Below are 69,304 nucleotides of genomic sequence, written 5' to 3'. Positions count from 1 at the left end.
GCGGGAGGGGAAGGGCAGGAGGGGAAGGGCAGGAGGGGAAGGGGATCTTTGCTGGACAAAGGGCAGGGCTCAGGATGCCAGGGCAGCCCACTGCAGCCCCTCTGAACGCTGATGATTTATTAATTACAGATCCTCATTAGCCAGAGCAGCCCCCACGAGCCTGGAACATTGCAGACCCCAGAGCTCGAGCAGCCCCCGCTGCTCCTGGCTGTGAGCACGGCCAGAGCCCCAGTGCTGCCCACAGAGCTTGTCCTCCTGTGAACACAGAGCCAGGGCTTCCACCAGAGCCTGGAGGAGAACTGCACTGAGCACTCCATCAGCTCTGCGTGTTCAGAGAGCCACGGACACCCTGGAACTCTGTTCTCGTGTTTTCCTTGGCAGGTGAGCTCAACAAAATGCCAGAGATGAGAAATAACAAACCTAAGCTTCCCTTTGCTGGAGATAATCAGCTTCAGTCTCACTGCACCGTGTTCCAAAAGCAAGCAGCTCCAGAAAGGGACTCCTCACACGCTGCTTGCCTTGCCAGGACTGTGTTAGCCCACGGAATTCTGACAGAAATGCCAGTGCAGCCTGAGCTGATCTGTTCCATTTCCTCTTGGTTCTGTCTGCAGTGGTGTAGAGAGAGGCTGGACAATGCTAATGTGGCTGCTCCAATTTTCTGAGGTACCAGGGGCTGTAAAAGCACAAACCAGGAGGAACGAGTCTGAAAAACAAACACAGAATTCAGTACAAAACACCCCAAAGCATATCCATAAAAACAACTGCCTGAATTAATTATTCAAGTAATTTTATACACTCCACACTACCAATTGCAAAACCACCTAAGTGACTCCCAAACACCCCCGGTGAAGCACTCCTGAAAATCCCACACTGCAGTTATGTTCTGTTCTGCATCCCCTGGACATGAAACCCTCTCCAGTTAAGTCACTCACTGAAAGACAGGAGATGGGATCTCTCCCCCACACACTGTGCTGCTGCTCCAGTGCCCATTTTCCAATTAAACTGGTCCAGTTTATCTTCCTGTCTGACAGAAAAAGAGTAGCAGCCAAGAACTCATTAATATCTTTTTATCAGAGCACTGCTAAGCTAAGATTTGATCAGCAAAGCAATCAGACCTTGTTATAGCTATGACATGGCATTGCAGAGAATATTTAAAAACTGAAAATACAGAGATTTTTCTTATGTTTTCATAAAATAAAATAAATCTTTAACTTTTGTTGTCATAAAATGCCTGCAGATGCAGGGGAGCAGAGGAACCTGAGAGTGTATTTGTTCCTGCAAAGGAACCATCCATTTGTGAGTTATTTCAACAGATTTGTCAAGACAGGGATGGTTTCTGTGTTTATGAGAGAAACAACAAATGGTGACATTGTTCTTCAATTCCCAACAGCCCTGAGACCCGACAGAGAGCTCAGTTGTTCTGTGCACACCTCCAGCTCCTCTCCTTGGCCACATTAAACACAGAAGTGGCAAAAAGCACAGATTTATTGGGGTCATGCTGGAAAATTGATCTTTATTTGTTTTGTGGCAGCTTCAGGAGCCACAGCGGCAGAGCCCATCCCTGCTGCACGAGGACAATCAGAATGCACAGAGCTAATTAAACCTCAATTTGCTCTTCCCTTCTGTCCAACAGGGCAGTGAAAGCTCTGGATGCCACAAGGCCACAGAGCAAGAGGGCCAGAAGAGCCCCAGACGTGTGTGAGCTCTGCCCAGGACGGAGCTGGGAGCCCACACCAGCTCTCGCTGATCCAAGGCACTTCTGGCAGCAATTCCAATGGATAAACAAGCAAAAAGTTGCCATGCCCGAGTTCCAAAGGTTTGCAGCTGCAGCCTGCTGCCAGGGGGGCTCAATCAAACAGGAAATGCCAAAAAATACTGATTATTGTTAGACTAATCCATCAGCTTCAAAAGTTCAGGAAATGTGAATGGCTAACCCCCAGTAAACTGCCAGTGAAGAGCCTGATCTTATTCTTATGAATTCCACAGGAATTCTTCTCAGAGCAATATTTCACAAACTTAATAAGAAGGAAAAGAATCTTATTAAGCAGAAAGCTGGTCTACATTTTGTGGTAATTCTGCTGTAAGCAAGTCATACAGCTGAGCAGTAATTAGGGATAATAACTGCATTATGCAAGTCCTGCTTCTGGTATGTGTGGTTCCATTTCTGGATTGTGAGAATCACACATAGGTTCAACTTTGAATTTGTTGATATTGATTTTATCACATACTAGGAAAGATGAACTCTCCATGAGATATCTTACCTGGCCTCTACTGCATTTTCTTTTATCAATTGTTAATAGTTTCAGCAGTTATCGAATTATAATGAGATGAAATTAACAGTCTGGGTTTAGCAATGGAGATGTTCAGGTACACCATACAGCCATATGGAAGATTTATTTACTATTTTAGATAGAAAACAGTATTTTGGAGCTATGTACTTTCCAAAAAAAAAAAAAAATAGTAACCCACTGGGAAGTTTTAGAAGCAGGATCCAAAGCATTTCTTTCAGAGCTACATACAGCTAAAAATTAATGAGTTCCTTTATTATTTGCACTCCCAGGTTTATCTGAGATAAAGACATTACAAGTTCATGTATGTGGGAGTTCCACAGAGCTGCAGCTCTTTCACAAAGAAAGAATTGAAGAGGTCAGAAGGAAACTCCACCCAAGTCCACTCAGCAAGGCCAAGGGGCACTGGCACCTGGGGGCACCTGGGGGCACCTGGGGGCACCTGGGGGCACCTGGGGGCACCTGGGAGCCCCTGGGAACCCCTGGGAGCACCTGAGAACACCTGGAAACTCCTGGGAGCCCCTGGGAGCACCTGGGAACCCCTTGGAGCACCTGGGAACACCTGGGAGCACCTGGGAACCCCTTGGAGCACCTGGGAACACCTGGGAGCACCTGGGAACACCTGGGAGCACCTGGGAACCCCTGGGAGCACCTGGGAGCCCCTGGGAGCACCTGGGAGCACCTGGGAGCCCCTGGGAACACCTGGAAACTCCTGGAAACCCCTGGGAGCCCCTGGGAGCACCTGGGAGCACCTGGAAACCCCTGGGAGCCCCTGGGAACACCTGGGAACCTCTGGGAGCACCTGGGAGCACCTGGGAGCCCCTGGGAGCCTCTGGGAGCAGCTCAGGCACAGAGCTGGGAAATTCCTCTGTTTGCTGTGCCCAGCCACAGCTCGGGCACAGAAATGGAAATTCCTGTGCCAAGGCCCCCAGAGAGGTTCCCTGGGATTTGGGGCTGTAATTCCAGCAGGGACTCTGCTCCACACTGAATTACCCACACCTCCCACCCAGCCGAGAGCTCTCCCAGGGCCCATTCCAGCAGTCACTCTGCAGATGATTCCCTTTCCAGGGAAGCTCTCCAGCACTGAACATGTGCAATTCTTGCTGTTGAAAATGTTCAGCTTTGCAGACACAACAAACAACAGAGGGAAATTCAGCCCAGGCTGAGCAGGAATTTCCCTGGTGCCCAGAGGAACTCAGATCTCTCTGTCCCATCCACTGCCTTATTCACAGAAATACTGAGATATAAATCGTTTCAATTCTCCTGCATCCCCCCAGCTTTTAGTAACAGCAATTACAGGAGTCATGCATGATGGCTTTTGCCTAATAATTTTTTTCCTTTATACTGTCAAAATCATTTTAAAAGGTGCAATGCAAAATATAGTTTCATATGAATCAAAAGTATTATGACTAGGATAATTATTTCCCATCCACTGAATGCATCACCAGTATTAAAAATTGACTGAGCCAGAGAAAGAGATGTAATGGAAGTTGATCTCCTCTTAGCTATATTTGTGAACAGAAATAAATGACTGAAAATTGCGTGCCAGGTGACATTTGACAGTTGGAGTGACCTATCACCAGGGCAGCAGTAGATTTAGTTTGGAATTAAGGACCCTCTTGCCCCTGGAGTATTTCAGAGCACAGGTTCTGTTCAGGTTCTAACCTGAGGCAGATGCAGAAATGAACAATTTAGGGGCATTATCCATTCTCACTCATAAAGCTGAACAATGCTGCTGCTGAAGCACATGCTTGGAAAGGCATTTCTCAGATCCCTGCACGGCTCTTTCAGTTCAGTAATCTGAAAAAAAAGGTGATGTGTTTTTGGAAGGCTGCCAGAGCCATGATAAATAATCCAGTGGTCCTGATAGTTTCAATACAGCACTTCCCTGAAACTCATTTCAGCCCAAGAACCTCCCTCTCCTGTAAACACTTTCCACTGCTCTTGCTGATACACAATATAAATTAGTTATTTAAACACACTTGAAGTTCTGCATTTTACCAAACATTCTGGAATATAAATGCTTTTAAAGCTGGTTCCTGGTTATGTGGCACAGCTACAGTCACATTCCTCGGCTGCAAAGGAACCCAAAGGGACAAGAACCAGCTGAGGACAGAAATTCTGCTGTTCATCCTTTGCTAGGGAGTCAATCACATGTTCAGACTGGGCAGGAGCTCTGCTAGGCACACAGATATCTGCATGCAGAGGTTCTCTCCTCACTCAGCCCCAGGATTTTCCAGGGCTGGATGAAGTCTGGATTGGAGCAGAGGCTGCACAGCCAACACTTGAGATATCCCTGAGGAGGAAAAGCTGAAACCAAACCCCGGAGAGGCTGTGTGAGCACACCCACACCTCTCTACCTCTTCAAATTAAAGAGTTTTCTGCCCAATTGTTCACTTGACTTCTTTGTGTTTTCCAGTTCATTTCCTGCTCGTTTCCCAGTTCCTTTGCAGAGTGAGGTTTGTGTTGATCCTGGAGCTGCTCGCAGCCTCTCCTGCTCCTGTTGCAGCAGCCGCAGGTGCCAGCACACAGCAGCCAGGGAGGATCAGAACGCTTCCCCTGGATCTGCAGAGGGAGTATGGGGGAGGCTGGCAGCACGAGGCACTGGAGTAAAATCTCCAGGGTTTGTAAATTAATTTTAGTCGCATCGGGCACCTTGCAAACACAGCCACAACATCCCCGGAGCGGACGGAGGAGGGATGTGTTACTCCTCGCTCCTCCGGTGCCACTAGCACGACACAGACGTGCAGGAGCTCCTCAGGAGCTCTCCTGGGTGATTTGCAGCAAGGACAAACAGAAGCAGAATGGGAGAAGAGCCTGGTGCTGCCCATGCACAAACACAAAACTCCCAGAGATCTGTACAAGGAATGGGCTAAAGGAAATATTTTCTGCAAGTACAAACACCCGAGGAGAGGTTTAATGATTAAAGGTGAGAGTAAAACACCTAAATGTAATCCCCTCTCTGCTGCAGACCTTCCTGACCCAGTGCAGGTGATTGCAGGTGGGATCCTGCTGGCCAGAAGTGAACACAAGAATTCTCTAAAATGCCCCTACAGTGACTGGAGCCCCGAGTGACCCACTGAGACACAGTCCATGCATGGTGGGCAACCACATCTGCTCCAAAGCACCTCAGCTGGCAACAAGGGGCCCATAAGGGGATTAAATTCATATTTACCTCATGCAAGACAGGTGAGGAAAGCATTAGCATTCCATGGCAAAAGGCATCAAACCCAAATACACCAGTAACTGCTCATTGTGCTCGAGGGCAGCTGCACTGAGAGCTTTGGGACCACTTGGAACAGCAGCTCTGAGGCTTTTGGGCAATCCCTTGTGGCTGGCACAGCCCCCAGGAGGGCTCCAGTCCAGCCTCCTGCCCAGGGCAGGGTTGGCTGGGAGAGCAGACTTGGGTGCTCAGAGCCCAATCCAATGGGCTTTTGAAGGCCTTCAAAAGCTTTTTTTGACTCTGGAACCCACCAGGAGCCCCCCAAGCCATCTCTTTTCCATCTCTTTTCAAGTCCAATCCCCAGTGTCCCAGCAGAGCAGGTACTCCATGCACGGACCCTCCTGGTGGCCCTCGTTGAACACACTCCAGCCTGGGGACGTTTTCCTGTCCTGAGTGCACAAAATGAATACAGTTCTTCAGAAGAAAGGAAGTTATTCTCCTGATTTGTTTGGGAGGTGGAAGGTGCTGTCAAGTTGAAATTCCTTGTTTTGCTGGCAGCACTGCTCCTGGGTGCAGAATGATGCTGGAATTATCTTACAGAGCCAGGGAAACTGATAGAACAGGATTTCAATGTCAGCAATCAAAGGAACAGAAGGAAAAGCAGCCACAGGCTATAAAAGCAATGAAAGTGGGATTAAAATTTTTCTCTGCAGCACTGCCAGTTCCTCAAGGAGCACAAAGCAGTTGATTGACTCTGGGAATCCTTGGCCAGTCCTCCATGCACAGCTGATCCCTGCAGAAAAACTGCTGGGGCACTCCTGGTCACCCTCAGGGGCAGGGACCACCTCTGGTCCCCCAGGAATTCTGTGCTCATGAGGGATGTGGGTGAGACAGGCCTGAAGAGGGAAGAGCAGATCTAACACTGGCCCCAGTCAGTGATCTCACAGCCACTCCTCACACTGATGTCCACAAAGTCCTTGACCCCAGCTGGACCTGCCCAGCCAGAGTCCAAAGGAAGGGGGAGTCCTACAGAGTGCACCCAGCAAGTGGCAGGACATTCATATTAACACTGACCACGATGATAATAACCATTTTCACCCATTATTGCTCAAAACTGGGCTTGAAAACTCCAGACAAGAGACGGGAATGGGATCCTGATCCAAACAGCACAGTCAGGGATGATTTATTAAATAGTGAAAAACTCTGCATTAATCATATGGGGTGGCAGTGAGTTGCCCTTTTGTGCCTCGTCCTTTAGGATGGCTGTAACTCGATGGGCAGCCAGAACTCACAGAAATAGGGGCTGGCAGGTGAAGGTTGCTGGAAATGTCCCCTGCCCCAGGCACGGTCACAGCCAGTCCTGAGAGCTCTTTATCCAATCTTCTCTTTACATCTCCACTGAACAGATTTACAACCTCCTGAGACACCAGCTACTCTCCAGCTACTCGCAGGATAATAGTTTTGTCTGGTTTGATTGGTTTCTTCCCTGATATCTAAAGTAATCTCCCTAATTGCACTTCAGCAAATTGCTTTTTGTCCCAACATTTGTGGTCACAGGACAAGTGTTTACTGTCATCTTTGCAAATGTGTTTATACATTTGAAGACAGCTGCTGAGTCCTTACATTGTGTTTTCTTTTCCAGCCCAAATAATGAATTCCAGCCTTCCACACAGCTTACATTTCCAAGCCTCTTTTGCAGTTGTGGTTGCTGTTCTGCTCCCTGCTTTGCCTACATCTCTGTGTAGGGGTGAGTGCAGCGCCTGAGCCTGGGCAGAGCGCTCCAGCCGAGCCCGGCAGCGCGGAATGGAACAGAAATGCCGCCCTCTGATGTCTCGCAGCTGATCCTCCTGCTCGGAGCGCTGGGAGCAGCACGGCTGCTCTGCACCACTGCCCGGGCTGCGAGCACCACAGCCCCGTCTCCTCTGCAGCGTTTGTGCCTCACAGCGCTCACTGGACGTGTGATGTTCCCCCTTGGTGGCACACCACATCATTTCTTCTCCTACAGGTTCAATGTGTTGAGTTCAGACTCTGCAGTACCTCAGGGTCATTTGAAATCTCAGCCTTGCACTCTGTGCTGGAATCACTGCCCGTGTTAGAAAAATGCCCTCCGTTCTGTCACCCAAGGTATCACAGCAAACACCAACCAAAACTGTTCCCAGATTGCTCCCTGGGAGACCCTGCTTCAAATGTCCTTCCTCTTCGACAGCACAAACTTTCAAAATACAGGTTTTAGTTAGCAAGATTATTACAGACTATTGTACAAAAGTCAAAACTCTCATACCTGTCACTGTGGCCAGTAAAACCAATCACATCCCTGCTACTGACACAGGCTGAGAGCCTGCTCAGAAACCTTTCCAAAGTCAAACAAAAATCCTGGGCAATATCAGGGAAAAGCAGCCCGAGCTGACAGCCCCAGCCCTCTACACAACTGCTGTTCAACAGCTCCGGCTGAGGAATATCAGCACGACTATTTCTGTGTGCCCACACAATCCTCAGCCACAGTCCGATTTAGTTTAGGGGGGAAAAGAGGTGTTCTGCTAAAATTACCATAGTATAGATTTTTCATTTGTATTGCCATAGCAACAAAGGACTTGGCTTGAAGTGAGAGCCCGCAGTGCTCGGGGTGAAGGGCACAATGCCCACGGGAACAGACAGCCCTTGTCCCTGGGGGTGACTGTCCGCACCCCGCAGAAATCCCCTGCAAGAGCAGTGCCTCGGCAGGGAAGGGAAATCAGAGCGGAGGTGATCTCTGCACGCAGGGGGACAGCACACGGGATGGGAGCGTTCACCCGAGACTCTGGGACAGAGCCTGAGCTGCGGGTGACTCCTTAACCCCGGCACCGAGATCCAGCTCGCTGCTTCCAAACGGAGCTTACATCCACACAGAGCAACTTCCACCCAGATGTCAAACAAATGTCATTCACAAGCAGAGCCAGGCAATATTCTCCGAGTCTGTGGCAATAACCCAGCGTGCTGATTGCTGCCGTGCGCTGCAAGGGCGCCGCGGGAACAAGGCACGGGCTGGGCTCTCCCGGAGCCTCTGTACGGACCGGGGAGAGAGCTGGGATGGGATTTGTGCTTTCACGGGCCCTTGTAATCCCACTGCTCCATCCAAAGAGCCCCGGTGCCATCAGGGGCGCAGCAGCGGCCAGGGCAGCCCGGGATGCCACCTGTGCGCTGCGGGCAGGGCTGCGGGCGGCCCCCGGCCCGGCTCCGCTCCTCCTCGGCTCCGGGAGCTCCTCCTCCTCCTCCTGCTCCTGCTGCTCCTGCTGCTGCTCCTGCTGCCGCCGCTGCTGCTCCTCGGCCCGGCGCGGCCGGTGCGGGGAGCGCGGCCCGGGGGCTGTTCCCGGTGCCGGTGCCGGTGCCGCACCATGCGCGGGCCCGGGGCTCCTCCGGAGCGCTCCGGTGCCGCCCCCGCCCGCGGCCCCGGCGCTGGGCGCGGCGGAGGCGCAGCGCGGTAGCGCCCGGTGCCCACCCCGCCGCGGGGCTCGGCGCTCGCTGCCCGCTGCCGGCGCCGCGGGCAACTCGCAGGCAAGTTCGGGCAACTTTCCCGGCCCCGGGGCGGCCGCGGGGGCAGCGCCCGGCCGGGGGTGGCCGGAGCCGCCGAGCCCCCGGAGCGGGCGGGGCCCCCGCGGCTGCAGCAACAGGTTCTGTCCCTCGGCAGGGATGGAAGAGAGGGAGCGGCCGCCACTCCGTGCCGGAGCCGGGCTGGCCGCGCCGCCAGCAGCGGGAGGGGCTCGGCCGCTCCCCGGGACCGCTCGGCTCGCTCCTGCCCTGGCCCGGCCCCGCCGCCGAGGAGGCTGACGGCGCTCCGGGCTCCCCCGGCGGGCTCGCTCCGCGCTGCCCGGGCTGCCCCGGCCGGCTCCGCCGCTCCGCGCGTCCTGCGGCCGCACAGCGCGGGATGGAGGCTCGTGGTGCCAATTTCTTCCGCCTTGCCTAATCTGAAGGTCCTTTATAGCTTTCATTTTTAAATGATTAAGGGATGTCTTTTATGTTGGATGTCTTTTATATTTTCTGACTTCTGCTCGTTGGTGACTGACAGACACATCAAGGGAACTGTTCTGGATAGGCAATGTCTTTCCGGTAGATTTTTTTTTTTTCATTGGAAAAGATTTGGGGAGGGGTGGAGGACAGGACAAGCATGAAAGAACTCTTTATGACTATATAGCTTCATTTTGGTAGCAAAATATTTATCAATACAAGTAAATGTCAAATCCTTTACTTTTTAAAACTGTGTTTAAGAGATTGCTATAAATGTGACTTGCTAAAATTTGTTGACATAAATATGTTTCACAGCAGGAGAGTAACTGCAGTTATTAATCCTAATGTATTTCAGAACATTCTCCTGGGGATGTAAGTTATCTGCAAAGTTATTTCACTTCTGATTGTTATCAGTAGAATAAGGCTCAGCTCTATAAAACCAAACAGTGAATAACATATTTGACATAATTCTGTTTGTAGGTTGTCATAAGATGCCACAACTGTCCAGCTCAGGGAGAGCTACATAAAGATAGAGCTTTTTTTTTTTTTTTTGGTTTATCTGGTTTTCAGGAGAGTTTTATTTCATGTTCTACATTGACCTAAGTTTTACTTTGATTTGGCTGGAAGTGCACTTTTGCTAGCAGAGCTGAAGTTTGAGATCTGTTCTTAGGCTGTAAAGAGCTGCAGGAGCAGGGCTTGAAGTGTGGCAGGAGGCACCTGGCAGTGAGGTACAGCACGGAAATCCTGTGCCAGGAGAGCTGAGAGCGGCACTGCCTGGAGATGCTGCCTGCTTAACTGAGGAAAGGCTAAAGGAGGAGGGATCATTCGATTGTTCTTTATGAAATTCTCTCAAAAAAAATCACTATATTCTTAATCAACATGCACTGAAATCTGAAACTTTTAAAATGGTTTTTAAAGGCTTAATTTACAAATGGCAAAAAGCAACAGAGATGAGATGCAGGCACTGGAATTGGCAGAAGAGACTAGGAGGGAGTTCTGCATCTTCTTTGCAGGCTTGTTATCATCCAGGCACAACTTTGAATTGTCTGCACCACGGAGCAGGAGCAGGACTCCTTGCAGGAGCTCTGATTACATCAGAGATGCACTGCAGAATTCAAAATACTGCAGAGGACACTGGGGAGGGAACAACACTAGCAGTGGAATTTTATCGTGTTTCTCATGAGTTCTATTTCCTTCCCTCAGAAGGGCATCTTTAATAATTCTTTTCCCATTGCCGTGGAGTCTGGCATCCTTCCTGAATTTTGGCTGCAAGTAAGGGCAGTACAGATTCCTAATTTGATTTCTCCACCAGACATAATGGATATCATCTTGTGCAGGACAGATTTTTGAAAATACGTCCTCTCTTCCTTCCTGTGCACAATCCACCCCTTGGAGTCACCCAGAGCCCTTGCCCCAGGCCAGTTACTCCGTGTTACTGCAGGTTCTAAAAGCAGAGCAATCCCCAGGGTGGATAATGTAGGAAGAGACCACTCTTGCCCCAGTAAGTTTACAAAACATGAGAGCAACGATGCTCAGAGGGAAGGGATTTGCCCAGGAGGAGAGCACTCTGTCAGCAGGGGAGCCAGGAAGCTGAACTGGGCTTCAGTGAGTGCCAGGACAGGATTCCAAGGGCAGAATGCTGCTCACACCTCAGGCCAGGAGGGCTTTTACCACTGGGCCTGATGTAGCCAGAGCAGAGCAGAGGCTTTTACTGCTACAACAGATCTTTAAGGTTCATCTTGTTGAATTGCTGGGAGGGCTGGGGCTCTGGGCTAATGAGTTTGTGTGACCTTACATTGCAGTGTGCTGCCTTTACTCCTGAAGGCATTCCTTATCAGCTGTCCCCAGCGTCATCGGGCTGCAATGGAGGAATAAAGCAAGCTTGGGCTTTAAGCTCAACAGCAAGGAGTCCTTCCATTAATGAGACCTCTCTCCCCTAAAGCCACACTGACCATCAGTCTGTCGAGGCACCCTCAGAAGGAAAACAAGAAACACACAGAGAAATGCACAGAGAAATGCACAGGATTATTTTTCTCCTTTCTCCCTTCCTCCAAGTCAGGCCACGTTTATTATTGTCCTTTATCTCCTCCTACTCTTCCTCTGTAGATATGATGCTGCGTGTATCTGAGGCAAAGAACATGAAAATAGCCCATGTGGAGCATCAGATCCTACGTGGGATTTGTAGGCTTGCCAGCTCTGGTGATGGCAAAGCAAGGAGCAACCTTTTCTGAGAGCAGCCACTCAGCGTGGCACACAGGGGATCCATTTGTCCAATTCATTGCCTCGCACAGGTCGAGGAGCTGGCGGCGAGGAAAGAAATCCCTTTCTCTTTGCTCTGCTCTTTCACAGTTGCTGCCTCAGGGTTACAGCGTGTGTCTGACACACGCAGAACATTTACATTTCCCTCTCTCCATTGCTTCCCATTGTGTCAACAGTGGATGTGCTGGGAGATCAAACCAGTGACAGAGATGAGCTGCCTCCTCATTTTTCCTGGCTGAGATTCAGAGGATAAGTTGTTGCTAACCAACATCATCTGGTATTACAGAAGGGAAAATGGTTAACAGCTCCCACTTATCCATATCTTGTATCAGTCATAATCTTCATTCTGTTTGGATCAGCCCTGCCTTAGACATGGCTGAGGCAGAAGGGAAAAGGCGTTTTTAAATAAAACAGCAGTTGGTCTGAGAGATGAAGCCCTACATAAACATCCATCAGGCAGCCCTGATTTCCAAACCAAACCTATAGCTTGCACTCCGGTGGCATTTCTTCTGCTGATCCACGGCAGGGGGTGGGACAAGATGAGCTTTCCAACCCAAACCATTCTGGGATTCTGTATGAGTGAGGAGTCAGGAAATAACCCTCCATCCAAAGCTGACCTGGGGCCACCAGTTTGAGAGTGTGCACAGAGCTGCTCTGTTCAGCCCAAACCCTCCAGGAAGTTTAGGAGCAGGACTGAGGGAGATTTTAATTGAGGCATTGTCAGTGCCCTTGCAGCAAGAACTCCTAAACTGATGTGCAGCTGTGTCCTTCAGTCCTTTGCTGTTGTAACCACGGGGTTTTCTTCTCTAATAGGTATGTACCACTCCTGGTGTGGTTTATAAACCCAGCTTCTGAAAAGGAGGGTTCTGTGGCTCAGCAAGTGGCCCCAACAGGGGGTGTATCCCTGGGGTGCACATCCAAGGGGAGGTAAGTGCAGCCAGGACAAGAACAAAACTCAACTGCTACTGAAGCCAATCAACCGGAATATTTATTCCTTTCGGGGCTAGAAAGCCAAAATACTGGTGCATATTTAATGTCTCTATATTGTAAAATCTCCTTAATAAATAAATACTCTTATCAAGTGAAACTCAGGGGCTCCAGCACTAAGCTGAGGCTGAGTGTGCAAATGAAAGGTCTTGGAGCAGTGCTGCACAACCTCCTGTGGAGGAGCAGGTTCCACTCTGACTCTTGAAGTGCAGTGAATTAGGGAGGCCAGAAGTTTGAACATTTCCAGCTCCTGTGTTTGGTACCAAATTGAATTCTGCTCCCTTCACTCCCTGGACTTTATGCCAGTGTTGCATGAGCCGAATTTGAATGAGATTTTCCAAGTTGTCATTAGAAATGTTGGGGTTCTTACAGTCAGAGGTAAAGGCAGCTTGGCTCTGTACTGCAAGGACAAAGCCCTGTTACTGCATGTAGGGTGTCAGTGATAAGTGACAAAACACTCCAAGGTTTGCATGGAAATCCTGTATTTCTTTGCAGTCTTTAGTAAATGAGGCCATAAAAAGGGAGTTGCCATGTCATTAACTGTGTATAAACTCTATACAAATGTTTATGTGATCACCAATACAAGTGAGCTTTTTTTCCCCCAAATTGTTTCCAGATGGCCTTTTAGAAGTTAATCTTGTATTAACTGCCTTTTAGAAGTGTGTAGTTACTGAACTACAACATAATTGACTTCTGATTCTTTCTATATGTTTCATGGGTACTAAAATACTCAAAAGCTTTGTGAGTAATACTTTAAAAAATTACACAATTTCATTTTCTACAAAACACACTTGAATTCTGTGTCCTAATGTGATACTATCATCATTTTTATACCTCCACTCTGAACCACAAGCATCCTGCCACATGGAGGAATTATTCCTGGTTTCCCTCTTTATCTGCTGGGAACTGAGACCTCTGTCTCTGAGACAGGAGAAGCCTCCAGTGTGATAAATATGCCAGGCAGAGCTCCTGAACCAGGCATGGCCCTCGGTACGGGGTCAGTGCTGCCCAGCTGGACAAACCCAGCCTGCCCAGAAAGGTCTTCTGGCCACGCTCAGCCACTGCTGTTTTCTTTCCCATTGCTCTTATCATCACATCACATAAATGTTTTTGAGCTCCAACCACTCCATTTGTTGAAAGCCTGAAAGCAGCCTGGCATTTCTCACCCCCGTGTCTGTTTTCTGTTCCAGAAGACACTTGCAGAAGCAGCGAAGGGATGCAAAGTTGTCTTCCAAGATGACTCTGATGCCTGGAGAAAATTCCGACTATGACTACAGTGCCCTGAGCTGTACTTCAGACGCTTCCTTCAACCACACGTTCTTTCCGGAATCTGAAGCCCTCAAGGGAGTGTTTTACCAAAGAGCCAGGCTAATCCACCCTCAGGAGGATCTCCTCAAAGGCTTCCACCCCGACGACCGCAAGCGGCACATCATTATCAACGTGGGGGGCATCAAGTACTTGCTCCCCTGGACCACGCTCGATGAGTTCCCCCTGACACGCCTGGGACAGCTCAAGTTCTGTACCAATTTTGACGACATTCTGAACATCTGTGACGATTATGATGTGACGTGCAATGAATTCTTCTTCGACCGCAACCCGGGGGCGTTCAGGACAATCCTGACCTTCCTGAGGGTTGGCAAACTCCGGCTCCTGCGGGAGATGTGCGCGCTGTCCTTCCAAGAGGAGCTGCTCTACTGGGGCATTGAGGAAGACAACTTGGACTGGTGTTGTAAAAGGAGATACCTGCAAAAAATGGAGGAGCTCACAGAGATTAATGAACGGGAGGATGACCTCCTAGAAAATGAAACAACAGGTGAAACAGTAGAGGAGACAAAAATTGGTTTGTGCATGAAAAAGTTGCAAGACATGGTGGAAAGGCCCCAGTCTGGCCTTCCTGGAAAGGTGTTTGCGTGTTTGTCTGTTTTGTTTGTAACTATTACAGCAGTGAACTTATCCATCAGCACCATGCCTGACCTGAGGGAGGAGGAGGAAAAGGTAAGTTAGCTTTTAGGATGGCAAATGGTATGTGCTGGGAAGAGCAGAGCAAGTGCAAGGTCTGAGGTTATTGACTTCAATAAGGATTTTACAGCTGTCTTTAGGGGGGTGGAAATATTGTGAAGAATATTTGAAACGTTACATGACTCTTTGATTACTTGTAAGAGAATTAATCATATACTGCTTTATGTCCAGAGAAAATTCTGTTAGCGTGCACTCCTCTGTATATTACCTTGTTAGACTTTGTATTTGATATTTAGAAAGCCTGAAATTCCTGAGCAATATCTTCTGTGGAATAAGCAGTGCCTTCCTAAGTTTTGCATTTAGCATGTTTCAAACTGCCAACGTGTTTCCCCATAGCAACAGCTTCAATTCCTTTAATATTTTGGGTTTAAAAAAACCAACACAGAAGCCTCTCCTCCTGTCACCGCACCAACTAAAATAGTTATTATCCAGAGCCGATTACAAACTCCTCCTCTTTCCTGCAGGGTGAGTGTTCCCAGATGTGCTACAATATTTTCATTGTGGAGTCTGTGTGTGTGGCATGGTTCTCCCTGGAGTTCCTGCTCAGATTCATCCAGGCCAAGAGCAAGTTCGCGTTCCTGCGGAGGCCCCTGACGCTGATCGACATCATCGCCATCCTGCCCTACTACATCACCCTGCTGGTGGACACGGGCTCCGAGGGCTCCAAGAAGCCCAGCTCGGGCAACATCTACCTGGACAAGGTGGGGCTGGTGCTGCGGATCCTGCGGGCGCTGCGCATCCTGTACGTGATGCGGCTGGCGCGGCACTCGCTGGGGCTGCAGACGCTGGGGCTGACGGCGCGGCGCTGCACCCGCGAGTTCGGGCTGCTGCTGCTCTTCCTGTGCGTGGCCATCGCGCTCTTCGCGCCCCTGCTCTACGTCATCGAGAACGAGATGGCCGACTCGCAGGAGTTCACCAGCATCCCCGCCTGCTACTGGTGGGCCGTCATCACCATGACCACCGTGGGCTACGGGGACATGGTGCCCCGGAGCATCCCCGGGCAGGTGGTGGCCCTGAGCAGCATCCTGAGCGGCATCCTCCTCATGGCGTTCCCCGTCACCTCCATCTTCCACACCTTCTCACGCTCCTACCTGGAGCTGAAGCAAGAACAGGAGAGGATCATGTACAGGAGAGCGCAGTTCTTGCTGAAAGCCAAGTCTCAGATGAGCAATGAGTCACAAGGCAGCGAGGTTTTGTTCACCACTCTCTCTTCCGAGACTAGGGACAATGAATGAAATGTACGTTGCTGTTTCTCTTGCTGTCATTGTATCAGATTCCATCTTTGAATTCGCTCTGGAAGCACCTCACGAAGGTAATCCTCATATTAAAACGAAGAGAAGGAGCTCTAACCAGGACCTGATGTGGTTTAACAAGTCCATTATTATGCTGTTCCTTCCTCCCCAACATATAATGTATAGGGCAGAACTTTCACCGACATCATGCAGTGGGATTTAAGGAATTAAAACTTCTCTAGCAATGACAAAAAAAAAGAGCAACATATAATTATGCACTTGACAGGCTCTTTTGCCATTTGTAATACACATTTTTCCAACCGAATCACAATGTACATAATCATTAAACAGGCTACCATTTTTCCTGTTCTTCTTGTATATAAATAATGTAAATACATCAGAATTAATGGCTAAATCCTCTCCCAGTAACACGCCATAGAGCGTAATGGAAATAACCACAGATATTTGTCCCATTGTGCTTTTAAAAGTCAAATAAGACTCGTCACTCACCACAGAACCAGCTCTTTCTTTGCAAGTCAGCCCTAACCACAGCAGAACAGAAGAATTATAGCATAACCTTGCTAAAGATGTAAATACTCAGAGCTCACCAGCTTCAAAATTTAATTGATGTTACAGCATTGATCCGATGCCATCAAATGCAACATTCCAAGGAACAAAACCTTGGAGTTTTGTAGCACTTAATGTTATTATCAAGAGGTGACTAGCTGCAAATCCAATGAAATATGCATGAGGAGATGCCAGCCTTCCCCACCATCTGTTCCCAGCTTCACTCTCCCTCAGCTCTGAAAGGGAACTGGGAGAGGGCAGTTTCCAGGGCCCCCAGCACTGCTGGGCAAACCGGGGCCACCCCTGCCCACGGAGCTCTCGGTTCTGGGGCAGGAGCAGGAAATCCGTGCCCGTGGGAAGCTGCCAGTGAGGGAAAGAGAAAATCTGATTTGAGTCATGGAGGGGCACAGTGACAGCTCTGTGCTTCCTGTCCTCCATCAGGAGGGACCCAGGACAGGATTCACTTTGCCTCTGCCATCCTTACACACGTGGTGGGAATGGGGAAGATTTGAAACAGGACAGGAAAAAGCGATGAACGCCCTGAAGGCAGCACAACCACCAGGAATTGTTCATCGTGGTCCAGGCTCTGTGCTGAGGGCAGGGGAGCACAGGGGACACTCGGGTTTGGCACAGGTCCCTGTGCAGGGTCATGACAGACCCCGTTTGTTTTAGAGGGAATGACCCTGACTTGCAGAACAGCTCAGGAGAAAAAACCCAGAACTTAAAAAGAGAATGAAATCCACTTGTTAGATTTCATGTGTGCTTAGAGGTAAAGAAAAGCCAATTTAAAGAGTTTCACCTATTTTCCACTCTTCTTTAGTAAAATTACTTACTAGCAGTTAAGAGCTTGGGGAATTTAGAAGTCCCCATCACACTGACCAATGCTTCTCTGTCTTAATTTTCACAAATACTATTTCTTACTGGCATTTCTGGAGCAGGTTACGAGAAATGTCAGAATGCATAATGGTTTTATGGCTTAAATGAAAGCCAAAGACATAACACTGTCCTTTCAAAAAAAAGTAAAATCAGTTTCTCAGTCTGTGCTGTTTGGCCAAACCCACAGCACACTGATTTTCTGTTCAAATGTCTTTAAAATACAATTTGAAGCTGTTCTGATATGCTTGTTCCTGAAAGAAAATTCCAAAACTTTTTAAAATGCACTTTACAAATAATTAGGGCTTTAGCATTCTCCAGCCTGTGGTAGGGAAATGTGCCTATGGAACATTACTGCAGAGTGCTAAAATATCCAGTCTAAACTCTTGGCAATTAATTCTGTGCCAAAGCTGCAAATGAACCAGCTTTTCACTCTTGTTCCTCATCTTTAATTAGAGTTGGACAAAAAACAGGAACATCGTGACAAAAAATTTTTCTCCCCATTTTTTTAAAATTTCAAAACTGTTTGATCATCTGGAGCATTGGCTCCAGCACAAGCGCTATGCATCTTCTACCTTTGTGTCAGCATTCGTTATAAAAAGAACTGGTAATTAGATTAGTCCTGTGAGCAACAGTTGCTTATCCAAGAATGTGTTTGACAGGCTGAGCCATAAATAAGGAACTGTATGTGAATATAAGGAGAAATCAAGACTTGCCACATAAAACCTAAGCTCATTTCCATGTTCTGCTAGCTAATAAATGCTGTAGGGCCAACCATTTTCTCAGTGTCTCTCCATTAATGCTCATTTAATTCATGTATCACTTAATATTTTTTATCCCACAACTAGAGCTTGATAAAGCCCTTGTCCAATAAAAATAAAATAAAAATATCCCCCTGGAGTTGGGTGTTGGTTGAGCAAAAGTGTGAATGCATCTTGCCTGTTGGAGGTTCTGCCGAGGCAGGGCCAGAGGAGCTGTGGGGATGTCCCCACCCTGTCACATTGTGCTTGGCAGCAGATGGAACCAGGTGACACGTGTGACTCGGAGTGGCTGTACCTGCTGTGTTTTACAGGGGGAACACTCACTGCAGTCCTTGTGCTGAATAAATCCAGCTCCAAGGCCTCAGAGCACAATTTCAGCGTGAACCCCCCTGTTGTGTTCAGCTTTCCTGGGGCTCTCAGGTGATCATGCCTCTCTACAGTCTATTATCTGGATTTTTAGTCAAATCCATGAGAACGCTGGCTGGGTCAAACGCTGGCTGTTTGCTGTGCACAGCTGAGGGCTGTCACTCTGTTTTAGCCTTTGTGCAGCGTGTGCAGTCACCAGGACAGTCCCAGTCCCAGCACTGGTGCTGTGATGCCGCCAGCAGGGCAGTGTGAGCTGCCCCACAGCGGTGCATGTCTGCAGCAGCAGGGCTGCCACTGCTCTGCCTCCTGCTCTGGCTGCTCTGGCCAGCTGCAATCCCACAGCAGGAGCTGCATTCCTCGGGTTAATAAAGTGCTGGGCTCTCCTTGCATGTCCCTGTGCCCCTTCAGGAACTGAGGGGTGGAGGGTGTCTGGGGAGTGGGGCTGGGGCACAGCTCGGCTCTGAGCAGGGCCAGGCTGTGCCAGAAAGCACCAGCAGAGGAAATCATCCCCTGCAGGAAAATCCAGGTTCAAGACTGATAGGGACACCTCTCCCTTGCGTGTTGTCCCAAGAATCACAATCACAGCTCCTTGGGACAGAAATTTAAAATATTTACAAAGAATCTGTCAGGTTCAGAAGAGAACAGGAAGGATTCATAAAAACTGAGAAAGAAAAATCCCTGTTGAAAGCATAATTTCCAGATAAGGTGGCACATTAAATTACTTTCTCTGAAATCCTTCCCTTTCCAGACTCCTCCCTCAAAACCAACACAGACCCCTTGGTGGGTGCAACACAGAAATGAAGGCAGAGCCACGTGGCTTCTCTAACAGCACATTAGAGAAGGTGAGCTGAAACCATTCATATTGTGCTAACATTCACTACAGGTCAAGGTCTTAAAAAATTCTCTGTAGGGAATATTTAGAGCTTGTCTCCATGTGACCCTTTACAATGTTCCCATTTAATTCAGTACCCAAGATCTCCACAGTCAGAGGCTTCAGAAGTGTCACTGAGCAGGCAGAGGCTTTAGCAATGTCTAATTAAACAGAAAGCTCATGCAGGGCTGAATCACAGATTCCCACATCGTCAGATGCACGTCTGGGAAGGAAACCTGGTGTGCTCCATACATTCCTGACTCGTGTGGGAAGACTTTCACTGGGGTTCAGAATGATGCAAAAGCAACATTGTTTGCTGCAAAATTTCACATCCCTCTTTTGGGTTTGCAACAGGCTGAAAAACTGGAATAGATAATTCTAAACCTACATAAAGTGAATTGAGTGTTTAATAAGGAATTACACAATAAAAGAAGTGTCAAATGTGACTTTGAAGACCATGACATTAATCCCTGTTCACATCAGTGCCATCAACCCCTGCCCTGAGCAGCTGACTCTGGCTGGAGTGTCAGAGATTCCACCATTTGCACAGTCATTACTCACCGTTTACTACTAGGAGTTGGTACAGTACTGCATGGCCCATCTTTTCTGTGTTGATAGTTCTGTTGGCTACCTCATGCAAGATTTGACAGTGGATTTAGTGTCTATTTATTCAAAAGATGACAGTGGTACCAAAATACAAGAGTAAAAAATCCCAAGTCCAATGAGCTGGTGGATCTGGATTATCCCAGACACAGAGAGTGAAGCCTACAGGATCCCAAAAGATCTGAAGACATGGAACTAGAGTCACACATCTGACAGCAGATGGATGTCACCCCATCAGCAAAAATGCACCTCAAAAGTTCTATTGCTACAGCAGAAATTGCAAACCACTAGATTTACCCATTCCACATCCTCTGTGGCATCCCAACGACCCCATTTCAGCACCCCTAATGATCTCAGCATTCCTGACACAGTAATGATCCTGCCCAAAGCAGGAAGGTGAAGGCCAGGGTAGAGGCCAAATGTGCTCCCCGAATGGAAGCAGCCCTGCGTGAGTCCTCAGGACAGGCTCCTTCTCTGGCTGTCAGTCACTCTGCAAATCCATACACCACAAATAAAGATACATTTCTATACCACAAATGAAGTCATGGAGAATTTTGTGTGCTGCCACCATGAAAATATTCAGAGTTTGGCCTATTAATTATTAACAATAAAACCAGTCCTCCCTCCCTTTTTGCTCATTGTTTTTCTTTTCATTTCCCAGTGTCTCACATCCTCTGAAATACTCCCTAGAAGTCCCTAACGAGATGAGGAATGTTATTAGCCATGAGCCTGCCAGGAGCACGGTGAGGAAACTGCAGGATCAGGGTATCAGGGGACCTTCTGCCCTCTCCAGCAGGGCTTGGACTTTTCCTTCGCCTGCAGGAACTACTCCAGAAGCAAATGTCACTTGAACAGAAATAAGGTTTTGCCGTAACTGGAACCACAGCAGGCCAATTAGGGTAATTAGAGCATATTTGCTACACTTTATAAATATTCATTCATTATCCCTGCAGCCCTTGTGACAGGAGCTGGAGCCTCGTGCAGCACCAGAGGCAGGCAGGGCACAGAAACCTGTGTAACTCTGTCAGGCTGAGGTCTCAGCTCCTCCTTTGTCAGGTCCCCTCATTAATGACAGCAGCTTTGTAGCCATCCTTAATTATGGTCATAATTTAACTGCTACATTCAGTGTGGGTCCAGAAAAACTGAGCTGTAAACCACAATAATTAGCCTGCTCCAGGGACTGACCAGGAATATAAGAAATTCCCAGCCATCATCTGGAGATTGGGATTTTTTAAAAGACTTTACAGCTTATTTGATAGCTCTCAGTCATGCAAGTGAAGTGGTCAGCAAGATAATAATGTTTATCTTTCTGTTAAAGATAACAATATCATTTAAATGGTGCCCACCTCAAGAACAAAGTAGGCATCAGCATATATTTCTATAGTTAATTCTGTAGAGAAATGAAGTTTTGACACAGAATTGCTGAATGATAAATTGAAGTGCTGCTCTCATTCTCATTAGTGATGCACCTCATGTCAGAAAGCAGCTGAGAGAAATCATCCGTAACTTCCACAGTGCTGGCAGCTCCCAGGTCAGCCAAGGAAAAGATGACTCAGTTTCTTTCACTCATAAAGAAAAGCACATTTTGGGAAATCGATAAATATTATCCTCATGCAAACCAAACCAAACAGCACAATTGCAGGTGACTTTAATTTTGGAGAGGAATATTTCTGGGGATAACACCCGTGGGCAAAGTTGAGGCTGCAAAGCATCACATGGCAGAGTGAGGGGAGGCTTCCAGAAGCCCTGCAATGGGTTTGGGAAAGCTTTCCTTTGACAGGGAGAGCTGCAGGTGCCTTTTGTCCCTGCTGCCCCCTCGCTCTCCACCGACAGCGCCAGCTCCAGCAGCGGCTGCAGGGCTGCAGGCCCCAGCACAGCACCGAGGGGATTCCGGGGGAATCTCCCCATGGAAAGGGGGCTCAGGCCTTGGCAGGGGCTGCCCAGGGGGTTTGGAGTGCCCGTCCCTGCAGGTGACACAGGAAGGGCTGCAGGTGGCACTCAGAGCCCGGGGCTGGGGACAGGGTGGGCATCGGGCACAGAGAGGACTGGGTGTTCCCTGGAGGTCTTTTCCAACCTCAGTGATTCTGGAATTCGGGAATTCTGGGATTCTGGGATTCTGGGATGAGGTACAGTTACATTTTTGCACATTCCTGATGGGTAAAGCCAAAGGAGAGGTGTTCCCTGTAAACGCAGCTGTGGTTATTTTCTGTATCGTGTATAATTATATTTATCACTAGGACAGGGACAGTGCCCCAAATGCCCAGCTGGCCCCAGAGAGTCAAGAACCGCCGGGGAGCGCCACAGACCCGGGTGGGAGTCGGTGCTTGGGGAACGGGACCGATTTCATCCACACAGAGCAGGAACTTACCCGATCCAGGGATCTTACATTGCCATCTACGGGCAGCTCCGGGCAAATTCCTGTCCGGAGGCACCCACCTGCACCAGCCCACTTTAAAGGGTGGATAAAATACTCTGGGAAGTTCTTTCTAAAATCCAGAGGAAATGATTCACTCCATTGCAGCCGTGGCCTCTCTCGTTCCCAGAGCAGGCCGGGGGATCTGCAAGGACACGAGGATGAAGATCCCATCACCACCACTTCTGGCAAGTGTGAAACTCCTCAGATATTTATGCAGCATTTATTTGGTTGCAATATTGTTAAGCGATACTTTTCAAAAGGCTAATGCAACTTTATCTGACTAAAATTAAGATTTTTCAAGGTCACATGGACAATGTAAACACGTCCATCATTCCTACAAGAGCAGCCTGGTAAGAAAAGTTATGGCTTTATTTGTAAAAGAAAAGATAGAATCTACTTCAAATGATTAAAAAAAAAAAAAAAAAAAAAAAAAAAAAAAAAAAAAAAAAAGAAGTAACCTAATTGAGGATGAGAAGGCAGTTATAGAGTGTTTTAATGAGTTCCAATCACTGTCACACCTGCTACCTCCCACTACTCCAGTAGTAAAGAGAGCAGAGTTTCAGCAGCATGTTTGAAATGACAACATGCAACTCCTGGAAATGCTCTCTATAAATTCTGCCTAAAACATGCCTGTCCCCCATCTGGAATATACCTACAGGTGTGCACATACATATGTGTCCAAAAAATACATATATAAAAGGACAAGTTTAAACATTCTATTGATGTTTCAGAATTTCAAACCCTTACATAGTGAAGTTAGTCTTTTGCCTTATGCTGCTTTTCTCTGCTTCTTTTCCTGCCCTGTACATATTTCCCCACTGTCAGATTATACCCTTTTCTGACTCAGAGATGGGGCAACTGTATTCAAAAGACCTGCACAATGATGGATTTGTACAAGGGACCTCAGCTCTTGCTAAGCTTGAATCCCATCTCTTCAGCTCGGGAGTTCTGTGGTTTATTAACGTACAGTGCCACCTAGCACACAGCCCTCACATTATTCTTTCTGTAGTTTCACAAAGGATAGAGCTCAAAGCTTTTGCATTTTATGAAAAGAACAAACTTTTGGAGTATTTTAAGGATCTAATGCAAAGTTTTGTTTTGAACAGTTTTTATTAGAAAATGCAACCCCGTGACATCGAGGGCAAAGGACAAGATCTTGTCCTGACCTCATCCCCCTGATAACACAGCCCAGCCATGCTCAGAGCTCCTTGGCCAAAGCAGCTCCTCTTCATTCACAGTGTCAACACACCCCAACATTTCAACAGTGCTTTGGCAGCAATACAAACCATGAAGTTTTAGTGCTTCTCTTGGAATTTCAAAGTAGAGTTTCTCCCAGTCAACACAGAAACCACTACATGCTTGGAATTCAAGAATTAAAGCAAGCCAAAACAAAAGATAAGCCTGCAATAATAAGAATGGTTTGGGCTTAGTTATGATTTTTATGACCCTTGATTGTTCAGGCTGTCTTCAAAGAGTCCAGCATTGCCAAGGACTGCATTTACAGAACACACGGGCAAAACAATCTTGGAACAAGGGAAAAGACTTCACACACATTTCCACACACTCAGATTTAGAATCCAAGAGTTTTTCCCTTCTCCCTGAATCCTTGGGTTGACCTTGCTTGGAATGACTGAAAGGAATCCCTTTGTCAGCTCAGAGGGATGTGTGACACAGCACTCACTGTGGCTATTACACAATTACTGCTACTGCTGCCTTTTACATCTCAGCCTCTTCTTGACATCACATTGAAGAAACCACAGTGAAGACAGAAAAATTTAAACCCAGGTCAGGCACTTCAAACAAGCCCCCCCCAATTTCTAATTCCCAAGAGAGGAAAGCCCCAGAATCCAGACACTGTGACGGAGCTGTGCCTCCACAACCCAACAACTTTCAGGCACACATCACAAACACTGAAGTTTAAGTCCTGGCCTTTCACGTTTTTATTGTCCTCTAAACTGCAGGATCTCACTCTCTGTTTACAAATTTACCACTGTTCTTTCACGAGACTGCCATTGCTAGAACCATGGCATGTTATAGCTGGGCGTGTGGCTGTTCTCAAATTTATTGTACCAAAATAGACCTTTTCAACTGCTAATTATAATGGCACTATTCTTCCCCCGGAGCCCCCCAGTACAGTGTGAAGATTAGTCATGACAGGTGTTTTTTTCCTCCTCAGAAAGTAAAGAAATCCATACCTTAATTAATATAAGGAGATAATTACTATGCTGAGGTGATGAGGCCTCAGGCAGCTTTGTTGAGAAGCTATTTATTTCTCTTTCTTTTCATTCAGTTAAGCACAGACCCTCCCCAGATGTGCAGAGCTCTTCATGGCAGGGAGCAGATTCAACTGGGGAGGTGCCACTGCCACAGCAGCAGGGAGAGAACTCAGGAGACAGGTCTCTGTCCTTGCAGGAGGGAGGATAAATAGCTGGTTTTCCTCTCTCACCTTCTCATTATCTCTCAATCTCTGAAATCTTCTAAGCACTGATAAAAGCATTTTCTGTGTTTTACAAACTTTCTGGGGTCAAACTTATGTCTTATTAATGGTTAACCTCATTTCCTCTGTTCAAGCTGGGGAATCCACAGCTCTGCCATCCAACAAACGAGGATGGATGAAGCTCTCAGCACCCTGGCACTGTTCTAGTCCATAAATACACACGGCTTCTGCAGAGCACTGAAAGGTGCTGACCACCATGGTCTCATGAGTGCTGTCCTGCCAATTCCCCGTGACAGATTAATAGTGCTACAGACCAGCCAGAGATTAACATAATTATTTTTTATTCATTTCATGCACTGTTTCAATTTCTTAAGCAGTTTGGAGACTGAGTAAAAATGTGATTCCTGTGTTTTGTCATTTTCCAGGTTACAATTGCTAATTAAGATATTCCAAGTCATCACGTGCACAAGTCAGTAGTTATGCCAAGTTTTTACTAATAAATCATAACCACGGAACACATTTCTTTCCACTTTTATGGACAGATTTACATTTTTAGAAAAATAATCAGGTGGCTACAAAAATAGGCATTTTTCTTGGGAAAAAAAAAGGTAACATACAAGAGCAGTATTGTATTTCTGTCTGTTTTTTCCACGTGATATAGCCATTACACAGAGGAAATGGAACCCTACAGAAGTTACTCTGAAAATGTGTGGGATTTTTCACCATTTAAAATTCTAGTACTGAGGAAATGTTGAGTCAATTTTAGTGGCCCAAGCCATGAGCCCCCCTTTAATATCCTTAGCTAACACAGAACCAAATTCTTCGGCAGGTAGCTCCTGCAGAATTTTTACAGCCTTCTGGGAATCATTTCCTAACTTGCAAACAACATATACAGGGACAGAAGTTTGGTCACCAGTTCTCTGCTTTTCTTCAGAAATCCTTCTTTGTAAAAGCTGCAGGGATTCCTCGTCCTTCTCCTCCAGTTTCCTCAGCGGGATGTGCACAGCGTGCTCCAGGCGGCAGATCTCCACCTCCACCTGCGGCCGCACGTCCAGCAGCACATGCGGCACCCGCTCCTCCAGCAGCTCCTTGTAGCGCTGCACAGAGATCCTGTCCCCGGCGGGCAGCAGCTGCAGAGCCCTGCACTTGTCCGTGGCCGAGGAGCCGCAGAACGCCTCGTAATCCTGCAGGCAGGTGATGCTGGGGTTGTCCCCGCACACGGCACAGTCCGCTTTCCGCGGCCGCAGCTTGATGTTGCGGAACCTCCCCTCGAGGGCATCGAACATCAGCATGTAGCGGTTGAAGGAGGAGCCCATTCCCGAGGCGATCTTCAGCACCTCCAGCGCCTGCATGCAGCCGATGATGCCGGTGACGACGCCCAGCACGCCGCCGTCGGCACAGTTGGTGACGGTGTCGGGCGGCGGCGGCTCGGGGAACAGGCAGCGGTAGCAGGGCCCTCCGCCGTGGTTGTACACCACGAGCTGCCCCTCGAGGCGCAGGGCGCTGCCGGACACCAGCGGCTTGCCGGCCAGCACGCAGGCATCGCTCACCAGGTAGCGGGTGGGGACGTTGTCGGAGCAGTCGGCCACGATGTCGTACTGGCGCACGAGGCGCAGCGCGGAGCGCGGCCGCAGCGCCCCGCGGTACGGCACGTACTGCACGGCCGAGTTCAGCCGCCGCAGCGCCGCGGCCGCCGAGCGCGCCTTGGGCCGCCCGCGCCGCGCCTCGCCGTGCAGCACCTGCCGCTGCAGGTTGCTCGTCTCCACCACGTCGTGATCCACCAGCCCCAGGCGGCCCACGCCGGCCGCCGCCAGGTACTGCGCCAGCGGGCAGCCCAGCCCGCCGCAGCCCACCACGAGCACGGAGCTCCGCGCCAGGCGCAGCTGCCCCCGCACGCCCAGCTCGGGCAGCACCAGCTGCCGGCTGTACCGCAGGATCTCGGCCGCGCTCAGCGCCGACCGCGCCGGCAGCGGCGGCAGCTCCGCGGGGAAGCCGAGGGCTCCCTCCTCCTCCTCGTCATCATCATCCTCCTCGTCGGCATCCCCCGAGTCCCCCCGCGCCAGCTCGGCCGCCAGCCGCTCCCGCAGCCCGCGGGCTCCGTCCTCCTCCTCGGCATCCCCCGCGTCCCCCCGCGCCAGCTCGCTGGCCGGGGGCTGCCGCGCCCCGCAGGCTCCCTGCTCCTGCTGCTGCTCTCCGTCCTCCTCCTGCTCGGCCGTGTCCCCCCGCGCCAGCTCCGCCGCCAGCCGCTCCCGCAGCCCGCGCAGCTCGCGCTCCCGCCGGCGGATCTCGGCCCGCAGCCGCGCCGCCGCCGCGCCCGCCATGCCCGGCCCGCTGCCGCTGCCGCTGCCGCCGGCCCCGCCGCTTCCGGCCCGGCCGCGTCACTGCCGCCATGGCGGCGCGGGGCCCGGAGCGGGTGTCCGTGCTGCTGCCCACCTACAACGAGCGCGACAACCTGCCCCTGGTCGTGTGGCTGCTGGCGCGCACCTTCACCGACAGGTACCGGGGACACCGCAGCGCCGGGGGACAGCGCCGGCCCTGCGCCGGGCCGGCTGCCGGCGCGGAGCCGCGGGATGGCCGGGGCGCGGGGCGGGACGAACGCTGCCGGTGCCGGGTTCGGACGGGCTGGGCAGTGCCAGCGGTGTCTGCAGGGCTGGGAGATGCCCGGCCATAAGGGACGGCACAGGCTGGGAAGGCGGTGACACCATCCGTGCGCACACAGGAGCCCCTAACCCGCAGCGAGTCACGGAACATTTGGGCTGGAAAAGCTCCCCCAGCCCATCCAGTCCCAGCTGTGCCCTGTCCCCAGAGCACCGAGTGCCACCCGAGTGCCACCTGGGACACCTCCAGGGACGGGCACTCCAAACACCCCTGGCAGCCCCGCCTGCTCATTGGGAAATCATTCTCGTTCCAGTGGAATCGATTTTGAAATTATCATCATAGATGATGGCAGCCCGGATGGGACACAGGAAGTGGCTCAGCAACTGGAAAAAATATACGGATCAGATAAAATAGTGAGTTGTGTATTCGGTATTTTTTTTCTCTTTTTTTGTGTTGGATAGCACTGTAAGTCCTTGAGAACTGGATGGATTCCCTGGATTCTGCACTTTCTTTACACCCTTAAACAAGTTGTTGTGCACCACTTTAGCCAAGTGTAAGATCACGATAGTTCATAATGCTGCATTCTGACCAGATATGCAAAATCATGAATTGTTTGCAAAGCGTTGTCAATCCGTGGTGCATTGCTGGGTGCTCCTGAGCAGGGACTGGTGAGTGTGGCTGTGCCTGGTGCAGGCCTGAGGGAAAGATGGGGTTTGGACAAGATTCAATTTCATTTTAATTGACTGCAGGAGTAAGAAAATCGGGAAGATGAAAGCTGGGCTGGGCTTATGATTTATTTTTAATCTGTCTCATTGCATTCCTCAAGAACAGGAGTTTTTTATTTACTATTTTTATCTATGTAATGTATTACTGCATAACCCTCAGTTATATACAAGATGCTGTCATTTACTCAGTGGCAGTCAGATACTTTTCCAATCTGTTACTGTGTAAATGCCAAGGTTTTTTTAAGTATTTCTGGATTAAGTTGCATTTATGAAGATTGTCTCGAGAAAAAATATATAAGAAGCTTTAGAGTCTTTCAAAAAGCTATGTCAAGTAATTTATATGTTTTTATATCTCCTGCAGCTTCTGAGACCCAGAGCAAAGAAGCTGGGCCTGGGTAAGTCCTTATTCACTCTGATTAGTAAAAACAAATAAAAAATCTGCTGGATGCTTTGGTCGATCCGATGTATAAAGATCCACAAAATTCACAGTAAAACCCAAAACCCACCGGTGATGCTTTGGAGCCCACTCCTGTTTCCCGTGGCTCCTGAGTGCAGGTGGGGCTTTGCAAATGACATTTCAAGCAGTGGCCCATCCCCAAGTGAGGTTTCTCTGTGCATTTCTGTGTTAAAAGAGTGAGGGCAATAATTTCTATTTCCATCAGGCACTGCTTACATCCATGGGATGAAGTATGCCACCGGGAATTTCATCGTTATTATGGATGCTGACCTCTCCCACCATGTAAGGCTGCATTTTATCTACTGTGGGGACATCAAATAATACATTTATAGTATATTTACATAAAATAGTCTGTTATAATTCACTTTTCAGTGGTTGCTGTAGTTTTACCCCCCACCCTTTTTTCTGATCTGTCTTCCTTTCATTTCAGCCAAAATTTATTCCAGAGTTTATCAGGTAGGTACCGATTATAGTAAGAAAGTTGATCTTTATAAATTATTTATGAGGCAATCTATGAAGTTCCATGCCATAGGGGGTAAAAGATAATTATGATTCCCTGAAGTAGCCCTTTATAAGAGAACAATTAACAGATGTTTGAATAATGCTCATAGCCACCCTAACTATTGCTTTCCTCTCCTTATTTGTTCAGAAGTTTGTAAAATACAGATTTTGTACTGAAAGTGATTGTTCTTACTTTGAAATTTGTACTTTGAAACATTCCTACAGTTTTTCTGATAAAACCAATTGTTTATAGAAAGCAGAAAGAAGGCAATTTTGATATTGTATCTGGAACAAGATATAAAGGAAATGGAGGAGTGTATGGCTGGGATTTGAAAAGAAAGTTAATCAGGTTGGTACTTTTCAGCTCTTTACACAGAAATTTGTTATTTGTTAATAATAATTCCACGTACTGTAATAATAATTCCAAGTTCCCTGTAAGCTGAACTCTTCAGTCCCCAGAACTGCTGTCCCTGCTGGGCACTGCAGAATCACACCAAATACCAGAGGCACCCACCACTGCCCAATTCTTTGGTCCAAATCCACAAGAAGGGCTGGAATGACGTAGGTGGGCTTGGAAAATGGGCAGGAACGGTGGCCTCAGGTAGGGACAGACATCCAGGGAACAAGCTGAGACTGAGCTGGTAGCAGTGAGGGGAGCTGAGCCTGCACAGCTGGAATGCTCCTGTCCCTCCCACAGAACAGGCAGAAGTTAATGATGATTTTTATTTATCCTGCAAAGAATCCGGAGCACAGGCTGTGTTCCAGTCTGATCTGGAGGTGTTATCACAGGGACTGGATTTGGGTTGTTCCTGGGTTTTAGTGGCTGGGGTAAGTGCCCATCTTTTTGTACTAAACAACTCTGACATTGATGTTTCTTTCACAGCCGTGGAGCCAATTTCCTGACTCAGGTCTTGCTGAGACCAGGGGCATCAGATCTAACAGGGAGTTTCAGGTAGGGTCTGCTTTGTGATTCCTAAAGTTTATTGGAAATGAAGAAACTGTTGGACAAGGAACTGGAGTAACAACAGCCCTTCTTTACTGGACTGTGAAATCTGTTTGGAAAGGGTGGAAGAAACAGTGGATTAGATTGCAAGAACTGCTGCTCCCATGACCTCATTAGAGAGTTTTATAAATAGTAATGAGCTGAGTGATTGCAGTTCAGATTCCTACACACTGTCTGGATTTCTAAATTCCAGAAATTGGCCTTCAGGTTTCATTTCCTTTGGAATTGTTCACAGGTTGTACAGAAAAGAAGTCTTGCAGAAGCTGATGGAGAAGTGTGTTTCTAAAGGATACGTCTTCCAGATGGAGATGATTGTCCGGGCCCGGCAGTTGGGGTTCACCATTGGAGAGGTATGGGGCGAGCTGGGAGAAGGGCACTGTGCTTCCCTTCCAGGGGACACACACACTGCTGACTGCTGGGTACTTCCAAGAAGCAGCCAAGATACTCAAATTAATACAAAAAATTTACATGTGTAGAGTTCTATTATTCCACCTTTGTCAGGTGAATGCCAGACCTGAAGTTGCAGTTATTTATTCCCTTGGCTTCTCCGATCCTTCCCCTCTTCCTGTTGCATTCCTTCAGCAGCACACAATCTTACAAGGTTCTTCAAAGGAGGGAAAGAAATCAAAATACACAAAGCTGCTCAGAGCCCTTTCTTCCCTGCTTCCTATTGTACAGACATCTCTACTCAAGTCTTTACAAATCATTTCATTTTCTCCAGCAGCCGGATTCTATTTCAGATTTGTTCTCTGTCTATTATTGCCGTGTTATTTTCCAAGTTTTCAGCTCTCACAACTTTCTGCTTCTAAACTCTTTGAATGTGCTGTCTACAGTCAATGAAAAAACTCCATGCAATTGTTAGATTCTCTATCTCCAGCAGTCTGCTGCCTTTTTTATTTCATTGAATTGCTCTTGCTGGTCTCTTTAAAGATGATTCACTGGGAATCTCTCTGCAGGAGAATCTCAGAGCCAGTTCTTCATCCTCATTTCCAGGACTATGATTTGTCAGAGAATTGTGGTGCTTGTACTTCTCTCTCTAAACTTCATGTGTGGCATTTCTCCATCGACACGGGGTAGAGCATTTCCTCACAACAAAGCAGCTCTTCTCTGCCACCTTTCTTGCTTGTGGAGCAGCATCCCAGGGAAAAATATTTCTTCAGCAAAGCTGAGAATGGAGATTGAGCTCTGCCGGTTTCAAAGCAATAAATGGCTGATGAGCACTGACACAGGCTGTACCTGAGAGGTGCATGCACACCTCACCAGGTGTGCAGTGTCCTCCAGCACACGGAACAGAGCCTTGGAAAACGCTGCCTGTGAGAGCAGTGACAGAACCTCTTGTGCAAGGAAGGCAGAAGCCCAGAACCAACTCACTGCTTAATTCCTGTGCTGAAGGGTGACACTGGAGCCCCTCATTAGATGAGATATTAATTATTCTTCATCCTGGTCAGGAAATGCCACTTGTGCCATCCTGCCCTGGCTGCATACTCCATGATTTCTGCCCATTTCCTTTACAGCAGCTGTGTGGAGTTGCCAGGATTGTCACTGGGATCATCAAGGTGACACTGCTGAGACAGCAGAGTCACTGCTGAGTCTCTGCCTGCCTTTCTGGGCATCTTGTATATAACTGAGAACTTCTGGTGGTTTCTGTTTTGAACCTCAAAACCAATTCTTGTTTCAACAGGTTCCCATCTCGTTTGTGGACCGTGTCTATGGGGAATCCAAACTGGGAGGCAATGAAATTGTCTCCTTCCTAAAGGGGCTCTTGACCTTGTTTGCTACAACCTGAGACTTCGTCCTAAAGTAATTTTTCTAGACAAATGTTTTCTGACATCTGTGTAGATTTAAACATATAATAGCAAAGCTTGTTAATTTGTGTGCTGGCCAGAAGACCTGCTGGGACCTAACAATTAAACACTATCAACAATAAATCAAACATTCCCAGCCCAGAATGCTCCTTCCTACAGAAAAGGACTGTATGTTAAACTAAAAATTAATAAAGGCTAATGCTTTTCTATTTTTGTAAAAATAATTAAGTCTTAATAAAGAACACAAAGCTAAATGATCTTTTGCATTTGGAAATGAATCATTATTCAGCAGAAGCTAAGGATAATTTTGAAATAAAGATGAGTGAGGACAAAACCCCCCTGGAATGTGTCCTGTCTTTGTCCTGTGGTGTGTAGATTGTAATTTAAATAGATCCTGCTCAGTGTCCCTTCTTTCCCTCAGCACATGTACACATTGTCACAGAGCAGCTCCAAAGAACTGCCCATGGCTGGGGCAGTGCAGGAGGAAACCAGAGTTCAGTGCTTTGTGCCCAGGCTGGAAGGAAGGAGTGTTATTGGATAGGAAAGGGAACCATATGTGTGCAATAATTCTGGATTCTGTGTGTTTGTCCAGAAGAAAACGAGTCCCTTTCCTTCCCTTCTTCAGAAACAGAGCATATTCAGAGTCTGTGAAACGGGACCTGAGCAGGTTTAGGGGAACAGAAAACCCCACTGAGCTCAGGGGAGAGACTGCAGATTTTTTCCTTAGGTCAAGAACCCGTTTGCAAAGTCAAGTCTGTATTTGCTCCACGTCCTGAGGAAGGAAGTGCAAACAGCAATGCAAGTTTTTGTTTCATGGCCTGACAGAGCCAGAACTCAGAAATTATGAAGTTCTTGCAATCAAATGTGCATTTGGGAGGAGGATGAGATTATTCTGGTAATGGCTTTATATATCATATTACAAATATGTCCTTTTTTTGTGTGTGTGTGTGTGTGTACCTGTGGAGTTTGTGGACACCTGGATCAGAAAATTAATGGTGTGACAGGAGAAGCAACAAGTGTCTTAAAAATGCTGCCTGTTTGCATTCCTTTAGCACCATAGATGCAGTTGTTAATGTTAGAAAAAAAATTAGAAAGTCTGTAGATAAATGATAAATTCATATTTCAGAGTAATCAGGTTGATAAAAACACAAAAAATTTGCAATAAAGGTTATCTTCTAGTGGACTGCTTTCGAGCTAGTCCTCTGCTCTCTGGTGGGGCTGTACAGATTCTGATAGTTTCTCTTTGCTGACTGTCCAAAGCAAATGCTCCAGATATCATTTGCTTTAAAATAATAAAAGATGTAGCTGCAGGTTTAGAATCCACATGTAACTGGATGACAGTGACTGAACTGTACATTTTGTGACATTTGCCTGTACTTTTTCAGAAAACTACATATGATTTCATTTGCTGCAGACTAATCAGAGCAATAACATACACAGAGATACATCTCTGGATTTAAGGGCCAGTGAAATCTGCAGTAAATAGGTTTTATCTATTTAAGTCTCATTTGGAGGTTTCATAGCAAAAAGCATTATTTTAAAAATAGTTACAAAGATTTTAATGACCAAATAATTCAGGTTGAGATGTTTATTTAAATTTATATAATGCTGATGATTTGCTGGAATGCAAATTAAGCCTCATGAAGTTCATCTTTTCCTCATTTTTATTTAGGGATATATAACTGAAGTCCAGTGTATGAAATATTCATCATCTGACTGCTGTGAATTAGGGTTCAGCTCTCAGAAGGTCCATGGCTACTTTTTTAATTATGAAAATTACCTGGTAAAATTCCTTCATTTATTGATGAGATCATGTTTGGATGAAGGTGCTTTCACCTATCAATTAGGGTCATGAACCAGGAGTATTTTGTGCTGCAGTGTGTGAATGTTTGAAATGTGACAGGGCAACAGTCAGGGTTTAGGTAAATAGGTGAAATTCCTCACTATGCTTAAGGGGATGGATTTATAAGGGAAAAAAGTGCTATAAAGGGACAAACCCAAGAGCTCCATGGCATCAGGACATGAGCAGACACCACAGCAGTGCTTGAAAGAAAAACTGATCTCATTCTGCACCCACCTCTAGCAGGAAGCCCCTCTGAAAGGAACTGATCCCTGGAGCCCGTGGACAGGGGAAGCACTGGGAGCATCCAGCCTTTCCTGCCTCACTGGGATGTACAAACACATTTCACCACACACCCATGGAAACCGTTTGGCTTTTCCTAGCAAAAGAAAGCCTTGTGATCTTGCTGTTCCCAAAACGTTAGTAACAGACTGTAGTGGAACAGCACTTGTGTAATCTGTGGAGATCAGGTGCTTGGAACTCCATATAATGTCTTAAATATTCATGTACTGGGGATTTATACAGTGGCATTTTAATTCTCAGTTCCTTAATACCATTGCAATACTCTCCTTGCCTTGTTGTGGCCACCACAAAACACTGACTTGACATTTACTGAGAATTTTTCATTTTATGTCCTTGGCTTTACAGTTCCACATAAATCAGCTTTTCTTAATTACATCCATATTCATTTCCTATGAAGGCACAAATACTGTGCTAATGCACTTTCTCTATTATGCTTTCTTAGGAATCTGTGTCTGCAAGCACTCAATCATGTGGCAGGAGCTTTAATTGCTTCCTGGCTCCATCAGTTCAGAGCAGGGCTGGAGCTGCTGGGCCATGTTAATGCAGGGGGAGAAGGGAACTCACTGTGGCACCAGTGCCTGTCCCTGAGCACATGCAGGGAGCCGTGCACCAGGCCCAGCAGCTCAGCCCTGCCGAGCCAGGGGGATGCTGAGGCTGGGACAGCACTCAGAGCCCAGGGCCTGGCTCATTTCTGTTCTGGAATGTGAGTCCAGAGTCAGCCCCACATCCCCAGCTGCTCTCTTTGGTGGGGATTTGTCTGCTCTGACATTCAGGGGAGTCAGCTTCACTTTTGCTCTGGGTTTTTCACGAAATCTGAGACTTTAATCTCAGCCTGCAATGAAGATGAACCTTGCTGCCAGTATAAACACTAAAATCAAACAGATTTTCCAGTGGACTGTGTAGAAATCCAACTGCAGGGCTCCACAACCTTCTGCATATCAACAGTAAAAAATAATGATGACTAATCAATAATATTTATCCGAGGGTCTATCAGGATCCCAAGTACAAGCCTGGATTGAAATCTTGGCTGAAATAAATGCAGTGACAGATTGCCTGCTGAGTTCAGTGCAGGGATGGCTTCAGAGGCAGATTTCAGTGCTGGCATTCCAGAGCTGAGGCAAATGCTGATACCAGGATCAGCAGAACAGGGGCTGTGCAGGGGACAGCCCTGCTTATCAAACCCTCCCTTGGTTTAGCACTCATTTATTACCTCCCCTGTGCCATGCTGCAGGAGACGTGGGCAAAGAAGGTAACCAAGCACACAAACTTTGAGCAGCATTTCCTCCTCTGTTCCTGCCACATTTTACCCTCTCTCTCCAGGCATTGTGGCAATTAAAAACTTCCTTATAGGCTGGTTGTGACTGTTCAGGGGGAATTATATTGGAATTAGAGAGAGAAAATCAAACTGCACCTTTCAATCCAAAACTAGATCTGAAAACTCAGCCATTGAGAGGGATTTCAACAGAGCAGAGAGCATAAAATGGCAAATTATCCCTGCAAGGTGGTGGCACTGCCTGTTCAACAGCGACTGGCACCAGTGCTGGCAGGTGATAGAGCCTCTGATCAGCACAGGGTGGCTCAGTGGGTTTTAAAGATCATTGTGAGACCAGTGGTCTTAATGCTCACTCACTTACTTGTATTTAGTATATAATTAATTATGTTGTGTGTCAAACCATCGGTAGCTGCCTTCATTATTTTGTATTTGAATAAAACCCAAGCATACACTGCTCCTGAGCCAGTACTAGGATAGATCTGGGCACAATTTTGACCTGAAGCAGCAGCACAATGCACGTGCAATTAAACCTATTCAGCTTGGGAGTGCTAATTGTCTCCCCTCTGGTCTGAAGTGTTTTTAGTCTCTTACAATGAAGTGATTTTACTGATTTTTCCAGTGGCTGTATTGTGGGAAACAATACCCACTTCTGTCATAGAAAAAGTAGATTAAGACTATTAGCATCAATTTCTGTTTCATTTTGTTCACTCTGTTCACACAGGAGAAGAATGATGTCAAGATACCTTTTCTCCTTCTTCCCAACTGCTTGAATTTTAGCTTTACCATCAATTTTATCACACAAACTTAGTAAATTCTCATCTTTCTTCCCCAGCTCTCTGTTGACAGCTGTCATACTGTGCAAACCACCACAAGAACCCTCCTGAACTGAATGAGAACGAGATCTTGTCCATCATTCAGGACAGCTTTCACACCCCCTCTCATCCTTCCCCCATTTTCTCAGCCCTGTCACTGCAGATTTTACCCCGAGGCAGGCAGTGGCTCCCTTCTGCTCCAGCTTCTGCTGCCACGTCATCTTCCCCTCCTGTTCTCTCCCCTACCCCACAAACCTCTGCCTGCACCACCCCTCTTGTGCACTGCGTGTTTCTGCCTCCTGACACTCTTCTTCCTAGCTGGGTCTAATTTCATCCCCTCCCATGCCAAATTCCAGTTCCTAAACTCTTCACAAATGGTTTTCCATGCTGTAATCATGGACTGAGTACCAAAATCATGGCTGGGAACGTTCCCGGCTGGAAACTCCTTGATACTGCTGCTCTTGGGGAACTCTGTCCACATCTATCTCCATCCCAACTTTGTCTTCTGATAAGTATAGACAGCAAGATACAAATGTACCCAGTTACCTTCACTTGCTCCCAGAGTTCAGGACAGGGAATGATGTCCCACAGCCTGTTCAGCTCTCCTGTCTGGATTCCCAGGCTCTGTGTTTGTGTCCTTTGCACAGACCTTCGTGTTGTGTTCATTGCCTTCAATATCTATCAGGTATCATTTCTGTCTCCAGCAGCATCATCCCACTGCACTCAGTCCCTCCAACCTTCAGACACTTCTGCTGACCCAAATCCAGCCCTTACAGCAGGTCTGTGGGCTGCTTTTCTGGAGCCGTTGTGTTTTTTGTATTAAGTGATGGCTAAAAAATGGTCAGTGGTACAAATAAATACACAAATAAAATAGTGTTGAAATAGGAAGGTGCTCAGGTTTGGGGCTGTGTATCTTAGGCAGGAGCAGGCTGGCTCAAGCAGCCATGAAGTTAACTGAGAGTTTCTGAATATGGTCCTGACTTAGCGACGGTTTGAAATGATTCCCAACATACTTCAGTAATTGTGCCATCAGAGAAAAAAAAATCTACTCTTGGAAGGCTAGCTCATGTTGTTACAGGAAAACCAAACCAGCTCTCTTTGCTTTCCTTCCTTCAGACAGATTCCACACATGTCTCAGAGAACTTGCAAAGTACCTCAGTTCTAGGGGCTCTTTAATGCCAAAGCAGCAGCTTTGGGTTTGAAGTTTTGTGTATTTCCTGTTTTTTTAATTTACATTTTCACGTAAAAAAAGACTCTGTGAACTTCCTGACTCTTGTGACCACAGATGTGAAGATGCCATGGAAGCACGCAGTGAAACCCAGGTGTGACTTGCAGTCCCACTGAGCCAGAAAGCCTCAAGGCACCCTCAGAGACACAATAAAATGCCCCTAAATTCTTCATAAATGCTATTTCAGTGAATTGTGATAAACAGCATGTACAGATTGTCAGAGTACCAGTCACTTGAAAATTCAGGAGATCCTTAAGTTACATGAAGTCTAAAGAATTGGTGACAACTGTTCTCTGCTTCTATACTTCAGGCAAGGAATCAAACTTTCCTTTCTAGCACTGGAGGCTGAACTCCAGTGTGCCACTGAGCCAGAAAGCGAGGGAATGCTGAGGATGGAGGGAATTACACTTTATTCCATTCTCCAAGTGCTTCTGCCTTTCTGAAGTAACAAAAGTCATCCATCCCTTTCACTCCTAGAGGGCTTTTTTACTGTGCTATAGAATTCGTCCTCGTTTGTTGAAGAGATCCTGAGCAGTGTCATGATCCACCAGGAAGAATCACATGTGGGATCTTGTCCTGATCCAATGCTCCTGCTGCGAAATGGGACATGCAGTGCCTCTGCACAGGTGTGAACACACGTGCACAGGGCTCACCAGAAACATCACAGCCCTGCCTTTGGGTGTTAGCTTGTTGGTGTTGACCCAAAACGTGAAGGCACACGGAGGGATTCTTGGGGCTATCCTGTGCAGAGCCAGGAGTTGGACTCGACGCTCTTGGTGGGTGCCTTCCAGCTCAGCATATTCTGTGGTTCTGTGACGAATTCAGATTTCAGAGCGTGGCAGTGCATCAATCACACAGCTCCCGTGACGCCTCACGGAATTCCCTGATCAGTGCCATGGCAAGTCTGGCAGCGGTGTCCCCGCGAGGCTCCCACACGGCCACTGCCAGGCTTGGGCCAGGCTGCCAGGGGCTCAATGGCTCGGCTGGTGCCACCTCCCCGAGCACACGGCACAGGGCTGTGTGCAGACTGTTCTGGAATGGGGCTCCACAGCCTCTCTGGCACTGCCCAGGGCCGAAGTTGTGCCCCTGTGCAGGTCCCTGCCCGTTCCTCTGGTGCCGCTGCTGGCCCTGGAGCAGAGCCTGGCCCTGCTCTGCCCTTCCCTGCACACGGGGACACGCAGGCCTGAGGGCCTCTCTCCAGGCTGAGCAGCCCCAGCGCCCTCAGCCTTTCCGGGGCACCGAGAGGCTCCAGGTCCTTCAGCAGCCTCGCCACCTCCGACGGACGGGCACGGCAGGCCCGGGCCGCCTGGAGGCGGGGTCGAAGGCCCGTGGGGCCGGGGTGGCAAGGCGGGCCGGGGCAGGCGGGCCGGGGCAGGCGGGCCGGGCCGGGCCGGGCGCGGCCCTGAGGCGCCGCCGCACGAGGCCCGCGCGCGCTCCCGGGGCCGCCCCGCGGTCACGTGCGCGCTCCCCGCGGTCACGTGCCCCGCCCCGCTCGCGCCCCCGCCCCGGCGGCGGCGGCCCCTCAGGACGGGATGTAGTCCCGGCCGGGGGCGCGGCGGAAGGATCCCCGCGCCGGACCCAGCCGCAGGGCGCGGCGCCTCCTAGCGGGGCCGGGGTAGATCCCGCCGCCGCCGCCGCCTCCGCCGCCATGGCCGCGGCCGCCCCGGTGCGCCCCGTGGGGGCCCCCCCGCGGCGGGGCCGTGTCACCGCGCGGGGCCGCGGGCGCGGCGGGGCCGGTCCCGCCGGGACCCCCGGGGCTCCCCCGCCCCCCCGGGGCGCGGCCCCCTCCCCTCCCGCCGGACAATGAGTCCCGTATGCTAATGAGGGTCTGGCGTCACTTCCGCTCTTTCTCGGCCGCCATCTTGGCCCGGGCAGGCTCTGGGCAGCGGGACCCGGCTGTATTGTCTGAGGGGCCCGGGCGCTGCCCCCGCCCGCGCCCCCGCCCCGGGCACCCGGCCCAGTGACCGCCGCCCCCGCCCCCGGGGCCGCTCCGCACCGCCCGCCCCGCACACTGCACCCCCTCCCGTCATTTCCCCCTTTGTCTCTCCCGCGCCGCCGGCGGCTCCGCTCCGCCCGCCCGCCCCGGGACCGGGCGGCGCCGGGGAGGGTCCGGCGCCCCCCACCCCGCCCCAGCCCGCCCTCGCTGCGAGGAGAGCCCGGTCAGGTAGGTGCGAGCGCGGGTCCGCGGTGCGACCCGGGCGGGGACAGCGCCCGACCGCCCCCTCCCTCCCCCGGGCATCCCGCGCCGTGCCCGCCGCCCTGCCCGCCGCACCGGGCGTGCGGAGCTGGCAGCGGCCCCTCCCCGCCCGCACACATGTTGAGGAGCCCCGGCGGCTGCGGGCACCGCGGCGCTGATCCCTCCGAGCCGCCGGCCCCGGCCGCCTCCCTTTCCCGCACGGACGTGTCCCGGGCAGCCCGAGGGAGCGGGACCGCGAACCGCAGGCCGGGTCCGGCATCCCGGTGTGCAGCTGCAGCGGGCCCCGCCGGCGGAGTTGGTGCTGGAGCGGCGCCGAGATGCGATGAATGGGAGCAGCCGAGGGGACCCTGCCCGCGGGAAAAGGCGGGATCCGCCGCTGCCATCCCGAGCCGCATCTGCGGGATGGAGCGCCGCTGCCTCACCCATCCCTGCCCCGGGCTACGGTTACCGACACCGCTTTCTCAGACAAAGGCGGGAACACCAAACCGGGAGCCTCGCAGCCTCACCGGACAGATACCCCGGTGCCACGCACCCCCTTCCCCCGGCGGCTGCAGCCCGGGCGGGGGTTCCGAAACAAGTGACAGTGCGTGTGCCGTGCTGGGGTGTCCGCGCACCCCCGGTGGCCCCCGGCAGCGGCCGCGGGCGTGACACCCCGGCCCCCCCGAAATCCGCCGCAGCCCGGCCGGGGCGCTGCGCGGCGGCAGCCGGCAGGGGGCGCCCTGCGCGGCGGGCACCGCTGCGGCGGGGGAGGGGGCACCCACCGGGGCACCGGGGCCTGGCACGGCTCGGCTCGGACCGGGGACCTGTCACGGCTCGGACCGGGGGCCTGTCACGGCTGGACCCGGGGTCTGTCACGGCTCGGACCGGGGGCCTGTCACGGCTCGGCCCGGGGCCTGTCACGGCTCGGCCCGGGCTCGCGGGGCCCGTGGCTGTCTCGACTCTGGGCACGTGGGTGCAGCCCCCAAACCCCCGGTGTGGGGCGAGCCTCGAGGGGCTTTGTGTGGGACCGCAGGGCAGAGGTAACTGGGCGCTCCCAGGTGCTGATGGTCGTTGTTTGTTGGGTGTATTTAAGGCGTTTGGTAGCTGTCAAAGAAGTTTGCATTCCTTGTAGAGAAAGCCCCCTTTTTCTTAAGTTGTGGGGGGTTTCCTAGCTATGTTTCTGTTTATTTTTGCTGTTGTTTTCTATTTCTGTTCGGAGGTGTGAGGTAACGGAGGCAGAGGATTCCCGCCTGTCAGGGTAGCATGGAGCCACCTTAGCTGGCTGCTGTGCAGCTCAGCCCTGTGTGCCCCAGCAGGGCTCCCTCCTGCAGGGTCTGCTACTCGGGAAAACTTTCACTTCAGGACTCTGCGAACTCATAATCACAAGTTGTCATCCTTCTAGGTGAGAAAGATGGATCAGTCTGCTTAAGAAACAGAAAAGCCTTTTCTTTCTGCTTTTAATAACAAACCAAACCAAAGCTTGGTTCTTTTGCAGATGTGCAGTTACAGATGTTGGGCAGTAATTTGATATCAGTAGATGGACATCTACCATGAGACGTGCTGAAATCTTAAAAGAGACAACAGAAGAGAAACTCTTGTTAAGAGAATTGCACCAGATGCTGATGGGGTGTAATATAATGATTACCTTTTCAGAAGATTATTACAGCAAGTACTTCTGACTTCAGTCTAAATAAAGATGTCCTTTTTGACACACAACTAATAACGTGTTCTCCAAAAGTGATACTAAGCTGGTTGTTTTTGCACTGTTTTTGGTGGTTGGCTGCCCTTTGCTCAACTTGGTCTTAGTTCTCGTTCAAGAGTGACTGTCTGGTATCCAGTAGGCCTGAGGTGCTCCCAGGGGACATCTCTGAGATCACTGAAAACTGATATAGTTTTAATGCCCCATTACTAAAAAGAACTTTTCTGTTGTGAAGTGCTGGTCCATCAGGCAGGTTTGTAGAAGGCATCTCTTCAGGTTACCACTATTTGTGCTTCAGGGTGTGTTGTCGTGAAGAGCCTGAAGTTCGTTTGTGTTGGGCTGTGGGAGGTGGGTGCTGTTGGATGTGCAGGAGGTGAGGAAGGTGAAAGGTGACTCCTTTGCCTGTAGGTCAGACAGACAGACAGATGTCAGGGTTGGGAATGAAAAGTCTTCAAAGGAGAGGAACTTCCTGACTGTCTTGGAAAGTTCATGCCCTGCGGTGTTGAGCATGAGCTGCACAAACACAGCCCCCAGGGAGGTGTGTGTGCTCCTCAGGCTGAGAGCAGGACTCGATGGGTTTCTGTGTGTGTGGGGCACAAGTGCTCCCTGTCACACAGAGGTCCCTGTGAGTGCCACACTGTGGGTTAGGTGTGACCTCTCATTTGTTGGTGCTGCCCGGGTCCTGTGCTGTTCTGAGCTGCTGGGAGCTGCAGGGAAGTGCAGGACACGTGTTCTGGGGCAGGTGAGTTGTGCTGCTCACACACTGCAGGGGGAATAATGCGTGATTATTCCCAGATCAGCTTCACTGCTCTGTATTAACATAAATACTGAAAGTAAACATTGAAGTTTAAAGTAGAATTCCTGGAATACAGAAACATATCACAATCTTATCAGTAGTCGCAAGTCATACAGTCCAAATGTATATTTTATAGCTTGTTATTGAGACGGTAGCTGATTTGATTGATGCACAGAAAGAAATTGAAACAAGTGATTTTGTGGAAGCAAAGACGGTGCTCCTGGGTTAATGTGTTTCTTTTGAGGTGGCTGCAAATAAGATTTAGCAGCTTAATAGGAAATGTATTAGGGTGGTTTTTGTGGGGTTTTGTTTTCAGAAAGGGAAAGTCATCTTTGCTCCACTACTTGAGATGTTTAAGGGAGACAGAATTCCGTTGGGAATGAACAAAGCAGCATCAGATCTGAGGAGGAGCAGTTTGAAGACTGTAGGAGAGGTGCCAGGAGAGGCAGGGAACAGCTCTGGGTCTGCAGCTGCTCATGTGTTCTTTCACAGGTGCCATTGGAGCTGCTCTACCTGCGTGAGCAAAATTGAGGAGTTTTTAGAAGTTACTGGTTCACCTGAGTTTGTATATTAATAATGCTGCATTTAGTGGGATTATTTTCTTTAAGGTGCATGCAACATGCTTGTTTAACAAGGCAACAGCTGACTATGCTGGCCTGTATCTAAACAAGCATCACACCATTTTTTGTTATATTGAGTCAAGAGCTGCTCTGTGCCCAGATTTGTGTGTATATATATAGGGTATGGTTCCTATGAGCATAATTGTAACAGCATGATTTTAATGTGGAGATAGTTCTGCTCATATAAATAAATCTGTTGCTAGAGGTGTTTCTTGATAGTGTAAGAGATGGAGATGACAATGAAAGGTGCTGCTCTGAATCTCTTTGCATTGGAAGAAAAGGAACCCTTGTTGATGTTAATTTAGTTTTATTAAAAATAAATCCTGTACCTTCAGGATATGTGGGAGGTTTGTTTTGCCTCACCTGACACATTTGGGAAGAATGCCCTTGCTTTCCTAGGCAGGATGGCCAAACTGGCCTGTTCCTTTTGAGCTTTCAGGAAGAACTTAGGTGTGGTTTAAAAATCAGATGGGTGTTCCAGATTTGAATAAAGGCTTCTTCAGAGGGTGTAACTCCTGTTTATCTACCTGAGGGCCTTGTGCCTCAGGGCAAGAACCGAATTGTTCAGGGCTTCACTGCAGCTCTGGTGTCAAAAGGCAAAGAGGAGCTTGTATTTGTGTCTCTGATTTCTCATGTGAATGAGGGTTGATGGTTTGGAGTAAGAATGGAGTAAATACCATTTTTTCTGCAGTGAGTCACTTTCAGTTACCGGCATTTATATCCTTACTGTTATGTTTGGATTCTTTTTAAGGTGGCATAAAAGATTATTTAGATGAAAACTGAAGGTGGCTGCTGAGTCCAAGGCCCATGTAATCGACCCTGTGGACACATCCCACCTGCAGATGTATGCAGATCACATGGAAATATCTTTCATTTAATATCTACTTCTCAAGTAGTACCTACAAGAATTTACAAGAAACAAAAATAAAGCAACTGTGTCAGCAGCTGTTCCCTGGGGGAGCACTCCAACTCCTCCAGCCCTGCAGGTGGAGGCAGGGGCCTGCTCTCAAGCCTGCCTTCACTGTTGGCTGTTCCTTCCCTGCCCCAGCTCCTCTCCAGTGCTTTCTTTCACCCTGTCCTCCCTTTCCTGTGCAGTGATTCCTGATGGGACTCAGGATCTCACAGTTTGTGCTCGTGCTGCAGCTGGGCCAAGGAACCTGTTGGTGATGCAGCTTCACAGCAGCAACAGTAAGGGGACAAAATGGCTCTGGAAGTCTACGTGGGCAACAGAGTGGTCTTAAAATGCTTTTTTCACCTAAATAGTCAAGCCCAAGTTTGTGATCTTCTCTTTAGTTTTGTTTCCCCATTGCTGCTGCTGTGAAGCCCTTTGCCTGTAGAAGGTTCCTGAGGCAGATGGAGGACAGCAGTAGCTGAGGTGGACTAACGCTGGAATGTAGGCAGGGATTGGAGCCCTGGGGAGCTGTGCTTAGGCAGAAAGGGAGAGAGGTAAGAAATGTGCAGTGTGAGACTGGTCTGGAGCTCTTGTTTACAGCCTTTCCCCGTGTTGTAATGGCAGCGTTTGTGCCTCGCGTGTGTGAAGTGTAAGGCAAGGGAAAACAAGCAGCACCAGCCTCCTTCAGTGCCTATTTTTACCCTCGGAAAACTCAGATGCAGCCAGTTGGCGAGATCCCTCCAGTGTGTGATGGATCTGCTGTCTGAGACAGCGTGGATTGGCGGGGCTCTGGATGAGCTGGGGAAGGGACTGGTGTGCTCTTTTGTGAGCTGGTTTGTGCTGCCCCTCGTACACAGCCGTGCCCCTGGCTGCTGAGGGCACAGCAGGGCTGCTCTGTGCTCTGGGTGTGAATACCCGAGTGGGTGTGAGTGTGTCAGTGTGTGTTTGTCTGTCAGTGTGTGTGTGCCTGTGTCAGTGTGTGTGTGCCTGTGTCAGTGTGTGTGTATCTGTGTGTGTCTGTCAGTGTGTGTGTATCTGTGTGTGTCTGTCAGTGTGTGTGTGCCTGTGTCAGTGTGTGTGTATCTGTGTGTGTCTGTCAGTGTGTGTGTGCCTGTGTCAGTGTGTGTGTATCTGTGTGTGTCTGTCAGTGTATGTGTATCTGTGTGTGTGCGCCTGTGTCAGTGTGTGTGTATCTGTGTGTGTCTGTCAGTGTGTGTGTATCTGTGTGTGTCTGTCAGTGTGTGTGTGCCTGTGTCAGTGTGTGTGTATCTGTGTGTGTCTGTCAGTGTGTGTCTGTCAGTGTGTGTGTGCCTGTGTCAGTGTGTGTGTATCTGTGCCTGTGTCAGTGCGTCTGTTTGTCTGTCTGTGCCTGTGTCAGTGTGTGTGTATCTGTGTGTGTCTGTCTGTGTGTGTGTATCTGTGCCTGTGTCATTGTGTCTGTGTCACTGTGTGTATCTGTCTGTGTCACTGTGTGTGTGTCACTGTGTGTGTGTCACTGTCTGTCTGTCTGTGTCACTGTGTGTCTGTGTCACTGTGTGTGTGTCACTGTGTGTGTGTCTGTGTCACTGTGTGTGTCACTGTGTGTGTGTCTCTGTCTGTGTCAGTGTGTGTGTGTGTCAGTGTGTGTGTGTGTGTCAGTGTGTGTGTACCTGTGCCCGTGTCACTGTCTGTCTGTCTGTGTCAGTGTGTGTGTGTGTGTCAGTGTGTGTGTGTGTCAGTGTGTGTCTGTGTCAGTGTGTGTGTGTGTGTCAGTGTGTGTGTGTGTCAGTGTGTGTGTGTGTCAGTGTGTGTGTACCTGTGCCCGTGTCACTGTCTGTCTGTCTGTCTGTGTCAGTGTGTGTGTGTGTGTCAGTGTGTGTGTGTGTCAGTGTGTGTGTGTGTGTCAGTGTGTGTCACTGTGCCCGTGTCACTGTCTGTCTGTCTGTCTGTCTGTGTCACTGTGTGTGTGTCACTGTGCCCGTGTCACTGTCTGTCTGTCTGTGTCAGTGTGTGTGTGTGTGTCAGTGTGTGTACCTGTGCCCGTGTCACTGTCTGTCTGTCTGTGTCACTGTGTGTGTGTCACTGTCTGTCTGTCTGTGTCACTGTCTGTCTGTCTGTCTGTGTCAGTGTGTGTGTGTGAGCTGTGGGGCAGGGCGGGGGCTGCCCGCGGCTGCCCCAGGGCTCGGCGGGTGCCCAGCCCTGTGTTTGGGTGAGGGAGGAGCTGCCGTGCCCCAGTGCTGCGGCTGCACAGGGCCCTGCTGGGGCTGGGGACACCGTGCTGGTGGCAGGAAACGTGACTCCCGGGCAGGGCACTGCCTGCACTCCCAGTCTGATCAGTGTAATCCAATCATAAATTACGTGTATATTGACTATTTGCTTTGTTCTTGCACATTTTACAGTGACTACTGTGCTGCTTTGTTTAATTACACAAATGTTTTTGTGAGCTTTGGGTTGAAAATTTTAAGGTGATTCTTGATTTATTTTAAATGTAACTGCTCATTTATTAATCATGCTTCTGTTTCCAAAATTATTTTTACTCTGGGATTGTTCATGCTTAGCTACAGTCTGGATGAGGATTATTTTGGAATTGTAGAGCATATTCATGCAGCCTTTTTTCCTGATCACTGAAGTGTGGATATCATGGTGTAAGCAAATAATATCCTTTGTGCTTCAATGATCTCCAGTCTCGATTTCAAATTTCTGCAAGATGTGCAGGCTTTATTGCATTTCACACCAAAATCTTTCAGAAATAGCCCTGAACAAGCCTGGCTCTCACATTGAGGATGTGTATTGAATATTGATTCACCTGCCCATGTTGCATGCATATAAACATTTATCTGTGGAGGTCTTGAACAGTCACAAAAGATATTCTCTAAGATGTCAGGAGGTGTGCAAGCCTGGTTCTGGAGCTGTGAGTGCCTCTAATTCACGCTTTCCTATGCCCTAGAGAATGGACATGATTTCAAAGTGCTTTTTTCAGAATGCACTGGAGGTTTCCAGAGTTGATGTGGCCTTTATCATGTGTGTTGAAAAGATCCCTCCGAAAATGTGAAAACATCCAGCTACAGCTACCGGCGTTCTTTAACACACCTCAGCCTACATCATCTAAATCAGAGGAGCCACCAGGAGTTCCCAGCAGAGCCTGGGGAAGCAGTTTGTTCATCACAACAGAAATAAGGAGTTGTGGTTCCAGAGCAATCAAAATTTGACCATTTTGTATTTCACATTGGGGCACAGAGATGCCACAGTGCCCAGGGCTCCTCCTGCTGAGGCGGAGTTGATGAGGAAACAGTTAATTCCCGCTCAGTTTTGCAGTGAGTGTCCACACCCACCAGATGGAGCTTCGGGCTCCAGTGGAAAATTCCAGAAATTGAGCAAGAATGAGAAGTGTGTGAATGACTTAGGAGATCCCTGTCTGCTGGGCTGCAGAAGGTGCTTTTTTAGCCTTTAAATAAAGAATGAGTGGAGACTGAGGCGAATCAGCCTTACTGATTCCTTTCACTACAACTGCCTTCAGTAGTTCTTCCTTGGATGGGAAGTTGGGAGTTCTTAATACAAGAGTCAAGCTGAGGCTAGGCAGCAAGCCCAGACAAAAAGGTATAAACCAGAGTTTCATAGACGTTTGCTGAAAATTGCCAGTGAAACAGGATGTTAAAAGTTTTTAGTCTCAGAATTTCCTCCCAAGGAGAAGGTGGTTTTCTCTAGTACCACATTTTAGATGGACTTTTCTCCTGAGGCCATGTTTGTGTAGGCTGCCCCAGAAGTGGTGTGAAATGGTCCTTTTGTTTTGACACACGACTTGAAACTGGTTTTGGAAGTTGCTGATCTAATCTGTGAAGTGGTTTTTAATATTTTTAAATCCTTGGCTTTTTGACAAATGGGCTGTTAACAAATTGCCTGTTTTCCTGTGAGGGAGGGCTGGAGTGTGTCCTGTGCTCAGTGAGGCTCAGGTCTCGCAGTGCTCTGTCCAGGTAGCAGCCTGCAGCTGGGGATTTCCATCAGTTCGATAACCTCAGTTGTAAAGCTGAGGTTTTCAGGGGCTTGTGTTGATTCCTCTTTCATGTGCCCCATCCTGGTTTGGGTACAGAGGCGAGCAGGAGGGCAGGGGCTCGCTCAGAGCCGCTGCAGGCTCTGCTCCCCAGGTCCCCGCTGGAGCTGAGCTGCTCCTGGGCAGGAGGCTCCTGCTGCGGGGGGCCCTGGGTGGAAATGTCGCTGTTACGAAACAGCTCCCTCCGGGATTAGAGCAGATTGCAAAAGGAGCCCTCGGTTGTCTGGCATTTCAGATGTGCTGCTGAACTGCAAATCTCATTACCTTACAGGAGTGTGGGTGCACAGCCCTCCAAAACTAGGCCAGAAATGCTTAAATAAGGAGAAAGGGAAGAGCCCAGTGGAAGAAAGTGAAAATGCTCAATGTCAGCCAGTGAGAGGTGTGTTGGAATAGACTCTTCAATCACTCCATATGGGGAGGAGAGAGAATTAATTGCAACTCTTACTTTCAAGGAAACTCTCAGTAGTTTCTGTTCTCCCAAATTCTCACTTCTCTCTGATACTTCTGCTCCTTTTTTGTCTCACTTGCTCACTCTTCCCTGACATAACCCTTGTCCTTCCTGGCTGTCACTGTTCCTTGCTCGGCTGTCCTGGAACTGTCAGGTCCCAGAGTCCCAGGGACAGGCCATCACTGTCCTCATGTGAATATAGAATATTCTGCACCATCACACCAAGAGCATCATTTAACCTGCATACACAGAGAGGCAGCTTTGCTGTTGCTGTGGGAACCGCAGGTTCACTTTCTTGCATATTTTCCCTGTATTTTAAGAGATTTCACTCAGTGTTGTACTACCAGCCTTCTCTGCAGATCTGTTTCATGGCTGGCTTTTAGAGCATGCTATGAAAGGCAGTTTGCTGGGCAAATTGTTAAGAGTTACCTTGCTTCAAAAGCAGTTGCACTGGGGAAATAAAAATATCAAGAAGCAAAGTCTTGTTTCCTCTCGCCCAGCAGCACACAGCTCTGATGGATGGAATGATTCTCTGTTGGGCTGTTAGGTGTAAACCAGTAACTTCTTCAGCTTGAAATACTCACAAAATGTGGGCTAAAATCGAAGGAATTTGGATAACAAAGTAAGAAGCATGCCAGATGCTTGGGGATCCTTGTCAGCAGCACAGATCCTCAGTGTTTCGGAGACCCAGCATGGGATGAAGTACTTCCCTGAGCTCAGTATCATCAGCCTGATGCAGTAATTGCCACTGATCTGCTCTTGAGGCTGATAGGTCCTCACCCAGAAGTGTGTTTGCTGCAGGGAGGACTCCCTGCGAGAGAGTTCATTTGGACTTGAGAGACACAAAGGGACACAGTCTGCCTTCTAGTCAGAAAATAACAAAATAACCCATCATCCATCCTTGCATGGCTGAAGGGATGAGTGATGCTCTTGTTAGAGCACATGCAATAGTCCAATATTCAGTTTGCTGCCATGTGAAGTGTTTTAAGAATGTTGTCTTTTTTAAATTTCTTAAAATGTTGTAGTGTCTTGTGCTGGAAGTGTCTTTGCCAAAGAAAAGTACCTGTACTTCAAGCTGTGAATGTTCTATCTGAATAATCAAGAGATTAAAATCTAACAATTTATGTTGCCTTATTCTCTGGCAGAGTAATTATTTATGACTCAACAAGTTTTGCTTTTATAAACTTTAGATTTGGTAGTTTCAGATTTCATGGTTCTAAAGTTATGTCCTGTGTTTCCTGTCTGTGCAAGACTGGCTTTCTATCCGTGGGTGATGTCAGCAAAGTGTGATCACATACATGCCATTCCCCCAAACCTCTGCCAGTCTGAGTCTTGAGTGCTTCCCAGAGAACTGTGTGTCCCCTGTCTGATGTCCCATGGTCCTGTGAGGTGGGAGCTGTTGGGATGGGAGCCTCCAAGGGTGGTGGCAGTGTCCCTGGTCCCCAGTGCAGCAGTGCTGGGTGCTGGTAGCTCAGTGAGGTGCCCTGGGTGAGCCTGGCACTGCAGAGGATGGATGCAGTGTGAGGAGGAGCGTTCCTGGCCCCTGCACTGCTGGGTTCTGAGCCGGGTACCTGAGCTGGAGTCTGAGCTCTGCAGCGTTCCCGGCAGTGCCCCCAGCATCCATCGGTGGCTGGAGCACAAACGTGCTCAGCCCTGCAGCACAGCTGCCCTGCAGAGGCACGGCTGGGGTTTGTAGCTGTCTGTCAGTGTGAGAGTGCCCGTGTCACATCTCTGCTCTCTGTTTTGTCCTGCAGGATATGAGCCTTCCCCTGTGCCCCGGCGCTGGGCTGCCCCAGGGGCTGTAACAGAGCCCTGAGGGGCCTTCTGCAAGGAGAATTGGCTTTGGAGGCTTGTGCTTGAAACTTGTCCAATGAGTCTGGGACGCCCAAGCACCATTCATTTTGGAGGTAAATGCCTCATCAGAAGCACTGCAGAGATGGGGAGGAGTAAAGATTTTCATTTGGCTCAGTATGGGCAAAAAGTAGCTGCAAGTTTTGACTGTTCACTTCTGAGCTTTGGACGTCTTGAACTTAAAGGAACACACAACTTGGACTCTAGAAAAACTGAGAGCTTGGGGGGCTTTGGGTTCAGTCCCTCTGGCAGCTTCACTGCAGATTAATTGGCTTCCTGGTTTCAATTTTTCCCTCTTCTGTTGGTTTCAAACCTTCAGAGGTGAAAGTGAAAGCTGGTTTAGACTGCAGGAGAGATGACTGCAATGCTGAACAAATGGGGGAAGCCCTCTGACCTGGGATAGAGGAGTTCAGAGAGGTGCAATTCAAGTTGGATGTCCCTTTAAGTTATTCCTTGGAATATGATATGATTTATTTCAATCTCAAGTTAAATGTTTGATTTTGGAAATTCAGCTGAAACGTTCTTTATTAAGGTATTTTCTATCATTTGTCTATAAACTGATCAGTCAAAGTGGGCTGTATAAAGGGAGGGAAGAATCCTGTGAAAAAATAAAACCAAAGGGGGAAAACCCCCCAACAACAACCCATTCAAAAACAAATGAGAGAAAATACAACAATGACAGATTGAAATGTTGGTACTTGCCTTGGGTGGGGGAGGGAGAATCATTTGCATGATGTGTTTCATTTGCAATTTACTTCACGTTATTGTTATTGAAGTTGAACCAGGTTACTGATAAAACTGTAATGATAATGTACACTTACAAAGTTAATGAGTGAAGTTTGCTCTAGTAAACAGCAGTAATGTCCTGGCAGCCAGCCCGCAGAGAACTGAAACTGTGGTACAGATTTGCAGTGTCTGGGTTGCACTGAGGATGCTGAGCCTGAGTTCCCGGTGCTTTTTGATTTTAATGCCAACTGTTACTGAGACATATTTAACACCCAAACCCAGGCTGTCTGGTAGAGAGCTACCCTTTTAATGAAGTAATTTTTAGCATAATCTGCATTTTATGTACTAATTTGTTGCCACACTGCATGAATTTTTTTGATTATGGTGTTTGACTCTGCTGCAGGCCTTCCCTTTAGCGTTATTATGGATATTAAGAAATTTGGGGTTGAATTATTGGAATGAAAGCCATGGGATCATGATACAGCCCGAACAAAGGCAATGGACCAGAGTAGAGGGTTTAAGTGTGTGGGGTGGGTTGTACTGTAGGGGAAAGGAACAGCTTTTAGAATAAGGGTTTGAAACATTGCTTTTTCTGTAGGAAAAAGATGGAGTATTGCATGCTGGGAACAAGTGCTTTCCATAAGGTAGCTAAATTTTCAAAGTACATTCATTTAATTTTTTTTTAGGCTCTGCTTAAGTATTGTAATCTAGTAATTTTGTCCTTTCTGCAGTTTTCAATTTGATTAGACCTCTGCAAATCTTTCTTCAAAATTAACAAAGAACCCAACCAAAAAACTCAAACCTGGCCTACAACTGCAGTTTGACATTTCTGAAACATTGCTCAGTGTGTGCAGAAAAATTTCTAAAGGTTATCAATAATAGTATAAATTCTTCCATGATTTCAAAATTGCAGGTACTAACACTTATATTTGAAAATGTGAATGTGTTGGGAGACTACAGAGAAATGATCAAAAGCAAAAACAACTTAAGTGTAGTCTCCATTGACACCTCTTTAGAAACAAAAAGCCCCAAGCCTCAAAACACCAACCCCAAGAAGCCCCACCCGGCAGGAGTGCTGTCAGCAGAAATTCCAAGTAAATAATCTCTTTTTTTCCCTTTGTTCCTGTGAATAGCAAGACACAACACACTTGGAGGAAGTCTGGGTAGATGAGTCAGGACTTATTTCATTAACTGCAGTTAAATGTTTTGGCCAGGTTTCCCCAGGAAACAAAGCTTACACAATTTTTCAGATTGTGGCTTGTCTCCTAATCCCCCCTCCCTCCTCCCAGCCGAGAGGGCCATTTTCACCAAACTGGGTGGAGGTGGAGGTCTCCAAAGGAAAGAAAATAGAGCACCTTGAAGTTGGATTTGATTTATCTCTGCAGGAGGAGAGGAGACAGGTTGGGAGGTCCCCGAGTTCCCTCCACACCTCTGCCCACGCACAGCAGGAACAGCAGCGCCGAGGGGCTGCCACAGGCTCTGGGGACAAGGAGCTGCAGGGAGGGGACAGAACTGTCACTGCCACTGCCCAGCCCGGGTCACTGCCCGGCCTGGCCTGGCCCAGCCCGGGGGGAAGAGCAGGAGCAGGGGTTGCCTGGACTGAGTGTGTGAAGTGTGGAGCTCCAGATGAGGAGTTGTGCATGTCTGGAGTGCATTATCCCATGGATGCAATGTTGTTGCAGGTACAGCAGCAGCTCATGATGCCCCGTAAAGCTTTTCTTTCCCAGAAAGAAAAGCAGGCTCGTGCCAGGGAAAGGGATATGTTAAAAAAGAGGAGGAGGCGACAAGACTATCTCAAAAGAAGCGTGGAGCCGCAGAAAAACACCGAAACAATAAAATGGCACAGGGATGATGAGAAGAGGAGAGAAAATGAGCAAGTTAAGGACAAAGATATCAAGAAGCGGTGGAGACAGGATGAGAGAGAACGACGGAAGAATGTGGATGCTATGAATTGGCACAGGGAAGAGGAGAAGAGGGAAAATGAGCGAGGTAAGGACCAAGAAGGCTGAGAACCAGCAAAGAAAGGAGAAGGGGAGAGGGCACGGAAGGGATGGACCTTGTGAAGCAGCACAGGATGATGAGGGGGAGAGGGGGAAACAGAGGAAGGGCAGTTGTGTTTTATAAGCATGCACAGAAATAATAGCAAATAGTATCTTTTTGTTTAAAATTTATTAAAAATCTACTTAAATGAACTAGAGTTCTTACCCTGCTGATTATTTTAATGAGAAGATTGAGCTGAGTGTGTCTGAACTCTCAGTCACGATTGGACTGAACAGGATGGGCTTGCACCTTGCTTATGCAAATGTCTGTTTTGCACTTGTTCACACCTAATGCTTTGTTCAACACTGTAGTTGGTAATTCTGGTTGTCGGATCACCAAAAAGCTCAGGTTTTCTCAGTCCTCATAATAGGAATATATGAGAACATTAGGAAGGGAAGGGTCAACCTCATGTGCTCATAAGAGAAGGTAAAACTTATGCTTTATTTCATTCTTTTTAATAATGCTCCTAAGGGGCTTGTAATTGCATCCGCAGTTTTATTTGAGGTCAGTTACTTAACAAAAGTTGAACGGAAGTGTAAATTTCATGGATTGCTTTTAAAAAACATTCAGCTCAAGAGGTAAGAAGAGGAAATGAGAAGACATTAAAAAGAAATTCTTCCCTGTGAGGTCCTGACAGGTATCCCAGAGAAGCTGTGGCTGCCCCTGGATCCCTGGCCGTGTTGGACGGGGCTTGGAGCAGTCTGGGATAGTGGAAGGTGTCCCTGCCATGGATGAGCTTTAATCTCCCTTCCCTCCCAGGCCGTTCCATGGTGATCCTGTGGAGAAATTCCCTCAGTGCAGGGGGGTTTGCTGGAGTGGCCTCTGAAGGGCCCTGGGCAGCTCATACAGGGCTGGGTGCCTGAACAGGATGGAAGGCACGGGGCACTGGGGGCTGTTTACAGCCTTGGGGGATTCCATGGCACCTCTTACCTGGGGCATCAGAGGGGGTCCTGACAGGGCCAAAGTGCAGCCGACCCACTGGAGAACTGAGATTTTAGTTGCACTAAAGTAGAAAGAGCTTTTGCAGTGTAGAGACACGTGCAGGCTTTCTGTCCTCTGTCATCTCTAAAGATGTGGCTGCTGTGGGGTTTGGTGTTTCTGTCTCTGAGGGCAGAGACCTTCTGTGGGGGCAGAGTGCAGTGCTGGGGCTGCACTGGCACAGGAGTGGAGTGAGGAAAACATTCACTGTTGCAAATGTGAAATGAGAACTTGGAGTGTGGTGCTTCTAAGTTAGTCACCTTCTGCCCTTTCATAGCTTGTCTTTTCTGCTTCCATTTGGCCACTGAATTATTCTAGGAGGCAATACCTGGCTGTGGACAAGACCTTTATGCTGGGAAGTGCACAAACAGAGCAAAGGAAGGTTCCAGATTCTGCTCATAGTCACTGTGCTTCCTTTGCTGCTCCCTTGTGACTGGTGCAGTCAGTTTGTGTGCACACACTGGACATGAGTGAGGGCTCTGGGATCTGCCTTCTGAGGCTCCTGAGATCCAGCCTGGATATTTCTAGTCAGGGTGTTGGGGCTGGTTTTAAGCAGTCATTTATTCATTCCACCCAGCACTTCAGTGTGGATTGATGTGGTCAGACATGCTCCAGGTGTCTTCCCTTAAACATCAGCTTTTGGTCAGATAAAGGATGCCTCATTTCCAGCAGCATTAATGGTAGATGATTATTTGAGAGGCTGCTTTTATGTCCGCATCCAAGGAGGTGCCAGCAGTGATGTTTACATTACAATTGGAGTTAGTTCCTGTAAATAGAAATGGATGGAGATGCTAAAAGCTTTTGTTGTAGTTGCAGCCTGTAATAATATCAGAGTGTGACTCTCCACTCACTATTATCAAATAGTCAGACATTCTTAAATAAAATGAGCTGCATTTGCCTAAGGATGAGGGGGTTTGTTACAATTAGGTGAGTTGGACTCAGCTGTCCAGCAGAACATGCAAAGTGAGGGTGATGTTAAAAGCTGACATTTAAAGTTCAGGTTTCAGGTGTGAAGATCCAACTCTATCCTCTGTTAGGATGGGTGGTGATAGGAAGATCCAGGGAATTTCATGTCTTTAAAATTTGACTGAGGCTGGCAGAGGCAGGAAGATGCTGCAGACAGAGCAGAGATGTTGTTTTCAGGTAGTTGTAGATAATTGGCTTTCTCTGAGTTTCTGTATGTCGTGGTACCTGTGGCATGTTCAGCTGTATTAGACACAGGAGCTCAGAGAAAGCATTTGATTCCTTTGGTGAAGAAGTTCAGTGGCATTTTGAAATCAGCTGTTTGATATCAAGCAGTATTTTGAGACTTGTGGCTGACTCAGGGGGAATGAGGCAGAATGACTGATAATTAAAAATGCAGCACTATCAGACAAAACACATTTGACTTAAACCTTTTCTCTTACTCTTCTTTTCCAATAGAAACTATGTTCCAACTTCCTGTCAACAACCTTGGCAGTTTAAGAAAGGCCCGGAAAACTGTGAAAAAAATACTTAGTGACATTGGTTTGGAATACTGTAAAGAACATATAGAAGTAAGTATGGCACCTCCAAGGGTTAGAGCTGAAATGCTCCAGAGTTAGGGGCACAGGGAGGTATTTGTGTATGCTGAGATTTATTTTTAGACCTGTTTAGGTTCCACACAAAGTAGGAATCAGTTAGAAACTTGAGATATAATGTGCCTGTAAACATTGCTAGAAACATTAGTGGCTACTGAAGTCCAGGAATGCTGGAAGAAGCAGGAATGGTGTGGGATGTTGGGGCAGAAATGGTTTTCAGAAGTGTTTGTGCTGCAGCAGGTGCTGAGGTTACAGAATCACCTCCGTGCCTGGGTCAGTCCTGCAGGGGAGGGGTGTTTGTGCTGCTCTTCTGGGAAAAATCCATCACCATGGCCTTGCCTGTTCTTTCAGTGTCTCTTTGAAGAGCATTTGAGTGAGATGTGTAAGAAAGAAATGCCAGTCCTTCCTACTTGCAGAATGTGTGGAGCAAGTCTCATGTTTAAGAGGAGAACTCTGAACTGGGACAATGTTACTTGTAGTATTCATTGCAGTGGAAGTATTATTTTTGAGTCTTTATGTGCTGCTGACTTCATGCTAAAGATATGCTTCATAAGATAAATTTTTTAATAAGAATTTGGTGTCTTGGACATCACACATGTCTGACTTTAGAAGCTTCCTGTGTGAAATTAATTAAAAGCCAAACAAAACCAATCAAACAAAATAAATACCACAGCACCACCCCCAGAAAAAGCAGCTGCAAAACCCCAAACCCACACATCAGTGTGGGAACACTTTTCTCTAGGATTGCTTTTGGAATGAGATGAGTTTGTAACGACAGTGTTGGGTTGGTCAGGAGTGGTGAAGACATCCTGCAGGTGTTTTGTGATATGGAGAATATTCAGAACTCTCCCTCTGCCAGGAGGTGCCCCCAGACTCCCCCACTGCCCCGAGTGATGGTCTCTGCCTTGGCCAGCAGCACCTGGGAGGGTGCAGGAGTGCTCAGGGATTGCTTCAGGGAGCCCTTGGGCCTTGCTTCTGACTGTCCTCTCTTCCCATCTTCCCTTCTCCAGGATTTTAAGCAGTTTGAACCTAATGACTTTTATTTGAAAAACACTACATGGGAGGATGTGGGACTGTGGGACCCATCGCTTACAAAAAACCAGGTTGGTAAGAGTTGACACTGAGGCTGGAGAGGGGTCGTGCTGAAGGGCATTTCCCAGACATGCCAAGAGCTTTTCCTGCAGTTTTGCTCACGGATTTCCAGGTGTTGGCAGCTCAAGGGACAGCAAAAAGCTGTGTGCTTTTTTCTGAGTTTTGTGAAGTTGTTCCTGGTGTGTATCTCAGGAGCCTGAGTGGCCAGTACTGCAGAGAGGATGGCTCCTTGCTCAAGTCAAACAGCTGCATGTTAGGAGCCCATTCCCACCTGTTCCCAAGCCCAGCACAATTTCACCAGCCCTCTGGCAAAAGGATCAACAACTTTATACAACTGGCAGCGAGTCTTCTGCCTTTTCTTAAATGTTTTATTGCTGGTTCCCATCCCTCCCAAAGCTGTTTCATTGGACACTCTCTGCTGCTCAGTGCAGGTCTCTGTCAGTGCTGCCCTGGGTCCCTCAGGCTGTGTCCCACATCTGCTTTGGGCAGTTCCAGTTCTGCACAGCAGCTCAGTGACACAGGCCCTGCTGCTGTGATGTTTCTGAGCCAGTGGCACAGGAATTCTTTAGTTGAGTTGAGCCAGCAGGGGAGGAAATGATGCTGCTGGTTCCAACAACTGGTGTGGGCTGCAGCAGCCTCTGCTGGGGCTGTGGGACAGAGTCACCCAGCAGTGACAGGTGAGAAACCTCCCTGCCAAGGAATCCCTGTGTGAGCACCTCAGAGCTCAGGTTCTGCTCTCAGAAGAAACTGGGACCCATCCTGTGATGGATTCCTGCTGTCAGTCTGAAAATGACCATTTAGTACTCTCCTGCAGGAAATCCACTGATGTTCCCTTTTTCTAGGTAACCTAGGGTTGGGTGGAATTCCCAAATTCCTTTTTGTTCCTTGTTCGAGATTGATTTAAAAATCAGGTTTGTGCTTTGATCACAAGGAGGAGGCTTGGTGGATTTAAGTGCTTGTATAGCCTGTGTCTTGGTAAGCTTACATCCTTTTGTTCACCAAAACAAAGTTTGGAATTCCATCTTTGCTATTAAAGCGTGTAATGGATAAAGACACTGAAATAGCTTAAGTTATAGGTCTGTGTTACATCTGTAAAGTTTGGCAGATTCATGTGGGCAGTATCTCATCTAGATGCAGTCTCATTTCCTCAAACAGTTCTGCTTAGCTCTCCCCCAGAAAAGGGGCCTTTTCCTGCAGCTGCAGGAGGAGGCCTTGTGTGACTGATAGGGAAAGACCCTTCTGACTCAGCCTCACCTGCCAAGGCATGGTTAAACCCTGGAGGGACCCCTTGGCACTCACCTCATGGTGTTTGTGTGACCTTTTTAGGGCCTGGTTTGCGGGCCACAAATGGGAGAGAAGTGAACTGAAGGTTTGAGACAGTGGCAGGGGGCTCATGAGTATTGTTTAGAAAGGCTGTGTAGAGAATGTCACGGGTGTTATTTTGCTGAGAGGTGCTGTTGGATATTTAGTGTGTGCTCTGTTCTCTGTTCAAGGACTATCGGACAAAGCCCTTTTGCTGCAGTGCATGTCCCTTCTCCTCGAAGTTCTTTTCAGCCTACAAAAGCCACTTCCGGAATGTTCACAGCGAAGACTTTGAGAACAGGATCCTGCTCAACTGCCCCTACTGTACCTTCAACGCGGACAAAAAGACTTTGGAAACGCACATTAAAATATTCCATGCTCCCAATGCCAATACACCGAGTGGAGGCATCAGCACTTTCAAAGACAAAAACAAACATGAGAGCCTTAAACCCAAGCAGGCTGACAGTGTGGAACAAGCTGTTTATTACTGTAAGAAGTGCACTTACCGTGACCCGCTCTACGAAATCGTTCGAAAGCACATTTACAGGGAACATTTTCAGCACGTTGCTGCTCCTTACATAGCCAAGGGAGGTGAAAAGTCCCTCAATGGTGCGGTTCCGCTGAGCGCCGGTGCCCGGGAGGAGGGCGGCATCCACTGCAAACGATGCCTTTTCATGCCGAAATCCTACGAAGCTTTAGTGCAGCACGTGATCGAAGACCACGAGCGCATCGGGTACCAGGTCACGGCAATGATAGGTCACACCAACGTGGTGGTGCCGAGATCCAAACCTTTGATGCTCATAGCTCCCAAACCCCAGGATAAAAAGCCTGTGGGGCTCCCTCAGAGGATGGGTGCCCTCTCTGCTGGCAGTGTCCGCTCGCTCTCGTCACAGCAGATAATGAACAGACTCACTATACCAAAGCCCACGTTAAATTCTGCGGGAGTCAATATGATGTCAAACGTTCACCTACAGCAGAACAATTACGGGGTTAAATCGGTACCCCCCAGTTACGTGGGTCAGCCAGGGGGGCGGCTCAGCCTCAGTGGCAACGCGCCTGTTTCTCTTTCCCAACAATCACAAAGCATGAAACAGTTTTCAGCGAGCGGCAATGGAAGGCCTTACACTCTGGGAGGGGAGCAGAGGTCCCAGGCCTCAGGCAGGTACTCGCTGCAGTCTGCCAACTCCTCCTCGCTGTCGTCGGCGCAGCTCAAGCAGACGTCGCTGTCACAGTCCCAGGCAGCGTCCAGAGCTCTGGGTCAGTCTGGCTCCAAATCCCCCGTGGCTGCTACAGGACCTTCCGCTGTCAACACCTCGTCCACGCAGAAGTGGAAAATCTGTACAATCTGCAACGAGCTGTTCCCCGAGAACGTGTACAGCGTCCACTTTGAGAAGGAGCACAAGGCCGAGAAGGTGCCTGCGGTGGCCAACTACATCATGAAAATCCACAACTTCACGAGCAAATGTCTCTACTGTAACCGCTACCTGCCCACGGACACGCTGCTCAATCACATGCTGATCCACGGGCTGTCCTGCCCCTACTGCCGCTCCACCTTCAACGATGTGGAGAAGATGGCTGCCCACATGCGCATGGTGCACGTGGACGAGGAGATGGGACCTAAAACTGACTCCACCCTGACCTTTGATTTGACGTTGCAGCAGGGCAGCCACACCAACATACACCTCCTTGTCACCACCTACAACCTGCGCGACGCTCCCGCCGAATCCGTGGCGTACCACGCCCAGAACACCCCCCCGGTCCCGCCAAAACCGCAGCCCAAAATCCAGGAGAAATCTGACGTACCCCTCAAAAGCTCTCCGCAAGCAGCAGTGCCCTACAAAAAAGACGTGGGGAAAACTCTGTGTCCTCTGTGCTTTTCAATCCTGAAAGGCCCCATCTCTGACGCGCTGGCGCATCACCTGCGGGAGAGGCACCAGGTGATTCAGACGGTTCACCCCGTGGAGAAGAAGCTGACCTACAAGTGCATCCACTGCCTGGGCGTGTACACGAGCAACATGACGGCCTCCACCATAACGCTGCACCTGGTGCACTGCAGGGGCGTGGGCAAGACCCAGAACGGGCAGGACAAGGGGACATCGTCGCGCCTGGGCCAGGCCCCCGCGGCCGCGCCCGTGAAGCGCACCTACGAGCACATGGAGTTCCCCCTGATGAAGAAGAGGAAGATGGACGACGATGACTCCCCCTCTGCCTTTGAGGAGAGGCCTGAGGAACCTGTAGTTCTAGCGCTGGACCCCAAGGGTCACGAAGATGATTCATATGAAGCCAGGAAAACGTTTCTTACAAAGTATTTCAATAAGCAGCCCTACCCCACTCGGAGAGAGATCGAAAAGCTGGCGGCCAGTTTGTGGCTCTGGAAATCTGATATTGCGTCTCACTTTAGCAACAAAAGGAAGAAATGCGTTAGGGATTGTGAAAAATACAAACCTGGGGTGCTGCTGGGCTTCAACATGAAAGAGCTGAACAAAGTCAAACACGAGATGGATTTTGATGCTGAATGGCTGTTTGAAAACCACGACGAGAAGAATTCCAGAGTCAATGTCAGTAAGACTGTTGATAAAAAAATCAACTTAGAAAAAGACAATGACAGTTCCTCAGACAGCTACGAAAACCTGGAGGAGGAATACAGCGAGAGCCGCAGCCCCTTTGGCCAGCACGTGTCTGACAGGGGTGGGAAACCTTCGTCCGACAGCACGGTGCAGAACCCCCCGGACAGCATAGCCAAGGAAATCCTGGAGGAAAACACCCTACAGCCGCCAGAGAAGGCGGAGCAGAAACAAGAGGAGAGCTCCAAATACCAAGAGATGATTGCTGCTGAAGAGCCAACCAAACTGGCAGGTGAGGTTTCGGATAGTGAAGGTGACCAGGATGATGCAGTGGAGTGGAAAGATGGAGCTTCCCAGTCTGAAAGTGGGCCTGGCTCCCAGCAGGTTTCGGATTTTGAAGATAACGCACTGGAGGTAAAACCAGAAGTGTGGACAGATGAATCTTCCCAAAGCGAAGATGCCGGGAGCAGTAAACCCACTGTGGAGGCCAAGGGGGGTGGATCTGAAAGCGACGAAGAACAGTCAAAGTGGAAGAATCGTTCCTATGGAAAAGTAGAAGGGTTTTGGTCCAAGGACCAGTCGCAATGGAAAAACGCCTCCGAGCTGGAGGAGAGCCTGGCCAGCGAGCAGATGGAGTGGCAGAGCAGCACAATGGACAGCGAGGACGGCGGCTTCGGGGCCGTGGGGGCCGAGCCCATGCACGGCAGCCTGCCCGGGGTGGAGCTCAGCAGCCAGCAGGCGTGAGCAGCCCTGCCTGGGCACTGCTGCCCTGCCCTGGGCACTGCTGCCCTGCCCTGGGCACTGCTGCCCTGCCCTGGGCACTGCTGCCCTGCCCGGGCACTGCTGCCCTGCCCTGGGCACTGCTGCCCTGCCCGGGCACTGCTGCCCTGCCCGGGCACTGCTGCCCTGCCCTGGGCACTGCTGCCCTGCCCTGGGCACTGCTGCCCTGCCCGGGCACTGCTGCCCTGCCCGGGCACTGCTGCCCTGCCCGGGCACTGCTGCCCTGCCTGGGCACGGACACGGCCGCTGGCCGGGGCTGGGAGCGCTGCGGGGATGAGCACAGGAACTTCATGTGAAAACGGACGCGCTGCTGGCTCCAGAATGCACACAGAGAAAAGCAGAGGATTATTTTATCTGTGTTTGCAACCCTCCTTTCACCTTGTCCATGTCGAGTTGTGTCTTTCCAAGAGGCCCCTCTCTGGCAGCGCCGTGCCGGCGACCCGGTGCCCTGTATAGCAGACTCTGGGGAAATGGAGTTTTCATGTATCATTCTGAATAGTTGAAATGTATATTTGTACAGTCTTTTAGACCTATTCAAGTGAAGCTTATGGAACTGTTCTTGTGTACCCATCATAGATCTGTTTCTCTTTTTTAGTGTTGCCCTGCTGTGTAATAAATGCTGTATCTAGTTTCCCTAGCAAAGCTTGAGACTGCTCTAGTATCAATTTTGACAGACTTAGTTTTTGCACATAACCTTGTACAATCTCCAACCAGAGGCCAGCAACATAAAAATATATCTGGGCTCTGTTGTATTATAGAATTTTCTTGTTCTGAATATCCTTGACATGACAACTGATGACAAACATATTTCAGAGCCATTTTCTGAAATCTTTTAAGCTAAAAAAGAAAAATCACATGCAAGAAACAAGTTTGCAGCTACTAATTTTGACACCTTTTAGATCTGTATAAAAGTGTATTGTGTTGAAGCAGCACACTGAGGCAAAGTGCTGGGTTTGGATATTTAGTTTTATCTTTAGTTAACACCAACAAGGTGTTGTATTCATTTATACCATCTAATATATGACACACTGTTGTAGTATGTATAATTTTGTGATCTTTATTTCCCTTTGTATTCTTCATTTAAGCATCTAAATAAATTGCTGTATTGTGCTTAATGTAAATATTTGCTTTATTACATGCAAGTGCTGCATTCCTGGTTGGTAAATCCCACCTCACTCTATTCATTCCTTCTTTTTGACCTCTTTTTCCAAGTGCTCCCCAGCCCTGCTGGGGCCTCTCTGTTTAATGCTTACTGAATACTTATCTCCTTCCAGGTTATGGAGAACCTACAGAGTAACTGGGGCTGTGTTGTTCCTGTTCAGAGCTGTAGAACAGTTATAAATAGCGTTGTGCTGGTTTGCTTGTTCTGCCTCCTGGGGAAGGGAGGTCTGGGAATTCCTCGCTGGATGGAGATCTGGAAAATCCTTCCCTGTGTGTCCAGAGCGCTGGGCCCGGGGGCCAGGAGGGCAGGGCTGTGGAATACTGACCATTCCCACCGGCAGGAGCACAGCCTGGGCCAGCCTGGAAGGTAAAGTAAATTGAACACCAGGAAAGGTGGAACGGAGTTTGTTCCCAGCTGGGCTTGGCCAGGCCAGGCCTGCGCTGTGGCCCCAGGGCAGGGACCTGAGGAGGGGATTCACTGAGGGGACTCTGCTGTGGAGAGGAAAAACCTTCCTCAGTGCAGTGGGGAAGTGCAGCAGCCTTTACCTGTTCAGCAGGAACATAAACAATTTGGTATCCTTGTATCCATGTGCCACGTTTGTCTCAGTACCTGGCAAGGTAATGTTAATATTAGCAAATTTTGTAGTTAACACAGCATTCTGAACTCCTGGGTGTAGTCAGTGAAGAGGAAGACTGAACTGTGAACTCTTTAGAAGTGTTTCATTTGCCAGAAAATTCCAGGAAATGCCATTTTATACAGTGATTAAATTAAAGGTCTTGCACATAACCATTCTCTTAGCAGGATACCAAGAAGGATGGAGGGTTGTTATTTTAAGCCTTGGCATAAACTTTGTAGTATTTCAAACCAGTTACTCTTCAGATCTGGCTTTGAGGCTGGTTATGGATTCCTCTCCAGATTTGAGGCTAACCACACTTTTGAGGAAGTCAAAGGGGAAGAAAATAGCGCAGTAAAACTGGGAGAACCTGAGCCCGCTGTGTGTAATTGAGGAGATTCTACCGTGGGCAGCACAGGCTGATACTGTACCGTGGGCAGCACGGGCTGGGAGCTACCCGGGGCTCACAGCCCCACGGGGCTCGGGCTGGCCCTGGCCTTGTGCTGGGTCCCGGGGCTTTGGGAGCCTCCCGGGGCTTTGGGGAGCCTCCCGGGGCTTTGGGGGCCTCCCGGGGCTTTGGGGAGCCTCCCGGGGCTTTGGGGAGCCTCCCGGGGCTTTGGGGCCCTCCCGGGGCTTTGGGAGCCTCCCGGGGCTTTGGGAGCCTCCCGGGGCTCCGGGAGCAGCGCAGCACAAGGAGCAGCAGGACTCTCTCCAGAGATTTCGTCCCAGCCGCTGTCCCTGGCGGGGAGGAGCATTTCCCGTGCGGGCTGCAGCAGCCGCGGCCCCGGGCAGGCCGGCAGCACGGACACGGTTCCCTCCCAGCCCCGCAGCCGCCGAGCTGTGCCCTGTCACCCGCAGGGACACCCCTGGGCACGGGGGGTGCTGAGGCAGCCCCAGCCCGCTGCACAGCCGGGGTTGGTGCTGCAGGGGCCAGGAGAGCCGGGATGTTGAAGCCCTGGTGGTGCACAGGCTCCACTGAGGTGCTGTGGTCCAGGAGTTTCCTGGCTTTTCCTCCTGCTTCCAGTGTGCTCCTCCCTCCTTCCCCTGCGCTCTTCCTGAGGCACAGCAGCGCTGAGCAGGGATCTCCCGGCCCTGTGAACTCCAGCTCTGTCCATGATTCCCAGCCCAGAGCTGCCCTTGCCCTCAGCACCTTCCTGCGGGGCCGTGGCCGGATCCTTCCCCTGCTCTGGGAGTGCTGCTCAGGGGTGTTCATTGCTCGAGCTGTGGCTGAACTCGGCTCCGGTGCTGCTGTCCCTCTGTCCCACAGTGACAGCTCCCTAAAGCAGCTCACCGGCCAGTGCTCGACCCTTTGACTCGTATTGTCATGGCAAACCTGAATATTCACCCCGTATTTTTACAGAATTCTGTCATTCTTGCCACTAAGAAATTAGCAGGTTTCAAGTACTCACTAGTACAGTTACAGGAAAGTTTCCCATTGTGTAGAACACACATTTCACACACAGCTATGGTAGGAAAACAAATTCATTTCCATTTTAGTGAGAACCAGAAGATTTCAGGAATATGTCATGTGCTTTGTCTCCTGTTTTGTTAATAAAGAAGCTAATATTTGCATAAGCAGGTTGGTGTAACTGGGAGTATTTTGTTCCTTTTATAACTGGTTTGCCTCTCTGTAACCCCAGCTCATTTGATGATCCATTACAAGAACCTGCATTGCAGGGGCAGAGGCAGCCACTCGCTCTTCTCTCTATTGCTTTATATTTTAATTTGACTTTATCTTTCATCATCAGTCCCACTAATAAATATGAAAAGGTTGTGTTCATTTATTTCTGCATCAGAAGAGCTTTGGTCTCCATGGTTACAGCCATGCAGCTTTACTTTCACCAGGAGCTTGGCGCTTTTTTCCCTTCACAGACTTCGCAGTGGGTTCTCCATCTTGAGCTTTTCCACAGGCATTTTTAAAACAAGCTTTTTTTCCATTTCTCCATATTGCACCTGATGCAAAGCCAATCATCTGACAGGTACATCCCCTCCCTGTTCCCTATTCAGAGGGCTGAGGGGGGTTGGTTTTCCCGGGCCTATTTTGAAGTAAAAACCTTAGAAATGCTACAGGTGCAGGGATGGGCTGTGCTGTTGGTGGTCCTGGCTAAAACACACCTACACTGCAAAATGGCACACCCAAAAAATGTCCAGGACAGCTGCACAGAGTTTATTTCTATCATTCAGGTTGTATCACACAACAGCCTGTAAAACACCACTGCTGGTGCAGAGTGTGCTGGAAGCTTCAGCCACATGTAATTTATGGCATTTTTAAATTTGCCATTGGCTTCGTACTCTCCTGCAAAATGTGAGTGTGTGTGGAGCTGGCAGTGCTGGCACAGGACTGGCAGGTTTGACAGGCTGCACAAAGCACTCCTCAACCCCAATCATTTCAAACATAAAACATGAAGGTAAACAAAGTCAGCTTTTGGACATTCTTCACTGATTTTGGAAGCTCAACCAAGTACGGACTCCTGGCATCAAATCTTGGGAAAATCTTCCCTCTCCACAGAGCTACAAAAGGGTCAGAAATCTGTGCTCCCCTCAGAGCTGCCAGCCAGAGACCTGGGATGTCAGAGAGTCCTAAATGTGAGATGTAAGGATGTCCTAAAGCACGACCCATTAGGAATAAATAAACCCAGGCACCTTTCCCAGAGACCCCTTGATTATCCAGAATTGCTCACTTTGATTTTTGGTACCTGCACAGGTCCGGGGAGAGTCTTCAGCTGGGGAGGGCTCTGCAGGGCAGGGGCGAGGTGCTGGCAGGGATGTCTGAAACAGCAGCAGGGCAGAAATTCAGCTGCTTGCTCAAGAACAGGGGATAATACTTGAGGCAATTGTCTGCTAAAAGAGACAAGGGGGTGGAATCATCATCTCAGAACTGAAGTTGCTCTCCAATAATAACTGACTGTGTAAGCAGTGCTGAAAATGTGAATTTGTTTACTCTCACACCTGATTCTACAGACTTTGAAATCGTCTTTGCTGGGTTAATATTGAACGATAAAAATAGAGTAGAACACGGGGGAAATTAGTTTTAAAGCACAGAGAAATGCAAATGAATTAGTACCACTTGAAAATACTGACTAAAGAAATACAGAAAGGGATTTGGGTTTGCTTCTGGGGTTTTTAAGAATTCAAATAATTGATTAATCCTGAATTGAGGAGATGAAATAATTTCTTTCTGTAGTACAGCAATCCAAACCTCTAGCTAAAATCCCAGTCCCAATGGAAAAGGAGCCTGTCTTTCCCCCAAGGCTGATGCTCTCCAGGCTCTAAACTTCACCTATTTCCAGAGGCCAGTTTGCTATTTAGATTAAATCCTCTCATGTATTTGCGTGCAATTCTCCTCCCTGTGTTTCATCACCTCCTTCCCATGGGCACAACTTTGAATTGAGCACAAACCCAAATTTTTCTTCTGCAGCTCACAGCCTTCACAAGCACTGGGTGAAGATGAGCTGGAAACAGAAAGGACAAAAAGCCTGAAGCAAAGAAGCTGTGAGAATATCCAGCTGTAATAATTCATGGTGGAATATGAACTCTATCGTTGTCTTCCCCAAAATAAAAGTAGAGAGAAGGAAAAGTTACAGATCACTTCAGTTTTCCAAGTGAAATAATCTGTCCCTCATTTCTAGGGCAACACTGCCAGTGGTCACCCCGGGAGGCAGGGGCAGAAGCAGGGCTGTAAATTACAGTAATTAGGCTTAATGAGCTGGGTGCCGAGCTGTTTGCAGCAAGCACTGGCCAGAGCAACGCAGCCTCACTGTGGGCACAGCCTCTCCCACAGCCCAAAAAGCAGCCTGGGGCTTTCCCACAGCTCATGGAGCCTGTCCCACTCTGGTTTGTAAGCAGCTACTTGAGAGTTACTGAGAGCACTTACTGGCCAAAATTCCTCCACAAAGATGATTCCACAGTTCCAATGAGAATTTACTAATTTTTTAGATCCCTGCAATAGTAAATCTGATGCTTTGGTGTCTAACACTTGCTATTTCTGTAATATTACAGCTATTTTGACTCAGGCCTTCCCCTCTGACCTGCAGGTACCCCGTGCTTTCTCTGTACCTCCTTGCCATGGGGCATTTTTGGGGGTGACTTCCCCAAACTGTGCCCTGTAACCACTTCCAAAACCACTCCTCCTTTGGTGGCATCCACCAAACTCCTGGAGGAGCTCTTGTTACCAGCCTGAGTTAAAGGAAATTAAACTTCACTCTTACCTGAGGTTCAGCTGCTGAGTCACTGGAAATGAGAGGCAAAGCTCCCAGTTTGGTTTTCCAGAGGGGCCCAAGGAAAGCTTTTGCACAGAGGGACAAATGCCCCCAGGGCAGGAGGAGTCAGTGCACAGCTCACAGGCTGAGATGAAATAATTCCTTTGTGGCCACGCTGCTGGGAAACTCCAAGGAGAAGTGAGGTGGTTCCTGCTAAGCAGGAGGGGCATGTGGGGAAGAGGGAGAAAATGTCTTGAAATTCCAAAGGCTGTTGAAGTGATCAAAAGAGAAAGGTTTATGTAGAAGCAAAGAGCTTTTTGCCTCCAGATCACTGATTCCTGTGTGTGCCCAGATCACGCCAGCTGCTGGAAGCAGATCTCTCTTGATCTGCCCCTGTATGCCATTAAGTTAAAGATCCAACAATGGGGGAATTAACTGAGAAAATAAAGATTAAAGGAATTACAGAGAAATTTAGCATTTGGAAGGCAGCATAGCATGTTCAGATGAGGCCTGATCAAATAATGGTAATGAAAGGATTAAAACCTTTGCGAGAGCTTTTGAGAAATCAAGTACACACAACTCTGCACTTGCAGGCAAATAAAAGCACTGGCATGTAGAATCATGCCTGGAAGAATAAAACTTCTGGTGGCAGCTTTAGAGACTTCAGTCAGCTGCATTTTAACAGGCAGCCGGGTCATCCGGGGAGACAAACTGTGCCACACAGTGGAAGGCACTAAAAGCACCCTGGAGAAAGGCAGCTGGAAGCCCCCAGGGGACAGGCCCTGGGTGACACAGCAGACACGAGGAGCAGGAGGAACATGACCCATCTGAGGGCAGCGCGGTCACTCTGACAAGAGCCCAGCAGCAGATCAGCAAAGCTGGGTCTGAAGTGTCACTTCCAGGGTACAGCACATCCAGGTGGAAATTCTCTTCAGGACAGGAGTGGTTTCTGTGCTAAGGCAAACACAGCAATGTCAAACCACTCCAACTTTCAGAAGACAAACCTTGGAGCCCAGGCTGTGCTCTCCTCCCACACTACACATCCTTCCTCCCGCATTCCTCGCAGGAGTTGGATTCCATTCTCCATATGGAGCACCTTTACTATCACAGACAGGTAAAGGAATCAAAGTACTGCTCTGTAAGCCCAAAATGACTGAATGAGGAGCACAACCTGCAGAATTTTCTTCCAGGAGAAACACAGAAGTCCTTTCCTTCCTGTTGTTCCAAACATTTCTGTGCAAGCACTTTGGAGCAAAGTCAATTCCATGCAAGCTCCAGAAAGCATCACATGGATCCTGTTGACTGAAACTGGTCATTAATGACAACCTTTCACTTATAACATATAATTTCCTCAAGGCAAGCATAAATCAGGCTTCCCTTGTGAAGTACAATACCATGAAAATACAAAAAAAATCTGCCAATGTGTTATTTGTATTTCATAAATAATAAAGAGATACATGAAGTCAAGAGAATTTAGAAAAAACACAGGAGAAAAAAACAACCATGTCCCACTTTTCCATCCTCAGTCTCTTCAGATCTGTTGAACAGCTGCAATAATGATCTGCACAAATCAATAATCTTGCTGAAGCCTTGGGAACTGGCTGCTTGGTAAGGAGACAGAAAACAAGGATGTACACAGGAGTGTGGGATGCAGCAGGGGTGGGACAGCCCCCAGGACCTCACCACAAGATGTTCTGAGTGCACAGTCCAGACCTGGTGTTCGGTCTGTTACACACCAGGTGATGGATCCAGCTCCTCACTAACAGAATCATTTCCCCAAGACACTGATGCCAGGAAGAGCAAGTCCCTTCCAACAGGTCTGGATGTGTTTTGTTGCCATTGGTGGCTGGTGTGACAATCTGTGCCTGAGCAGCCAGCCCTGGTGTGGCATGCCCAGACTGCCAGCTGCCTCGTGCTCAGCTTCAGCAGAGCCAAAAGTGAAACAAGGAACGGGACAAACCAAGATAAATAAAAACCAACATTCTGAGCATTTCAACCTTCAGGAGCAGCACAGGCAGAGACCTCCACAGCACCCTTGAACCACAAAGACCCTGATTTTATCAGTAAGGTAACTGCACGTGTCCTTTGTCCTGGCTTTTACTGCCAGCTCTGCTCTCTGGTTCCCAGGTCCCCGTCCAGTGGGACGATCTAAGGAAGTGCCAAAGACAGGCAGATCCAGAGAGGGACTGTTACAGCAAGCTGGTTAAAAAAGAAAAAAAAAAGGAACAACAAACACTAACAAAACCTTTGGGACCAGGCAATGTGTTTGGGGGTGCTAAAGCTGCTGGCTCACATCACTGTGAGGCTGCTGTCAATCAGCTTAAATGTCAGGGCAATCAGAGCAGGTTCTTGATGACTGGAAAAAAGCCAAATGTCGTGTTCAGCTTCCAGAACACTGAGGAGGAAGAACTA

The 69,304-nt window shown here is 48.8% G+C and overlaps 4 protein-coding genes across 8 annotated transcripts; 3 read left to right on the top strand and 1 right to left on the bottom strand.

Moving 5' to 3' along the window:
* The first annotated feature begins 8,469 nt into the window (after positions 1-8,469).
* Positions 8,470-18,261, top strand: KCNG1 (potassium voltage-gated channel modifier subfamily G member 1). 2 transcript variants are annotated; one of them, XM_063404170.1, is made up of 4 exons: positions 8,470-8,982; positions 12,505-12,618; positions 13,869-14,673; positions 15,162-18,261. In XM_063404170.1, exons 1-4 carry the CDS (start codon positions 8,615-8,617, stop codon positions 15,930-15,932), a joined length of 2,058 nt encoding a protein of 685 aa, XP_063260240.1. In that variant the 5' UTR covers positions 8,470-8,614; the 3' UTR covers positions 15,933-18,261. The 2 variants fall into 2 exon arrangements, with proteins under 2 accessions (XP_063260240.1, XP_063260241.1); XM_063404171.1 differs by lacking the exon at positions 8,470-8,982 and adding an exon at positions 8,994-9,398.
* Positions 18,262-25,142: 6,881 nt separating this feature from the next.
* MOCS3 (molybdenum cofactor synthesis 3) lies at positions 25,143-27,191 on the bottom strand. The gene has a single exon (XM_063404173.1). It carries the CDS (start codon positions 27,142-27,144, stop codon positions 25,558-25,560), a length of 1,587 nt encoding a protein of 528 aa, XP_063260243.1. The 5' UTR covers positions 27,145-27,191; the 3' UTR covers positions 25,143-25,557.
* A 21-nt stretch (positions 27,192-27,212) lies between these two features.
* DPM1 (dolichyl-phosphate mannosyltransferase subunit 1, catalytic) lies at positions 27,213-32,169 on the top strand. The gene is made up of 9 exons (XM_063404174.1): positions 27,213-27,319; positions 27,735-27,834; positions 28,508-28,541; positions 28,809-28,885; positions 29,034-29,059; positions 29,358-29,453; positions 29,988-30,056; positions 30,343-30,457; positions 31,789-32,169. Exons 1-9 carry the CDS (start codon positions 27,213-27,215, stop codon positions 31,891-31,893), a joined length of 729 nt encoding a protein of 242 aa, XP_063260244.1. The 3' UTR covers positions 31,894-32,169.
* Positions 32,170-39,383: 7,214 nt separating this feature from the next.
* Positions 39,384-62,028, top strand: ADNP (activity dependent neuroprotector homeobox). Of its 4 annotated transcripts, none has more exons than XM_063404166.1 (7): positions 39,384-39,532; positions 49,781-49,933; positions 51,202-51,247; positions 52,286-52,592; positions 55,044-55,156; positions 56,191-56,283; positions 57,766-62,028. In XM_063404166.1, the coding sequence occupies exons 3-7, from the start codon at positions 51,209-51,211 to the stop codon at positions 60,880-60,882; spliced, it is 3,669 nt and encodes a 1,222-aa protein (XP_063260236.1). In that variant the 5' UTR covers positions 39,384-39,532; positions 49,781-49,933; positions 51,202-51,208; the 3' UTR covers positions 60,883-62,028. The 4 variants fall into 4 exon arrangements, with proteins under 4 accessions (XP_063260236.1, XP_063260238.1, XP_063260237.1 ...); XM_063404167.1 differs by lacking the exon at positions 39,384-39,532 and adding an exon at positions 47,194-47,957; XM_063404168.1 differs by lacking the exon at positions 51,202-51,247.
* The last annotated feature ends 7,276 nt before the right edge of the window (positions 62,029-69,304 follow it).

The sequence above is a fragment of the Prinia subflava genome, chromosome 8 (genome assembly GCF_021018805.1).
Source record: "Prinia subflava isolate CZ2003 ecotype Zambia chromosome 8, Cam_Psub_1.2, whole genome shotgun sequence".
Classification (NCBI taxonomy): domain Eukaryota; kingdom Metazoa; phylum Chordata; class Aves; order Passeriformes; family Cisticolidae; genus Prinia; species Prinia subflava.
The sequence above is the reverse complement of the archived record's forward strand: the minus strand, read 5'-3'. Positions and strand labels throughout refer to the sequence as shown.

Coding starts and splice junctions, on each gene's coding strand:
- MOCS3 (XM_063404173.1), bottom strand. CDS start 27,144: ATGGCGGGCGCGGCGGCGGCGCGGCTGCGGGCCGAGATCCGCCGGCGG.
- ADNP (XM_063404166.1), top strand. CDS start 51,209: ATGGAGTATTGCATGCTGGGAACAAGTGCTTTCCATAAG. Junction 52,593..55,043: donor GAAGAGGGAAAATGAGCGAG/GTAAGGACCAAG, acceptor CTTTTCCAATAG/AAACTATGTTCCAACTTCCT. Junction 55,157..56,190: donor ACTGTAAAGAACATATAGAA/GTAAGTATGGCA, acceptor TCCCTTCTCCAG/GATTTTAAGCAGTTTGAACC.
- KCNG1 (XM_063404170.1), top strand. CDS start 8,615: ATGCCACCTGTGCGCTGCGGGCAGGGCTGCGGGCGGCCCCCGGCCCGG. Junction 8,983..12,504: donor GCGCCGCGGGCAACTCGCAG/GCAAGTTCGGGC, acceptor CTTCTCTAATAG/GTATGTACCACTCCTGGTGT. Junction 14,674..15,161: donor TGAGGGAGGAGGAGGAAAAG/GTAAGTTAGCTT, acceptor TCTTTCCTGCAG/GGTGAGTGTTCCCAGATGTG.
- DPM1 (XM_063404174.1), top strand. CDS start 27,213: ATGGCGGCGCGGGGCCCGGAGCGGGTGTCCGTGCTGCTGCCCACCTAC. Junction 29,454..29,987: donor TTGAAAAGAAAGTTAATCAG/GTTGGTACTTTT, acceptor TTTCTTTCACAG/CCGTGGAGCCAATTTCCTGA. Junction 30,458..31,788: donor TGGGGTTCACCATTGGAGAG/GTATGGGGCGAG, acceptor TTGTTTCAACAG/GTTCCCATCTCGTTTGTGGA.